Below are 72089 nucleotides of genomic sequence, written 5' to 3' on the forward strand. Positions count from 1 at the left end.
ACACCGGCTGATTACACCTATCTAGGTAGAGTAGTTCAGTTACTTATTCCTCTGATTTAGTTCTTTATTCCTTCATACAAAGGATATGTTCTTATGATATTTTATTAAAAATCAAATTAATTTTTCACCTTGTTTTTTAAGTGTTACAATAGCTGCAAAGAAAAGTACTTAAAAAGATATCAGCATGAAGTCTGTTTAAGACAATATTGGTTTTAGATTAAAATTTCATAAGTGTGTCCAGCACTGATCTATACAACATTGCATAATATGGTTTCAAACTGTCTATTATGGGTTTCTTTAAAGTATATAGAGATAGCTAGTGATTAAAGGCTTTTTGTTCTAGTCCCCTGTTGGTTTAGAAAACTGTGAAAAAAGGATTCTCAAGAAACATTACACAATTAGTCTGAGAATGCAATGCGATTCCTGAAGCAAAATTCATACTGAGTTTTTGTAGAACGCAGCTCATGCAAAAGTATTCCTTTACCAGTTGTATGAGTATGAGTTGTATTAAAGCCTCTCAACAAAGTCAACTTGGTTGACTCAATGAGGTCAACCAATATCTAGTCAGGGAGTTCAGATGAAACTTTCACACCTACTGGCCCATTTCACGTGTTGCCCACTGCAGAAATTCTTTCCTGTCCTCTGGAAAGCTGTGATGTGCTGGAGAGAACAAGTCAAAGCCAGTTGCCTCATAATGGACCAGTAAGACACAATTCTGCTTTGTAAATAATGCAAAAGACTAATTTCTGATTAATTTCTTGGATCTCCTTCACTGAAGAAAATTATACCAATTCTATGTTTTTGTTCCATGAATGAATACTACTCAGAGTTTTCCGGAAAAAAACAAGCACAATGACTTTCTATGAGCTCTGTGCAAGAAAACCTGAGTGCAGAGGGGGAGCACAGATCATTAAACAATGATCACCTTTACAACTTCTGTGCCTTGTCAAAACTCATCAGAGATGAAGGAAAATTCAAGCTGCCACCACGATTTTTAAGTCTTCCTGTTTAAGTACACCATCTGCACAAGAATATGTTGTTCCCAAAGCCACAGGATCTCCCATGACTATAGGCCTCTTTTCCAAGGACACGGGGGAACTTCTGACAGGACATGTTTGTCCCCTACATCCTGAGAGCTGACATCACCAGCTCTCAAATCCCTTCTAGGAGACCCCCAAGTTTGCCTGGATCTCAAAAAGTAAAAGCCTTGTCTACAATGTTGCCTCATGCAAACTCCTTAACTCTAGGGAAATTAAAAAGCATGGCAATTTTTCAGGTATATTGAATCAATTTGTTAAAAATAAACATGGTTAAAAATGGAAAGAGTGTGTCACTTCCAGCAAGGCACGAGGAAGTTCCTGATTGCAGCTTGACAGCTGCAGAGGAAAGAGGGCAGGCAAGGGAATGCAATTCTACAGCACCTTTAGCGTCAGTCCCTTGGTCACACTGTCTCCTAGGACTCGCTGTGTACTGTTTCTTGCCTCAGTACCCCCAGAGTTGGGCTTTTTGGGGGTTTTGAATGTAAAAGAAGGTTTTCATTGCTCCTTTGAAAATCTGTGCATTTCTTAATCTGCATTTCTCTAATGATCAATGTGCTTCACTGTGGTGTACCTTGAATCAGCTGCTTTGCAACTGTGTGAATGTGAAACTCTTAAAGCCTCTCTCATATTGCTCTCTTTCATACAAAGAGGCCAATTTCCCTACTCATATCTACTTTTCATCTTGACAATCAAAAAAGCTGTAGTTTTCAACTCACACTGTATTTTTTTCTCAGTATAGCTGTGGGTTTGGTTTGGTTTGGTTTTTTTACCTCAGTGCGAAGAAAATTCATCAGTTTAATGGTATTTTCTGTAAATCACACACAACATGTTAGAACCTATTGTTAGTTTGAGGTTTATTCACACCTAACTAGACTGAATGCCACGACTGCCTGCTTGTTTTTTTAAAGTGAAAAGATATGTGAAAAGCTGTAATGTTCTTTAAACATAGGTTATACAAAAATTGAGACTGAGCTATTTTAACAAAATAGGCATTTGTCCTACATCTTTAAGATAAAAGGATCCAAAACAAATTGAGGAGAATTTAGAGATAAGGCAGTCTTTATATGCTCTCACAATATCTAAAGAACTCCTGACAATGTAGGCAGATTGCCTGCAACTCAAATGCTGATCAAAAAGAAACTACAGAACATATGCTTACAGAAATGAAGTATCAGTATTGACAGTGTTAGGAGAAAGTGTATTAGCTACATACAAAAATAAGTTGAGTTTTGGAACTTCACCACATCATTCTAATGCTACGGTTATCAGGATAAACTCTCATTACGATTACGTGTGGTCCATAGCCAAAGGAAAAAGAAAAGTGAAATAATTCAGTTCAGCAAAGGCTTTCAGTCTTTCTAAGTCTTACTTTGATAAAAGACTAAAGTTGGAAAATGAACTCTGAGTTGTACTAATCAGTGTAAAGGTTCCAGCTACTGTATAAAATATCATGTAGTACAAAATAATCTAGTCCACCCCTCCACTCCATTCTTAAACCTGAGAGAAAGTAAAACATCACCCTGTACATTTATCTACAAAAGTTGGTTGTGTCTTTCATTCCATGTTTTTGTTTTCCTGTGAAATCAGGAGCAGCTGAGCACACAGGGCCAGGGAAGTTGCCTTACTGATTTTGTGGATCATCTTTTCCTTACAGATGAAAAGATACTAACACTTCTTTGCATGAAGTGTCTTTTTAAACTGTCAAAGATGCTTGATTAATCCTTGTTCAGTGAAAAATTCTTCATACTCTGCTCCTCATGTTTGTGGAAGCCAGCTTTCTGCTTCAGCACCTCTTTTATTAACCCTGATCTCACCATGCAAACAATACAAGTTTTTGCACTTCTGGAACTCTCATATTATATTCTACATTTGCATACTGTGAGAAAGCTTTCATGCGTGATTGAGTCTGTTTACATTTTCCCCATCTGATTCGAACAGCTCAGACTTTATGGGTGCCTCTGACTCAGCTGAAAAAGACAGCTTGTCTCTGCACAATTAATGCATTCAGAGTAGCCAGAAGTACCAAGAGAAAGAAAGGGAAAACACAGGGAGCTCCAAAGGACAGATTCCTACTTAAACAGTAGAGATAAATTTCTTTCAGAGGTACCTTAAAAATGAAAATGGAATCAACCTGTGTCTGTATTTGCTTCTTTATTATAAACCTCATAAATGTCCCTGAATATTTGTTATTTTTTAAATTCACATGTTTTGCACCTTTATTTTTATTTCTAGAATTTAGAGTTGCAATTCACATTTCTTGCAATATTTTGGTTTGGTTTGGTTTGGTTTTCTAGGAAAACTTAAAACCAGGAGAAGAATCTGTCTTGTTATGGCAGCAAAAAAAAAAAAATGAAAAAAGTAATGGAAACTGGCAGATTGAAACATTCTAACCAATCTGTATTGTCCAAAGTATTTAGTTTTATTGAGGATGAAGAAAAGTAAAATATCTTTTCCATTGTTGACTAGCACCTTCTATAGAGAAGGTTCACATAATGCAAACCAAATATTTGGAAGTCTATTATGTTCACAATTCTAAAAAAATTTATACAAAACATATTTTAACCATAAACAGGGATATACTGAATGTTTCCCAGGTTAACCACACGAGGCCAAGCCAAAACATTTTCTGCCCACACTGATGAAATGGAGAAGGAATTTTGTTTCCCCTTCTTAAATCAAACACACTAATTTAACAGCTCTACCTAAAAAACCTTGTGAGAAAACACTCCTTTGTTTAAGATTTAAAATCCACAGAGCTTTTAAGAACAAATAAAGATTGTGCCAGATGCTGTACAAATCACATATGCACAGTGCAGTACTGATCCCTGCTTAGCCATACCTCAGTACAAATAAATAATATGTGGAGATGAAGCCTCCAAAGAGTCCTCTAGCAAAACCAGGAAATACCTGATTTTATATTACTGATAGTTCTAAGCACATCACTTAAATCAAACAAACTCAAACCCAAAAGGAGAAAGTTTTCTAGCCTTTCTTTCACATCATGAAGAAGAAGAAAGGGCAATATTCCAGTTTTCCATCGCACTGCAAGTCACCTTTAAAAGTGCTTGCTTTTCCACAGTATTAACTCCTGTTCATTTAATTAAGAGTGACAGATGGTCAACATCTGGAGAAAATAAGGCCTGATTTAGTGGCCACGTTGCACTGGTGGAAACTCCAGACTGGGCGTTTGGAGTTACAGAAAGTTTGAAGTAGATATTTAAGCCAGCTGAGCTGCTGAAAGAAATCACATGAGGTGATGCCTAAAGGAACAACATGAGAAGAAGCCTTAATTTCACTTAGATTAACTCATTAACTGACCATTTGTCATTGCTCATTTGGTACATCTCACTATTATATTTCCATGCATAGTTCAGTGGCAGATAAAAATTAAATCAAAAAAGAGGAACAAAAACTCAGACACTCCAATAGAGTGAATTAAATAACACAGCATAATGCTGAACAAAAGTGGGTTTACCACTCTTTGTGAGCTCAAAAAACATCAAGTCCAGTATCAGCCATCACACTGCCACTGTAGGCTTCCTTCTCTGGCATTCATGAGGACAACCTGCTGCCAGCTATCCTCACACAGGCTTGCAAAGCTGTCTTCTCTGGGGATGATCTCTAGAGCCCAGTGTGGGCTCATCTATAAATGATGCAGTGACTAATTTAGTGTGAAATTCAGGAAAATTGCAAATGCTGAAGAGGTCATAGATACTTCAATATTGCAAGTGCTACACCAGTGTTTAGGAACCCAGCTCAGGACCTAGCAAGTAGAGTGCTGATTAAAAATTATTTGCAGGTCAGTTTAAAGGCTAAAATATGGAGTTGGCTGCTTAGTTTTCTGCACTTGAAAATTGTCCCTGTATTGTCAATGATGTCCTATATTTGCCTGAGACTTCTTCTTCTAGGGTAATTTGGGCTCAAGGACATTCAACGTAAAGCCACTTCAAGTTTCTCTTCTAAGGGGACACTTTGTCAGGACCTGTGTGTTGGATGCAGGCAGCCAGGTGTTGGAAGTGAGAGGGGAGAGAGGGTATGGGTGGTCTGCAGGGCTACACCATGCTAGATACAGTTCCCCACTGCCAACGCTTAGCCACCTACAACAAAAAGACATATACTGATACCTTCTGCAAGTCAAGTCTGTTTTGCCTGTGACAGTAATAGATAAATTATCTCCTTTTCTTTATCTTAATCCAAGAGCCTTTCCATCATTTTCTCTCTCCATCATCTTGTTGATGAGAAATAGTAAGAAAGTGGCTGAGTGGGTGGCTGGCAGATGACCAAGGTCAACCCATTGCAGCATGTAAATAATGTACTGTATCATCTAATTGAAATACAGCCAATGTGGTTATTCTGGCTTAGTCTGCTTTCTCCACAGAAACAAACCCTCCCCCTCCCACCCCCTTCCCCCTGCAAAAAAAAGAAATAAAACCCAAACAACATACCAACAAAACCACCACAAGTCATTCTTGCAAACTAGTTCACGGCAAAAATGTGTTGTAGACCCATGCTTAGCTTCCATACAGTAAAATATATTGAATAAATATTATGGAAGACATTTAGCTACAGGGCATTATCTACAAGTTACTGGAAATAGATTTTGTGGGACTTTCAACATTTTGAAAAAGAGAGAACTTTATTCAGACATAATTTTTCACTATTTTATAAAATAAAAATAAAACCTTTTCTAAAATATAACCAGTAGTCCATTTTTCTCTCCTAGACTCTGCTGCCTTATTGTGAAGTATTTCTTGTGTGCCTTTTTCCATCTTAGTCTAGAAAAAAGATTAGGGAAACAGCACTGGAAAAAACCCTAATCTTCTGGTATTTCCAGCCTAAGCAGTAGTCCAGGTCTCTGGACCTGTGACTATCTGAACAAGCCCTGATAGTCTGAATACAAAATTTTGGCTTTGAAGAGGGAGCCCGGGACCATTGAAGGTGCCAGGAAAAGCGTTTCATGTCCCCTCAAACTCACCAGCAAGCACAAAGTTTGTGGGGAGGAGGTGTAAATATACTGCTTTCAACACTATGTCCACAGAGAAATGAACATTCTCTATAAATTGAGGTGAAAATGATCAGCCCAGAGAAAAAATGAAATATCTCAGCCCTTTTGGAATCGAGCTTGCTGGAATTAAAAAAAAAAAAAAAAAAAAAAAAAAAAAGGGAATAACTGGCACATTCTTCTTTTTTCTGATAATTGCAAGGTTTGTTTTCTCCAAAAGGGGGACTAAAATACAATCTCTCTAGGCCAGTTATAGTGCATAATATTCATTTAGATATTAAATGTTAACTGTTATTCTTAATAAGAACAGCCTAAAATTCAGTTTCTTTAAATTTCTCCAATTCAGTGAAAGTAAAGTACTTTTTGCTATCAAAATTTAAAATGTTCCCACCTTGCTGAAAGAGCAGAGACAATTTCTAAGGTGTTGAACTACAAAATTTGTTTTGCTAGACCAATCTAAAACATATCTGCTGTCTAAGAAAGAGTAAAACAGAATAGAAAAATTACTCTTCAGAAAAAACCTAAAATATAATAGGTGTGTCAAAAAGCGTTGAGGCAAAAAAACGATTTATATAGGAAAGTTATTTAATCCAATTAGATGAATTTGAAATAGTTAATTGCACCAGGAAGAAAAATTAAAGGTTGGATAATTTTATATAGGTAAAATTTTCAACCTGAACAGTGAGGAAGTTGTGAGACTTTGTCATAGTTTGAGATTGCCCCCCCTGGAAGCTGGGGGGCCCAGAGGTGATTGGGTGCCAGGGCAGTTTTCCCTGGAGGGACAATCACCACTCGTCTTGTTCGCTCCTGCTGAAAAATCATGTATACACAACCGGCAGAAGTGGTTGGCAATCAGTCTGTGTCTGCTGCTGTGTGTGGGTGCAGAAGGCCAGGGGTGGCAGGGCCTCCTTCTTCCCCCTCCAGGGGGGAAGGGGGGCCCTGTAGCCCCATAGACTTCTAGAAGGAAAAAAATCCATAACGTCAAAACATTTTTTTTCCTAGGGAGGCTAATGTTTGAGTCCCCAGGAAGACCTCTTTTTTCTAGATTATTTGAACTCCTGCTTCAATTTTTTTGCCAAGGTTGTGTTTTCCTGTAGTCTTTTAGGTTTATTCTTCTTTCTCTCACTTTTTATTCCTAAGAATTGTGCCCTGTTATTTCACAACTGTTCTCACACAAGCTGCCTTTCCACAATGAATCGCTGATAAGTTCTTTGAAGGTAGGGTACGAAAAGCTTGACAGGCTGTTTGTCACCATACCAGTTTTCTAAAAGATGCTTGGGTATTTAAAGTCCTCCATCAACACCAAGTCTTTCATCACACCTGATCTCCTAGGCTGGGTGTTCAATGGCAGACTTCAGCATGAGATCACTCCTTCCAGCCTTCTGTTATTGCCCAGAGATTTCAACGGGTCTGTCATCCCTTCCATTCTGGACTTCAGAGCATGCATGCATGACCATGACACTTCCAGACTTGTAAAAATGCACTAAACCAGTACCAGAAAGGACCAGCATTTGTCAGGGCTATCATTCTAACATAAATGGATGTAGCTTCAGTATTGATGCCAGCCAGGTTTAGGGCTGTCTCAACATACGCCAAATTAGGATGCATCTGTTCAGGCTCCTTTGCTACTTTACTGCTACCCAGCTTCCAGCTCCCAGGTATCACACTGCCTGCCATGTTTATGTGACTCCTTTACATACCAAAGGCCATTATACTGGTGTAATTTATATATCATCTGTTTTATAACCTCACACAGTGCCCTGTTATGTGGGAGTCATGCTGCCTTGTACTTGGATCATTTTCTGGTTCATGTGCATCTGTGTAATGTATTCATTACTAGTGCTGTTGTACTGTTCTTAACAATCAGAACGGTGCTTGTTCCAGGTCATCTTATTGTACAATTCAGGTTCTTTACACTGACAAAGCTCAAATTAGATAAATATTTAAGCAGGAATAGTGTAGTAACACTTCTTTCTTCATTATTATCACATAGAAACAAGAGCTATTACCTTTTTTCCTTCCTGCTTAGCTCGCTGAATGCATACATTTCAGTGTAGAAAAACTGAAAAATTTCTTTATTCTCCTTCATGATTGCACTCTAATGTGTATTATCTGTAAGCGGGTTTATGTCCCTGCCGATTCTTGTGCCTGCACAGTAAAGCATTGTTCTACCTTCAAAGAGATGGTGATTTACAGATCATCCCACACTCTCTTTTAAGGCCTTGTTCACAGAGGACAGAACCCAGATGGGGGTCACTGAAGACTGGCAGAATTGTGTGCATGCAAAGAGCTGGCAGGAGAGACCCCATCACACTGGCAGATTTTATTTAAAGAACTGATCAATTCAAAATATTTTACTGCAACTATTCTGTGCCCAAGGACCCTTTGCCCTTTAAAACAGAGCGTATGATACAAATTGAACATCTCCATTCCCCCAATGAGGGCATTTTTTTAAAAAAAAAATAAGATCATTTGTAAGAGAATCTTGTTCAGTCATTTATAAATAGTCACCTCTGTAAACCAAGAAACAACCTTGTTTAAAAAAGTACCAACATTGTTGTTCTGTTGTCACCCACTGGTAATTGAAAATGTGTTTCTGTCAGTTCCTCCTAAGACAGAATGTAATTCTTTCTAAGATCTTGATCTTAAATTGGCAAAAAAAAAAAAAAAAGAAGGCAGTGATAAAGCAGCCAGAAGTTGTTACTTGTACTTTACACTGGTGATATTGCTACTGCCCTTTCTTATAATCTAAGACATTATTCTTACTGGCTCCTGGAGGGCAGCAGTACAGTCCTATTTTTTCATTCAGCTTTTTTTCCTCCTGAATTGGTATTGTACACTGCTTTGTACTGAAATGTACAAAACAAACAAACAAGCACCCAAAGCATCCAAAATCATACAGGGCCAAATCTTGATGTCTCACCTTAGCTTTCAGATTTGTCTTTACCTGTGCTAATTCAAAAAGGATTTTACCTAAGTGGATGAGACAAAGAATTAGGAAAAGTTCTGTGATTAAGGCAGGTCTTTATAGTTAGAGCAATAACAAACCTTCTCTTCCTCTGCTTGTGTTTCACAGAGTTAATCTGATTGTTTCTTCATCTGGTCTTGTGGAATAAAATAATAAGAGTATTTCTTACACTGTCTCGTTGATCTACTGTCCTGAGAAAACAAACATGCCTGTAAAAGGAGAACCAGGGAGTTGAGGCAGCACTGAGAAATACCGCTTAGTAGCTTCCGTACTTGAGGTGCCTCATGCCTGACAAGACAGAGGAAAGGCAGCATCAGTATGATAGACATGGCTATTTGCATTCAGTGGTGCTCATCTGCCCCTTGTGAATCACTATTAACCAGCTCAGGTAACAGTAAAGAATATGGTTTACTCCCAGAACAACCCAGTAGGTCCCAAACAGCTATACAGCACCTTCTAAAAATAACAGTTCCTACCTCTGGTGTAAATACATACCTCTTCTCCAGGCACATTCCTCTTGAGTTACAGACGATGTGTAACAACCAATCATATAGATCAATCCAAAATAATGGAAGGGAAGCCAAGGGAAAGACCATAGTTAAACTGCGTCAACTAGAGAAGTTGAGATTCACCACCACAAATCCAACCTAAAAGGGCCAATTTTGCTGGACAATTTGTGGTATATTAGTCAAGTTATGAATTTTTGGCTTATACTGTTGTGGTTTCAGTTATTGGGGTTTTTTTCTGCATAACCATCACCTATGCCTTTGTTTTCCCCTACTCCCCTTCAGTCCTCACACACACTTTCTAATGATTTTCAGGACCCTTAAAACTTTGCTAAAATTTTGTTTCTTGATTGCTAGTGCAGATTGGAGAGTCTCTTGAAAGTTTAGCATTCAAAAAATGTGGGACATCCTCTGACTTGAGGGCTTGGTTTGCTATCTCTCTGCAGAGTATCATGTACACAATAAAAGTTTCTCCATAACTCTAACAGAATATTTCACTTATGTGAAAAGGCTACCTGTAGGTCATGGGGGTAATGCAATTCATTCACTATCGCCCATTCCACCCAGGTCCTCTCTCTGCTGGGAGTGTAAAGAGGCTAACTGCAATCCAAAGGAAGATTTTAGATGTGGACGGAAGTCCTTTATGCTCTAGACTAGGACCAATGGTTCATATCCATTAGGCCAGTAAAAGAAAGCAATCAGATGGCAATGATTTTCAATCACTACTGGTTCAGGGTTAGATTCAAACAAGTGACCTGGAGGTGAAATGTTCCACATCCCATTACTGATCCTCTAAATTATTCTTCCCCCACAGATGAGACTTGACACACATAAAAAAGTAGCCTGTGAGGAATTGCAATAGAAAAACTGAGACAGTAGTTCATAATAGATGTGGATTTCGTTAGCCCTTTATGCCTAGGTAATATTGTTATGGTACACCGATAGGGCAGAATTATTGATTGTATCTAGTGGGTTGTAACTCAGTAACCACACACAGCATACCCAGTTTATGAACTAATTCAACCGCTTTACAGTGTATGGCAATTTTTCTTTATATGAGGAAGCGCCTTATTAGAATTTCTATGTTTTAGAACTATTTAAAAAGAAGGCATGGATGACAAAATCTGCTTCCTCAAAGCAGAATTTATTCCTAAATTTTTTTCTCTCCTTATACACTTTCTCCAATAACTTACCGATAGATAGAAACATTTTTCAAAAAATTTGCCTCTGGGGTGCAACCAAATCTGAAAGGGAGAAAAAGTGATGTATCTTGTGGAGTATTTCATAGGAGAAAAAGAATGGAAGAAAATGAAATTCCAAAATAAAAAGTGCTATAACAGATACTTTGGGGAACTGAGTTTAGTTAAAAAAGGTAAGAAAGAGCTTAGGCAGTTTCCTTCACTCACTGGACAGTTATATGCCTCATTGAAGAGGAATATAAACATTAAATGCAAGATTTGGGGCAAAACAAACACTTTGAAGGACTTGCATCCTTCTCCCTCTTTCCTGTCTTTGCCTTTCTGATGCTATGAGACATTTAGTAGCTCCCACCAGGGCTCAGCCCCTCCAGCCCAGCAGCCTCAACTAATGCACATGCATATGGACACCAAAGGAGCCACCAGTGGAAGACCATGACAGACTGATCCAAATTCAAACAGGAGTCAACAGCTTTGTGTTTGTCCAGGCTTGAAATAGTTTAAATCTCTGAGTGAAGGAACTTTTTGCATATTTGTGGGGGTTTAAGCTTGCCTACCAGCTAAACAGAACTTTTATTTAGTAAAGCTTCTTGTTTCCAGGGAATGGGTGATCATAAGACAAAGAAATGAAGACCTGTCAGAGGGTTTTTCTCCTCAGTTCTCACCTCTGGCAAATAGTTCATGCAGCAAAGAGAAGGCACACAACAGAGCTGGAGAAGCAAAAGTGCCCTGCTCTAAAAATATGTGACAGTGACTGATGCAGAAGGAGGTAGACAGGAAAGTGAGTGCTAGTAACACTTTTGAGGATCAATCAAGTGCTTGCCTTTCTGCTATCACTTGAACTGTGGTGTCACTTACAGAACTTCAGTCAACTGTTAGTTGGAGAGCTTAAAAAATCCAGCAGTTCCTCTTTTCAGGGATGCATGAAAAACAGCAAATAGGGGAACAATAAATTGCTTATTCCACATAAGAAAGGCTGGTTGAGTTTGGCATCAAATAAAACTTCCTTAGCACAAAGCAAGATTGCCAGTGCACTGAGAAACCAGATGGGCTGTCAGAATTTAGATCCAAACTGACTTTGAGGTGTATCGGGACCTTGCTTATACAATTAAGTCAGAGGGAAAAGGATTCCTCACAGTATTCTCCAGCTCATATATAACTTGACATTTGTCTTCTAGTACTTATTTAGAATGGGCTAAATCATTTGTCTCTCCACTGACTACAGAAGGAACCTGGACAGCTAACTTGGAACAGACAATCAATTTTTTGATAGCTTCCATTATGGGAGGTGGAACCAACCTGTAGTATATTTCATATAACCAGTATCCTAATAATTTTATTTAACAGAAATAATATTAAAGAGCAGAGGAGGAGAATTTTGCCAGTAAGGTTTGAAAATAGACACACTTAGCAAGATAGAGACAAAAATTGCTGTTCCCTCCTGAAGGTGACCCAGGGGAGAAGGATTGCATTCAACACCAGCTAGATTGTATTCAGGGGAGAGGGGACAGGGCAGGGGGAGAAAGGCTTTAAAAGTCTTATTCCATATGTGGCTGAATATTAGAAAGTATGCCAGTAAAAAACAAACAAAAAAAAAAACACAAAAAAACCCCCACAAAAAAAACCCAAACACAAAACTATCCTATGTGGTTGTACTCTTCAGCTGACTCAGCAAGGCACTGGGAGCCTTTTTAAGCCTAGCTTGCAAAGAATCAGCAGATCACACCTTCACAGAATATTCTGAGTTGGAAGGGACTCACAAGGATCATCGAGTCCAACTTTTAAGCCCACATCAGGATCAAACACACAACCATGGTGTTATTAGCACCAAGCTCTAACCAGCTGAGCTAATCTTAGGGTCAGATTCCCAGTATGGAGTTTACATCTCTCATGTCTAAGCTAAACTTAAACCTGGCATAAACATAACAGTATTTGCCACTCAAGTGCTGCCATTAGTAGTGCTTCTCCAGGTAGTATATCAGCATCACTGTTTATCAAGAATGAAATGAGGATGATTAAAGGATAGGAAAGGAAAAAAGTGGATGAAAAGTTCTATCCAATCTACTCAGTCATTGAAGAGATAAAAATACCTAAATGTCTGGAAGGCAGCTATATTGCACCATTGGTTTAATTGGTCTACATATCAGAAAATTATCATTTACTTAGCAGGGAAGTGTTTATATGTCAGAAGCAGGATATGTCTTGGGCGGATAATGTGGAGTAAAAAATGCATAAGGAAGAGCCACAGGAAAGCCGAGAATCAGAAAACAGATTAAGCTTTTACAACTGAGAAACTGTCTGCCAGCTGCAATACACAATTGCTTTGAAGCAACACTACACTGATGATGGTCCTGGTTTTCTGGAGCCTCAGGCTTCACTCATGGCTGCAGACAGCAGGGGAAATGCACCAACAGAAAGCTAGCTGTGACATACTGGGCAGGAGATACTATTTAGATTCTGTACTTCTGACTCTATTCCTGCTGAAGAGTCGCAGGTTTGCACTGGAAGATTTTACTAAAAACTTTTCAATAAAAATGGTTTTCCCTCCATGCTGTAGAGTCTGACAGTGATCTTGGCACTTTTGTGCCTGGCTGCACAGGTTTTGTGGAGTGGGGAGGAGACAAGTTTGACAGCTTTCAGGCTTCATTAAGTTCAAAGATTAAACTATGTGCAAATCCATGGACACTGTGCCTGAACATAGACCTGTATGTGTGTAGTGGCTCTGCTATTTGTAGTCAGTCAGCTTCAGAACAGTCTATTTGAATTCCCTTGAGTAATCTGCTCAAGAAACCTCAAAACAAGGCAGGAAACCTAAATACTTGAAGTCAAATCTAATTACCTCTGTCCAGGGTGGCTTTCTGGCCAGCACTGTCCATTTTTGTTCCGTCTTGGACATTATCACACCATTTCTTTAAGTGCCTAAGAGTAAATTGATGAAGTACTCTTCTATAAACATGGTGAGGTGCTGGAGGCTGCAGAGAGGTGAATGCAGAAGCAGGGAGATTAAAGGATATGTTTAAGATATTATACATCATGTGCTTGCCATTGACAATGTAATTTTAATGTTTGTGAATTTTGTGATCTTGTTCACCATAACCAGCTGTGCTGGTTTAAAGGTAAACCAGCAGGGGAAATGAACTCAACTCAAAAGAGAGATTATAAGTCAGAATAACAATTTAATAAAATAATACAATAAGTACAATTATACAGACAAACAATTGGTTTTAACCCACAAAACCCAAATATATAACCCACCACCCTGGGGCATGAACAGAGTGGCGTTCTTTGGGCCCCCTGAGTCCAAGGAAAAGGAGAGGGGAAAACCTGTTGGTGAGAGTGCTGTTGCGTCTGGTCAAGAGTGGTGATTGCAGTCTGGTTGAAAAGTGGTGGTTGCAGTCCAGACGAGAGTGGTGGTCTGCAGTCTGGTTGAGAGCAATGATCTGCAGTCTTCCTCTGGATCCCACGAGTGGTTAAAAAGGTCCCAAAATTCCAAGATTATATATCTTCCAGTTCAGGCAGGAATGCTCAGTACCTCCCTCAGGGCGGGGGATTCTTTAATGGGTGTGAAGACAAGAGCAACTCCTATCTCGCAGGCCTCTTAACACCTAGTTTATAGCCTGAGGAGTCAGGCTCTATGTGCAGATGGTGTAAATGGTTCATTGATAACAGTTTCTGGGAAATGGCATGGAAGGCTATAGAATACACAGTTTTGGGTTACACCCATCCAGTGATGAACTGGTCTCAGCTGTCCTAACTAGGACACCAGCATACAGATATATGAAGAACTAATGCTTGTTTATTTCTGGTTGATGTACTATAGCTGAATTAATACAAGCAAGCACCAAAAATCATCCTATTAGAACATCAAGTGTGACCTGAAATGAGCAAGTGAAAGTGGAGACCAGTTCTGTTCAATCCTATAAAGGGGTATACTCTGTTAGCCCCATTTTTTTGCCAGTAGAAACTGGAGAGTCTGCTGAAATAGAAGCGATGTGAGCAACCAAGAGGAATTTTTCAAGCTCAGCAATTGAAATGTGTTACACAATCATATATTTGCCTAATTCTGGCTCACAGAGCAAGCACAGTATCTGTCAAGACCGCAAAGTACTGAGAACTTAACAGCTCAGATGTCCCTAAGTCCAGCCTCCTCCCTCCTTTGCTATAATCCTCGCTGTGAAAAGAAAAATATTGGAAGGTTTTGAGAGGCTCCCCAGATTGACGTCTGCTGTTCGATACCCACCTAATGAGCTGCTTAACAACTGTTACCAAAATTAATGAGTCAAGTCACAGTTGTAATTACCATATTGCAGATCACAGTATTGTATTAGATTACCATGGACTTCTATTTAGGAATATTTACACCATGACGACTTTTTAAAATGTGCTCCACTGTTTCAGCAGATTGCATTGCCTCATAGCCCATATTTTTTAGGTTAGGCAGGAGTTACAGGAGTCTTATCATGAATTCTTTGGTTCCAGCTTGCAGGGATCAATGAAAAGCCAACCTTAATGTTAAGAATATCCAGGTATTGAAAAATGCATAAATGTTAAAAAGACCTTAATCGTATGTGTAAGCACACATAGGAAAGGACAAAATATCTGAGGATGAAAACAGTAATCTGAGGCCAGAAGCAAATGCTTCACTATCAGGATATATTAATACAACTGGGCATAAATTACTCTGATTTAACTCCTACTTCAGGAGAGAAGTGGAATGCCCAGAACAGAATGCTCCAGCATTTTAAGACAACCAAGTATAGTTTCGTTGTTTTATTCTGTTCAGAAAGAGGTAGGAAATGGAGTCCTACACAACAACATCCTATACATTATCTTGAAAAGGCTGTAATTTTACCTTCCTCCTATTTCACTCTCTCTGGTAATGAGTCAATCTTCTTTGCTTCATGAAATCAGATAACATGGAAAAGTCAGGGTTCTTCTGCATTTGGATTCAGCTCCTATTCAGCTCCTATATTAGCATTTATCACTAATAAGGCTTCAGTAGGCAGTGATATGTATACATGTGAGTACATATATATATATATGTGTATATATATATATAAATATGTATATACACAAGGCACCCAAACAAGTGCAGCAAACCAGCTGCACAAGGGCTGCCACTGCCGGCTAAACCCAGATACCACACGAGGAAAACACTGCCTAGAGCCTCTCCTCCATCTGCCCAGTCCCATTCACCTTTCTGCAGTCCCCAGCACCCCACCATGTTTATGGAAGAGGGCTTGACCATGCTACCCCCTGCTCCCATGCAGTTCATTGGCAAGCTAACCAAAACCAGGAGGTGCATACACTGTGTGATGAATAACTTAGAGGGACTTGCAATGACTGAGAATTTGGAGTACTTATCTTTGAATCTTGGAAAGGCAGTTTCAGAATGGCTTGTCTCATTTCCCCCATTTCCTTCTCCAAAGAGAGCCTGTTAGCACAGACAATTGAGGCAAGTCAACAATATCCACCTGGACAGGATATATTGAGCCAATTCAAGGGTAGGTGGGTAGCAGCTGCGGTCCTGCCTGTGAAATGTTATAGTTGCTGCCACTGTGCAGTGAGTCATAAAGCCCCTTTTATTTACACTTTCATATAAGTGCTGGCAAACACTCTCCTGAAAGCTGAGAATTGGGCTGTGGGCATGTTAAAGAAAGAAACACAGGCAAATACATGCACAGACCAACAACCTATCTTCTGTTTGTCAAGGAGAATTTTAAGCCACACAGATCTGAAACAGATTGACCTTTTATTACTTCTGAACTGAGGACAGATTTCCCCTTTAAAGGCTCAATTATATTGCTGGGCTTATTTGCTTTTTATGATTTTAGAAGATGCCATGGTAACTTGGGCAATGAATCTGAGCTTAGGCTGTTTTATGTGCTGAATTTCAAGCTCTGAATTATAGTTTGCAATTTTAATCAATTTTGTGTCTGAAAAATTAGTCTATTACATTTACATTTGAGGTACAAGTTATAAGGACTGATATTTGACAACATGGTTCATATTTGTGCCTGGTTTTACACATTGGAGAACATGGAGTTATTCTGGGAAGCATGCAATGCCTGGCCTTTTTGGACAGTTTGATAGATGAATAATATCTGAAGTTTAGCTATAAAGAGCTGCTCTTCTGTAAAATTCATTCTATCAAGCATTTTTGAGTGGGCTATCATCTCTGATTTTTCTGGGAGAAATTTAATTATTTGGATAACTAGACAGAGACTTTTGTTTCCTCTCTACCTGCAGAATTGCTTGTTTTAGTTGCCTAGTGCTTAATCTATTGACCTCCTCAGGAAAGAGGAACCTTGGTGCTAAAGATCATTCACAGTGTGGTTATGGAAGGTTCTGAGGCAGATGCTTTATGTGAGGCAGTACCACGGTGCAGTGATAACGTGCATGACGGAATCAGTATTTACCGCTTTCTGTGTATTCTAGAAATGCTGGAAAGCATGAGTAAACATTATGTGTCCAAGTCTGCATTTGAAACCATGACTGTCCAGCTTTTCCTAACTGAGGAGCTTCCAGAGCACTGATTAACACATGAACTCTTTGACTGCTGGATAGGAGAAATCAGATTTATTTCAAAGTATTATTTAGTAGATCTCTACGAAGAGAGGGAGGGCAAGAGGAAGGAGGGAAGAGAGAAAGGGAGGAAGGAAGGAAGGGAGAGTGCGAGGAAGAAAAGGAGGAAGGAGGAAGAAAGGAAGCAAGCAAATGTGCACATAATCCACTAGTCAGTGTGTGTTATATCCTCATTTTCACCAGTTTCTCCACTAGCCCATTCAGAAGAGAAGAGGTTTTCTTTTAATTATTTTTGTATTAGTATATGAATCTACCGATTGAGTCAGAAATCTCTGGTGGTTTGCTATACGACAGCAAGTGCACAATGAGATTTAAGAAGCTGGAGTGGCAGATACTCTAAAATACATCATCCGTACACATTATACAAGGCTGCCTCTCCTCTGTTTTAGAACTGTTTAAAAAAATCACCCTTTTTTTTCTTATTTAGGGAGAAAAGGTTAACAATTATCTGACCAGTCGTTCTGTGTCACTGAGTACAAGCAAATCTGGCATGTGAATCCTTATCCTTAATTTTATTTTTAGGCACCTAATTTGTTTTTCCATTTGATGATATCTTCAGCCGAAATTGTAGGCTGCCGATCTTTTGTTTTTTTCTCCTGCAGTGAATGTAATTGGACACTCTTAACCGTAGCACAACAGTTTTAAATGACACAGAAAGTAAACGAAGGTTGCTAGATTAAAGAGAAGTCTCTCAATAGATTTGTGATTAACTTGCAACTATAATAAGAAATTACATGAAAACAGAAATGAGTAGGAAAGGTTAACCAGCTAAGACAGGAAATTATTTCAACAGCGGGGGGGGGGGAGTGGTGAAAAAGAAAAGAAAGATAGTCTCTTTACAGATACACTTCTGACATCAGCTGTTTCTCAAGAACAATACACTAGAGCTAAGAACAGGCATCCTGTGGGGCTACAAGATACAGTTCAGATCAGGGATCAGGATCTGAGTCCTGGTTCTCATCACTAGCTTTCTGCCCAGCTCTGAGGAAGCCAAATATCTCAAATTCTCTTCCTTTCTGTTTAGTCTGTAAACTCATTAAGAGTTTGTGTAATTCTTAGTGTCAGGTTCTACAGCCTGGAAGCTGTACATGTAACTGGACAGCAGATAAAGTTTTCTATTCTGACACATCTCAGCCTTGTACTCGCTTTGACAATGATTGCTCACTGTGGCAAAATGTACAAAGATGAAGTCTGCATCCAGTCATTATGAATATGAGGTTGTGTGTGACTTTTAACTAAGAGCAGAACATATGCCCACAGACAGTTAAAGGAATTCAATGCTTCAGTAGCGACCTCCCATGTGAAAAAGGAGGAGAGATGAGAAGTGAAACAAATAATGAAAGAAATCTCCTTTTTGGCTAGATCATCTGTTATTCTAATAAAAGGTCAGATCAATGATCTTTCCAATGACAAAGGCAGTATGAAGGGTCTCTCTCAATTTTCGCAAAATTTGTAGAAATAATCTCTCTTTTTAACGTTAATTTATTTGCTAAATTTGCTTGAAAGTAGTCCACGGACTTAAAAATCATAAGGAAACAACCTCTTTTGAGATAATACACTCAAAGTGCTTGTATAAGGCTTGTTGGGAAAGCAGGTTTAAAAAACCTCACATTCATTATTTCCATTAACTTAGCTTGCACAGTTTGTAGCATGCATTCCAGATCAGCCAGTCACCACAATACATGGCCAGTTCCCACTCTATGCAAGCAACAGTTCCAAAATGAGGAAAAATTTATTTTGAGGCTTTGAAGATCCCTCTTTTACAGCAAAGTCACCCATATAGGTCAAGTTTTACCTACCGTAGTTCTATTAAAGGGAAAGGAATTGTTTCGGAGATGAATTTGCCCTGTAAGCCCTCTCTTGTGCTTGTCGCAGTTTGGGTCAGCTATCTACTTTGCCCTGAGTGGTTTTGATTTCTTAAATCATCTCAGGATGCTCTCTTTTAATAGCTTAATTATTTTTTTCTCTCAGCACAGTACAGGTCCTTTCCTGGACTGAACATAACCACAATCAGTAACACGAATCCAAAATAAATGGCCATTGCCTTTCAATAAGTATTAAGTTTACACATTCTATTTCAGCCAGTTACATGAAGTCAGACAGCTACTTTTTAGTCCTTACAGCCCCCATGAACCCAAGAAGGTTGCAAAGGGATAACAAAGCAGTGTTTGGCCTGTACTCTTTTACTGGTTTACATTAACGAGTAAATTAATGTTGGGTTGCAGCCTGCAGGAATGTTGCTATTGTACCCAGTTCTCTGTGGTTAAAAATATATAAATATTTTCTGAAAGAACAAGCTATTTTGTATGATATAAAAAAATGGAAAAATGAAGTGAAAGTAACCAGGACATGGCTACTTTCTGTACAAAATAGGTCTACAATGCCTTTAAGTTTACTCTTCACTTTTTATATATTTCGATTATTATGTTCTGTAAGCATATCTTTGTTTAAGAAAATTGGATTTCAATTATTTGTGTTACAGCAAGTTAGACATTAGGTTTCCCTCATGCATTCCAGAGAAGAAGGACTATAATGTAGGGGTCATATCAAGGAGGGGGACAAATGTTTCACAAATCACTCCAGATTATAGCAGAGGTTTTCTTACACAAATACTGTTTCATCTACTAATCTTCACCTTCTAATCAGAACTTTATCAGGCATATTCATAAGGTCCTTCTTACAAAAAATCAGAAATCTTGTGCCAATAAAAGGTTTTGCAGTATTCACGTGTATAATTGAAGCAGATGCCTTCTGAGGCTGGCCTCAGATGAGAGGTCCTGTGTGGAATAGGCAGGAAGACTGAACTATTCTCATCATAAAACACATCCAGTGGCCAAGCTGGAGCCAATACAACCCTCACTCTACCAATAAAAGAACAGTTTAAGATTTGAGAACTTCAGTCTGTGGACTCACCTAAGGGGGACCCAGAAGTCCAGATGTGTCTCACCAGAGCTGAGTAGAGGGGAAGAATCACCCCCCACAAACTGATGGCAGTGCTCTTCCTAATGCACCCCAGGATAGCATTGGCCTTTTTCATCAGAAGGGCACACTGCTGACTCCTGGACAGCTTGCTGTACACCAGGACCACCAAGTCTTTCTCTGCAGAGCCATTTTCCAGACAGTCGATCTCCTGAACTGTTGCATGCTGCTGCTGCTCCTCCCCAGCAGAACTTTGCACGTGCTTTTGTGGAACTTCGTGAGGTTCCTCTGTGTTCTTTTCTCTAGCCTATTGAGAACACTGAGAATGGCAGCACAGCTGTCCACTGTATCAATTACTCCTCCCAAACTAACTGAGGTTGCACTCTGTGCTACAGGCCACATCATTAATGATAGTGTTGAACATTCCATCCCTGGGACACACCACAAGGGACTTGTCTCCTGCTGGACTTAACAGCAGACTATTGGGGCTGGTTAAGCATTACTTTCCCTTCATCATTCCATGTTGACCACACCTGACCACTTTCTTGTCCTTCAAATGGTTCCCAGGACTAGTTGCTCCACCACCTTCCCAGGAACCAAGATGAGGCTGAACAGCCTGTAGTTCCCCAGATCCTCATTCTTGCCCTTCGAGCATTAGGAATGTTATTCACTCTCCTCCAGGTTTCAGGAAGCTTTTCTGGTTGCCACAGCCTTTAAAAGATACTAGGGCGTGGCCTCTCAGTGTTACCAGCCAGCTCCCTCAGGACTCGGGAGAGCAATCCATAAGGGCCTGTATACTTGGGTATGTTCAGTTTGTTTACATGCTCTCTAGCCTGCTCTTTATCCACCAAGAGGGTAAGTCTTCCTTGATCCAGACTTTCCTGCTAGTCTTGGGCCTGGAATCCTGAAGGGTAGTCTTACCAGTAAAGACTGAGGTGGAAGCAGAATTAACGCAGTTGTCACTGGACTTCAAAGCAGGTGCTGTAAACAGCTTTCTACAAACAGAATGCCTGTCTCTGGATCACTTTTCATGACCATCTGTAGGATCAGGCATATCTTGCTGTATGTGTTAAACATTGATCACCTCGAGCTGTCACTGCAGCACGAAACATACAAGAAATGAGGTAAGAAAACCAAAAGAATCTTTTGGAGCGTCCCATCGAAACTATATAAACATATCCCAGTGTTTGCATTTGGCTTCTGGCCATTCAATTCATCTGCTAAAGCATCTTTCAATCTCCAAAACTGTCTAGCAAACACCTTCCATAAGCATGGTGGGTCCGCAAGAGAGATAACACAGGTATGAAGGAGCTGAAATAAACCCACACTAACCTGAGATAAGCTCCATTAGTTAAAACTTGTTGCTAGTAATGCCAAGGTCACGGATTCAATCCCCTATATGGGCCATTCACTTAAGTGTTGGACTCGATGATCCTCGTGGGTCCCCTCCAACTCAGAATATTCTGTTATTCTGTAAATGAAATGCTACCACTTTGAAATTTTGACCCTGAGATTAGCTCAGCTGGTTAGAGAATGGTGCTAATAACACCAAGGTTGTGATTTAATCCCCGTAAAGGCCATTCACTCAAGAGTTGGATTCAATGATCCTTGTGGGTCCCTTCCGAACCAGAATGTTCTGTTATTAAAGCAACAGACAGGGATACAGTATATTTGTATCATGTTGAGACTGAACAATGTCTCCAGTAGGAACGAGTGTTCTTCCATGGAACTCTGAATCTGCAGGACATATCCCAGACAAATGGAAGATTAGAAAAAATCAGGTAAACATCAAGATTTTAAGATAGTACAAGATGGACATTGCGTGAAAACAGAAGCAGATGGAAACCCATGATTTTACTTTACAACTGTATTACTCTCTACTCAAGTCACATTAGCACATTCATGCAGAGGAAAATGTAATGCTTTGAAACAGCTGAAAGCTTCCAGAGTTGTTTTGTGGTCCCTCAGTCATCTTCCTGCTGTTCACAGGCATCCTGTGCCTGTAGACTTCTCAAATGTTGCTCCTCGGAGACACTTGCCTGGGTCTTGGCTAGAGCATCTCTGCATTGCTAACGAGTAGATTTCCTTCCATACAAGGCGCTGTACTCTCATCTGATCCTATTTCCTACCATCCGTCCATTCAATCATATCCTGCTTTGAACTTTTGCCCTTTTTAAGTCTCTATGCAGGCTTACAATCCTTAGACATAAAAATACATAGATATACTTACGTTTATCTACCACAGCCAGAGCAGCCTCAGGGGTAGTGATTTAATGGCTCCTGTTCTGAGGATAAAGTTGTTTATAAATATGAATGTAACCAGGCATAGCAATGGGACACAACTACACAGTATCCCCAGGTGTCTCTCTAGGAGATCCAATTCATTTAGTAAAGCATCCTTCTAAATGCATACACACACACATGCACACACACACAGCACCTCTTTAAATGGGCACAAAACATGGATCTTTTTCACTGATAAGAAAAAAATTTGTTAGAATCGTACAAGAGTCATAGATTCTGATTAATTTGATGTGTGCTGCTTTGTTCCTTCCATATGAATATAAATAAACACAAAGAGAGGACCATTTTCTCCCAAAAGCTTATTTCTTGTGAAATGAGAAGCCTGCATCTTTGGAAAAGGCTACCTGAACAGATCTGCTTCCTCCATTCAGTTCTCAGAGGTTTGATGCAGAAAGAAACCGGGTAGAACAGGACACCCTGGAATTTTAGCCAGGAAAACCACCCAGTCCAATATACAAAACCAACAACAATAACAAAAGACCACTGTTTCTCACATAATTTTTTTTCTTTTTTTTTTCTCTGAGACTGCATTTAGTATTTTCTGCTAATATTACAGTGTTCCTCTAGGATGTTTGTCAGAAATGGGAATGCTTCTTTTCTCTTAATCCATGAGGGAGTCTGGTGGGGTTGCAGGCAGCAGGAGCAGCTATAATTGTAGCAGAATACACACTTAGGCCTGCAACTTTTGCTTAAGTGGGATATTTTGGTGATGTGATAGAGGGCTTTGCATCCTAGTGTACAGTTGTGAATGCCATTGAATACTCACATTAGACAAACATCATTATAAAAAACTGTATTTGTAAAGATAACCAATGAATAAGAAACCAGCTAGTGACATAACCTTTCAAATTATCTAAATAACCACTCAAGTTCAGAGAAGAATAACCTTTGAAAATCATTAGATTTTGTAAGCAGATGTAAAAATAATTAACTTCAAATTATGCATCCAGAGAATAATGTACACTGCAGATTTCAAAGTCAAAACAACTGTAGTTACAAAGGCAAGCAAATGATGTTTAGAGAAGGCAGACATCTTCTACATCTGATTTTCAGGTAAGCCATTCAGAGCCAGACCAGCACATTCTACTTCTTGTAGAACACTGAAAAACATCAGGTCTAGTACTTTACCTTTCTCTGTCCAATGCTCCTTCTCTGAGCTCCTTCTCTGAGTCTCTGAATCGCTGGCTTTATTGCTATTTGTATGATACTAGTTCCCAAGATGATGCAAAGCAGTTTACAGATACTGGAAGTCAAGTCCCAGTCATCTCAGTTTTTTTAGCTGCTTTTACAAAGGGTGATGTTAAAATTATACTAGAGACAAAGAGGAATATTGATGAGGAGTCACATTATTTTCTTTTGCAAAGGTCAATAGGCACATATGGAAACAAGTGAAAGAAGACAAACCTGAAAAGATTTCTCAAATCAAAAAAGTATCCTAACACTTGTATATGAGGCAAAAGGGGTCGGAAGAAACACATCCTTTGAGCAAAATGCTGGTGAGTGGGCAAACCACTGCTGAAGAAACCATTTCTTTCTGGTAGGGGAGTCTATAAGGGAGATAGTCAAAGATGGATGAGGAGGAAAAAGGCCCAGATAGTGAAGCTGAATGAGTGAAAAAACACCTGTAGCATAGGGATAACTGAGAACCAGCAGCTGGGAAAAGTACATCCACTGAAAATGGCTTTTACCAATACAGAAACGAGCTGACAAGTATTTTTCTCAGTTTTGCCTGTGAGTTGATACTGTGGAAGTGTTCTCATTCCTGGTTCACCTGTGATGACCTCTGCCCAGTGATAAAAGCTTGCTTACTCCACTGTTTCATCTGGCTTGCAGAGTGAGAAGGATGGAGACTACATATGAGGTTTCAGATTCTTCTGCACTACAAGAAAGCAATTTAAGACTTTAAAAAAAATGAAAAGAAAGGCAGCGGAGTTCTTCACTTCCCTCCTATCAGTTGCCCTGGTATCTAAATTATCTTCCAGGCTCTGTGCCCAAAATCTTTATGTGGTACTGCAGAAATCCAGAGCAATCTTTCTTTACCTGAGAGTGGAAATTAATGTTAGTGTAAAGAGAACAATCCTTCCAGAATATATTGTGCTCCAAGGACTTGGTCAGCTGTTGGCAATTTGTTCCATTATGACTAGTTTCCGTATCACTGCAATATGCTGATGGATTCGTCTGTAAGATTAAAATCTGCTGTTCCATCAGTGTAAAGCTAGTACAAGGCAGATACAAAGATTTAGTTTTTATATCTGCTTTGGTATCTAAAATGTTTCTGCATTTAAAACATTTCTTGCATTATGCTAGTATCTATTTGGGACTGTATTTACATGGAGGGCTTAACCTGCTCTCAAGTTTCCGAAAAGGTCTTAAAAAGACATGTGGCTAAATACAAGGATTTTAGCTGACTTAAAGCTTGAATGCAACGACTGAAACCTATAACTCCTTGACAGGTGGGCTAGGACTCGGGGGTAAAATCCTGGCTTTCCAAAGCGTCTCATGTGGCTGGACTCAAACCTGAAACAGGGTGGAGATTCTCTGGTCATACCCTTACCACATAAAGGTGAGCTCTGAAAACCAAACTTTAATGAACAAACTGCTCCACCTGTGCTTCTGCGCACCTTACTCAATCCTGTAAATGATAAAGACTTTGGAAGTTTTCTAGGGTCAGTTTTGTTGTCTCCAGACATTCTCTCCAAAAGTGGTTGAAGGCAATTCTCATAAACTTTTGATCCTGTCTGCACCCAAAGCCAGCACAGGCAATGAGAGGAAGATCTGTCAAATGGCATATTATGACACCTTAATCCACACTCTATAATAATACAGTCAACATTTTTCCCCCAGTAATGGACCTTTAATTTATTTAATTTATCTTCATTGTTTTTAAAAGGCCATTAGGAAGGCTTGCCTACGTTTTCTGTAGAGATTAGCAGAAGGGGAAGGGTGGATGCTTATCACCCACCACCTGGAGAGGTTAAATGTGCAAAAAGACATGAAGTTTATATCTAAACTTGTAAGGCTTGTTTCCTTACCAAAGAGGAGCTTGAGCACAATTACTCAAAGTCATGCCAAAGTTGACTAGCCACCTGCTAGAATATGAGCTAGAAATGAAAGGAACACCTGCAAAATAAGACCAGGAAGATGCAGGGAGGAAGTCATCCTTGAAAGGAACTAACAGAAACAGGCAGCAAGAGACTATACTGAGAACTAAAGTTTTACAATAAATTAGCCTCAAAGTCATGTTTGAGAGTTCAGCAAGCAAAATTCTTCCAGCAAGCAAAATGCTTCTTATGAATAAACCAAGAAAGGGAACAATCAAGATGGCTGATTGTGTTTCTCCTCAGAGAACTTGGTGTCGGCTCTGGATAAGCAGATGATACACACTGGATGCTCTGCAAATTCTGTAGAAGTTCTTCTCCACCTAGAAATAAATTAGGTTACTTATATACCACCTAAAATAAATAAATAAATAAATGCTAGGGATGCAGAAGTAGGTCTGTAGCAAGTCCCCTTAATCTCACACAGGAAGGTGGAATTAATCTCCATAATACTGATATTGCTGATTTTGTTAATTTTTATGTTGCCTTAGCACTTAGAAATCTGGCTAGATACTCATTTTAGCACATATCAATTAATTTATCTTGTATCAAAAAATTATCATCTTTAATACCTTTCTTGAAGGCTGCAACATCTGGAGACAATTTGAATGTGAAAGTTTCTTTGTTCTACAGAAAAAACAGACAAAATGGTAGTACTTAATAGCAGGCAATGGATAAAATCCATTGCCCAATGCATGTTATAGTCCATACCTTTTCCTCCATCTGAAAGTAAGTACATGAAATAGAGTGATGGTTATCCACTAGGATTGGAAGAAACTCCACCATCTAATCATTATAATACAATTCACGGTTTTAAAAAATAATGTATGGTTGTTATGTTCTTTAAAAGCAGATAAGTAAAACCACTTCTATGAGTAACAATTTTTACTTTATCTTTCAGTCTTCTTTACTTTCTTTATATTTACTCCCTTTTCTAGTTTCACACTTAATTGTGATAAATGGCTCCTAAATTAGTGCAGATGAGTGTCTGATAAGGTTGGCTTCTATACCTGACTGGCATTAATGCTGGCTAGGCTTTGGAAAAAAAGGATGCATCAATGGTACATATATGTTTTATTTACATTTCTAAAAGAAGTGAGAAACAAAAAAATGTAGCCTGAGATTGTCTGCAGAGCCTTTAGAATGGATTCAGCTTCGGCGATGGATGAGTCTCCTGAGCCAATTTCGAGACTGCACAGTCTCCTTCCCTTTATCTTCATGAACTGTGTCCTAGTGGGCTGAAAAACACAGTGATTTGAGCCACTTCTCACATTTCTAGATGAACTCTTTCTTCAATCAAATATGATGAAGTGAAACGAAATTATGAAAGGCAGAAAACATAGAGTCCAAAGTGTGACCTAGGAATCTTAATTTTCCTCAATCATTGCTGTAACGGAATGCAAGTCTGCAGCAGCGGGGGTGAAATTATAGTACAAATTACCATGCTATGCCAGATAAATTATTCTCTGCAGCATGGTTATTAAGTGATAGATAAATAACTAACACTGTAGGACTGATTGACAACATATAAGTGACCTGGAGCTAAGCAGGGCACCGTGGAAATAACATTGCAGCGCCACTAATATTTTAATATTGAAATGAGATTTTATAAAGCAGAAAAATCTTAAAATAATATATGACTAAGCCAGCTACAAGTTAAGCAGGTATTAAGAGCTCTTCATCTGAGAACTCTTAGCTTCATGACATGTCTCACTTTAATGTTTCTTCCACACAAAATTGGGTATTGATACATGTAGTCTGTCTGAGGAGGACACAAATGTAAGCTTTAGAGTCCTGCTATGGAAAGAGTGACAGGATTTTTCCCTTCAAACAGATGTTAGTAGGTGGTTATCTTCTTTAAGGACAGCTTCAAAGACAATGTGGGACATGGGCTCAGAGGTTATTCAGTTTAGAAAAAGAGCTAATAAAGAGAGAAATGACTCAGACTATTGTAAGAGTGAACCTAAGAAATCACTGACCACATGGATTCTCGGGAGAACCATCTCCATTATTTCTACAGCTGGGGCCTGCTTCAGTTTGAACATTTCTCTGCAAAAGGCAGTTAAAATAGGACAACTTGTGTCTTACTATTTGAGACTTTTTTCAAATTTACCAAATATTTTTCTATCAGACCTTGTGACATGTTTATGCTAAGGTTGATGTTTGCCTTGAAAGAAAACAGTTCTGCCCAGGTCATCCCTAGGAAAGAAGAAAATTTTTATGCAACCAAACATAAGGGTATTCTCACAGTAGGATTTTTGACAAAGTAAGCAAGCTGGGTTAACAGCAAGAAGAACACCAGCTTTTTAGAAACTAAATATCCATCTGACACTGGGCAAAAAAGCTGACTGGGAAAGAGGCAACATATGTCAAGTTCCAGAGGGAAAGTCATGATTAACTGCAATCATGAAAGTGTATTATTGGACCAGAAAAAAAAATGTCATGAAAGAGAAGTGGTGAAAAGCATGCATGTTCTTAATCCAGATTTGTATACATTTTCTGATGACTAGAAGAATTTGTTCTGAAACCTTTCTATTTGGTCTTTCATTCATAATGTGCTGTAGAAGGAGCAAACTGTTTATCTGGGTCCCTATGAAGATGGAGTACAGCAAAGTGAATTACTGTGGAGACAGAAGCAAACCAGCTTTCAGGCCTGTTGCAGCTGAACAGAGGTCTCTGGTCTAATAAAGATGTTCAACACATAGGATCTGATACCCAGGTACATGCTTCAAATAGCATTCTGGCCCCAGACCTGTGAAGGAATCTTGCCTTGCGTATAGCTATAACACTATGTAAGTTATATGTGTATACTATAAGATGAGGAAACAAGACAGTATTTTGGTAATGCTCTTTATTTCAGGGAAATGCCTGCTTGCCTGGAGATCTTAAAGTGTTCCATGAAACAGCACTGACATGATGCTTAAAGTGACACAGAGACATTTTATGTCTCTGTGTATCTGTGTCACTACCCTCATCAGACAGGGTATATCATAGGCAGAGGCAAGCTACAAGAGGCTGAATAATAATTGCACAATTCATGTGGATATGTAAAATCAAATTAAGTCTGTCTAATTAAGTATCCAGGTAATTTAATACAGAACTCCAGTAGAAATAAGAGATTCTTACTTTAGATTAATAGTGAGTATCACACTAGAGAAGGCTCCTGTGTGTTGCCCCATACAGTCATGGACTCTGATCTTTCCCAAATGCAGAACAAATTGAAAAACAAAAAGAGAGAAAGACAGAGAAAAATGCAGGCAATTACAAAGATCCATCCATGAAATAGTACGAATGTTCTGGCTATAGATAAATAGTCAGGGCAATCAGTAGGGGTCAAGCTGAAGACCACATTCAGATACATCTAGTAGGAGCTGCCAGTGGGTAGAAGAAGCCACAAAAAGGAGGCAGCATAGCTAACTTACTGTCTCCTTAAGGCAGAACAAAATGCTAGCAGGTGACAGTAAACACAAAGAGATTGAAGAAGATGGCTCTCTGGAGAAAGGCCCTTGTCAGAACTTTTAGAACACAAGAAAAAGAAAGGCAGATTTTTGTTTTCTTGTTTTCAAGTCAATTTTGAAACTGAGTGTAGCTCTGTAGGGAAGAGAATTGTTCCCTGGGGGAATTAGGGAAGTTGTAGAGTTCAAACAGAATAAAGAACAGGGGAGAAATCAATATTTTTTCTCAAAACTATTGCTTTCAGTAGTTGGTGCTCTCTAGAATCAAGGAAGAAATTAAAAGAAAAAAGAAAAAAAAAGTCCCTCACCTCTAAATTCTTAATTATTAAAAAGAAAAATCATAAAGGCTCAATCGTGTGTCATTGAGACTTCTGGAGTTTTGGACTAAACTTGCTGTCTAATATTTCATGACAAATCTGATAAATTCCTTGAGGGGTTGTCCCTTCTTTCCTTTCACCTTGCCTCATCATCCATCGGTTCATTTATTTGCGCTTTGAACACTTCCTGTACCCACAGAAAAAATAGTGCAAGGTCATGAAATCAGCTAGTATCCTACTATGTGCATATTTTATCTAGCATAAAGGGCTGATTTCAGCTAGATAGCATTTCCTGACCTTTAAAATGGAAGATGTTTTTATCCTAACCAGTGAGACCCTAATATAAATAATCTAGATATTAAAACCAAACCATTTAATACTTTCCCTTTAGACCTATTTCAGTAACTACACTTTCTTGCAGCAACTACCTAGGTGGTATTCTCTACTCTCTACACGGCACTGCAAAGTACAGACCTTATAGCTCTGCTCTTAATTGGTAGTGGCATGTTAAGAAATACTGATGGTTCTGTAAAGTCTTGCATGTGTGAGAAGATCACTGTCGTCTTTAATGTTCAGGTCCTCTGAAATATCAGGTGTTTGCCTTTCACTCTCTCCCTCCTCCCTTCTTCATATCCCTCTCCCCAAATAAAATCTTCACAGGGAAAAAAATAATCAGCTGGGAGCAGGTGGTTTTAAGCAAAGCAAATTATGTTTTCTGCTTCACTGGACTACCTCCTGCCCTGCAGTATGGGAGAAATCCCAGAACATGCATGCCATTCTCAAGAAGCTTCCATCAACCAGGGCATTTTCTGAAGGACAGCAAGATCTTAAGAGCACCAAGATGAAAGTTTAGTGGGCTAACTTGAATTCAATAAGATATATTGCACCCTAGATTGTTGGGTTTTTGGTTTAGCGCTGTTCTGAGCAGACAGGTCCAAAATCTCATTGAAGCAGCTTCTGCCCTGATAATGGTTCAAAGTTGCTTTCCTTTGCCACCAAAAGAGGAAATTAAATGGGAGTAAGAAAATGTCATTATTCCTCAAATCTTTGGTGTAGACAATCCTCCAGACCAATTTCTACAGACACACATTGAAAGGAACTGTAAGCAGACCATAGAGACAGAATTGCTTTAGTGGAAATATTCATTCTGAAATCCCTACTAAACTGTATACATCTTCAGTGATCTGTATATCCTTAGTGATATGTACGCTTTGTCTGAGTTGCCATACAGACTAAGTACGACCAGTGAACCCATTTGTTCAGTACAGCTCTACAGTATTGTACAGAACCATACCCATACTGAGCAGAATCTGTATGCTGCTGTTGAGTGTCTTGAGAAAGATGACAGATCTGGGAAAGGACCAATCTCCCTTTTTTTCTCCCTGCAGCATCGGCTCTCAGTTACAGCAACTGCCAGGAAGAGGGCTGCATGCTGGACCTTCCTGTGCCATTCACACAGGTGTGTTCCCTGTATAAATGTCCTTGGGAGGGCCTGGAAGTGCAGCGAGGGCTGTCCTGTTGCTTGTGTTATAAAGGATTGTAGCAGTGAGAAGCAGAGGGAAGGAAAAGACAAAATTTGAGATTGCCATTCTACTCCAGGGCAGGGCAGTTACCCTTTATGACTGCAGGATGTATAAGTGGACTCATTTGCTGTTTAAGAGAATGATTTGTGATGTTGGGGAGAGCAGAAATACTACTTTCTTGGAAAGTGGCCATGTTTCAGAATAGCAGCAGAGAGCTGAAACCTTATGCTCAACAGTAGCTTTTGGACTGGGCCACAGCAAGAGCTCTAGTGGGAAAACTGAGTTAGTCACAGCTCCTGGAAGTACACCTGGCAATTTAGCAGCTGGGACACATTTTGGAAGTATATGGTTCATTTTCACTCAAAAGAGGAAAAATCAGTCACATGTCCAAAGGTCCACAGGAAGACTGTCCTTATAAAAAAAGCCAAACCCACATCAGCCTTCTGTTCTCCAAAGTGCTTGGCACATGGAGTCTTCCACCTGTACTCCTCAAAATAATTTGCAAATGTTGTTTCTCACAGCCCATCCACCAATGCTATAATAATCTTATCCATCCAAGTACACATTTCCCATAGAACTAACTACTTCAGCTCTCCTACTTGCTTTTTGAAAAAGCTCACTGTGCTGTGCTTGCTGGTGCTTGCAACAGAATTTCATCATCCTTTCTTGAGCATCACAGAAGGGTGGAGGCTAAGCACATTTCCTTTTCTGGCAGGTGCTGGAAATTGCCTCTGGGGATGAACCTAAGTGTGGCAGAAATAAGTAGGTTCTCTCTCAAGGCTCAGGTTTTTTTCTCTCATCTCTGACATGAAAACTCTATCCAGCATCAGTTCAATTCCTCCCTAAATACCACTCTGAATGTTTCAGAACCAGGATGGCCCCAACCCAAATATTTTTCTGTGTATATGACAAACCTGGATAACATTTAAGCTAATTACTTGAACATGAATATGAGGTTTGCTCTAGATCAATATCTTTAAAAAATGATGAATTTAGGGGTTGCTTCCAGTGGAGGGCTTTTCTTATATTGCCAAACACTTCAGGAAACATCTTCCTTCAAAAAAAAAGCATTGAAGAAAGTCCAAATATTTCTATAAACTTTTCCTGTTTACTGCCTATTGCTCTGCACTTCAAAACTGATCCTGACACTAGCAATTTATGAGGGTGGATTCTGCGGCCAAAGGCACAGAAACTTGGAGGATTCAAGACAAGCCCATGTCCAAGTCCAACCTAGAAATGACCCCTGAGAAAACAGGCACCCTCTGTGATCAAATTGACTGTAGTACAACTCCAGGGCTTGGCATCTGTGTTCAGGTTTCTGTCCCCAAAATCCATTTACTTTAAAGGTGAGATGTTGGGGAGGAGGGAGAGGAGCTGTAAGAAACAAATGACTAACTGCAAGAGGCAGCAATTGGACTCAGCATGTTCTGCTAATACACACCTGATAAAAAGCAGTTTTTTCTCCTCACTGCAAGCAATCAGTTTTATTAACATTGAATGATAATGTGGAATGACTGTAGGGGAAAAAATGTTTAAAATAATAAAAAGAAACCCTGCAGGTGAGCAAGAATGATTTTAATAAAAGCAACAGAAGAAATATATCTCTGGGACATTTTCTGCCCCCCTCCTCTTTGGAGGGTAAGATGTGACAAGTCTAGTGTTGTCAGTCTTGCCAGCAGGAGGGCAGTGACAGGTTGAGCAGCGTGTCTGACAGGGTTGAAGTCAAATCTCCAAGAGAAGCAGTGCAGTGCAGAATGGCCAATGTTACAGATTATGTGGGGGAGAAAGAATGCACCAGGGTTATTCAGATATCATTACAAACGGCAAAAATAAACCCTGAAACAACAACCCACAAACAAATCAGTATGACAGTTCTGCAAAAAAGCAGCAAGAAATAAACTCCATCTGATTCAAATCATACTGAATTACAAAGGAAAATATGACTAGCAACAGACAAGCATTACATCTCACACTCCTTGAAGGGGGCAAATAGAGTTGTGAAGGGCTCATATACTTGTAAAAATACAAGTTTTGGTGCCTTTAGATTATGTCCAGGCTGAAAGTGATGGATGCAGTCCAACATGATACCTTTTTGGCATTGCGTTCTGCAGCGACCACGTAGCTCCTACTTAGTGTTTGAATATCCCAGACCTATCAGGTAACAGCAGTGTCACTCCCACAGCAATTACTCACTGAAGTAACAGCTACATGGATGTGTAGCACATTAGATTTTCACGGTGTGTGATATTTTTGCTATGTTGGTGAAAAATAATCATTTGTGCTTAAAACTTTTTTCAAAATGTTGTGTTAATGTGGGTATTTTTCTCCCACTTGTCTTGGGAAGCCATCTACTCGTGCCAATCTTCAGGTTGGCAGTAAACTACCTGCTGAGGTATGAAGTCCTGGAATTCTTGTTGCAGTTTTTATCAGTGTTCTGCAGCATCTCCTCTTATCTAACACACTTCTTGTTGGAAAAAAAGAACCTGAAGTCCTTCCCAACTCTGCATCTTGCAGATTAACCTACCCTCTTATGTTTTAATGGTCTTTTGAACTATTGCACATTGTCTGCAGCAACGAGGTGTTTTATCACAATCCCTATGACCCAAGAACAAATCTGGGAAGCTTCTGTCCTCAAAAGAGAGTAAGTGGGAAAAGGTTTCTCTGATACTGTATCCTGTGAACATCCTATTTCTGCAAAATAAACACAAAGTGTCAGCATGGATCCCCATTCCAGAGATCACCTAATCGTATCTAATCAGTTTAGTAGCTGGCCGTTGGGATAATGGAATCCTAAGGGCAGAGCTGGATGGAAAATGCTCAGTACCAGCTTAATCACTAAAGAGAGGGAGGAAAAAAAAGGAAAAAAGGAAAATTAAAACTAACGAGAGTGACAGAGAGAGACCAAAAAGAAGTGACAGCAGATTTGGGCAGAAGAGGGAGGTAAGTCCTATTTGCAAGTGTTGATCACATTTGGTGATTAGTCTCAGCCAAGAAAAATAAAGGAGGATTTTTTTGGTAAGATTTCAAAACAAATGTAGATTTCTGTTCTGAAACAGGATTTTTTTGTGGAAAAAGAGAGCTAAATAAAAAGACAAGGAGAAAGGTCTAGCCTCAAATAACAAATGTGAACACTTAGTGTCAGGCTGAATGCAATGTTTCAGTTCAACATCTCCCCACTTCCCTCTCCCCTCTTTACTTTAAATGTCATACACACAATGTTCCATTTTATTTTAAAACACATTTCTCCTGTTCAGTTGTATAAATAAATAAATAGATGAACTGTTACTCAAAACGCTCTGCTTAAGGGAGCTAGAGCTGAGTATGACCAAGTTGTTTTAAATGTATACCAAAGACCGTGGGCTCAGTGTGCTACCGAGTAATCCAGGGGTGAATTTACCTGGGGAAGAGGGGAGAAGAAGACTGAAAGAGAAAGGAGGGGGAAGAAGTTGGATTTCCCAGCCCCATAGTAGAGCATGTTCACAAAGACCACTTTGTGAACTCCCGTGTGATACACCTGTAACATGCCAGCAATAGTGGCTGTTTGATGAGAGCAGCTTTCACACTGCTGGTTTATGGCTTTTCCCCTCAGCAGTAACGGAATTTATCAGAACAGGCTGTTCTACATATATGGCTGACACTGCAATTTATTGTATCCCACACATTATACCCAAGCATATGTCCCTATATGAAATGCTGTTTTACTCATTCAGCATTCATGTGTGGATGATTTCTTGTACCTCAAGTATTTAATCTAATGGGCACTTTTAGTATACACAACTACAGGCACTAAGATTAAGGATTTAAAATACTAGACCAATATATTATATAAATGAAAATCTCTTTGGCACCCACAGATATAATATAGTATTTGGGCTTTCTGACCTTGAGTACAATTTCCATAAACTCATAAAAAATTGATAGCACTTCTCATTATCCATTCCCTTCTCCTCAGCCCGCCCACCCTCCTCTCCCACATGGCAGCCGCCACCTCCGATTCCCCAGTCCTGCACATCAGTCTTATGGTCACCTCCAGAGGTCTCTGGGGCAGCTCATTCTGGGCCTGCAAGGAGGCTGCTGTGCTCCTCAGAAGCATATCAGGGAGCCTACCTCCTCACTTTCAGTCAAGAAATCAGCACACACACTTATTCCCAAACATGTGATGGAAAGAAGGCTTTCCACAGCTACATATGTCTTTAAGTAGCTTGCAACATAGCACTAGGTTTTGCTGAAATCTGCTTCTCTGAGGCATCACTTGAGCAACAACTCAGGTTCTAGCCATCCTGTTGTTCAGGCATCAGCACAATAGTTCATTCCCAGTATTTTGGGGAGTGTATTATTCCTTTTTTATAAAAGGCTTATCTATTCTATGATTGAATTAATAAGAGAGAAAGCTTTAATGGGGAATAATGTATATCTAATTATTAATGTACTATAGAACTTAGCTTTTATATTGCAATTTATATTGCAATTACCTTCTTTGTGATATAAAGCAGAACAATACAGAGGAAGAACTTCTTTATTAATGCCTAATAGCATGGTAATTTAAAATATTCGAGTTTCTTTAATAAGGTGCTGTATGAATGTTACCTAATTTGACAAGATTAATTATACAATTAATTTGAGACTGCTCTCAATTAAATTAGTAAAAATTTTTAAGAATACAGGAACCTAACATGAAGTGAGATACCTATTAAACAGGGTATTAATTAGACAGAGATGAAATAATGCATGCTTTGTTAATATAAAGGGCATTGAGGAGTTGGTAAAGATGTATTATTTCATTACTATAATAAAATAAAGGTAGTCCAGGCACAAAACAATTTCAAAGAATCCTTCAGAAGCCTGTGTAATAGAAGTCAGCGTTAGTTCTGTTACAAAGACTGAGGAGCCTGATTCTCACCTCAGGTCAGATTTATTCCAAGTTGCTTGATCCTGTAGAACTACTCCGATGTTATTGCAGGGTAGATCCACGTACAGTCCCAGTGGAGCAATGGGAGACAGAAGTAGAGGTCAGTCTTGGATTGGAAAGTATGCTTCAGCTATATTTGTATAAATAAATGAAAAAGAATGATGCACCACAGCATCTTAAGTTCATAAAATGAGACAGGTTAGAGTTCAGAATGCTAGTGAAAGGATACAAGGAAAATGGCAGAATCACAACCATGGACTTCAGAAGAGAGGACTTTGTTCATGGACCTAATTGGAAGCATTCCAAGGGAACAGTCCTAGAGAGAAGAGGGGCCCAGGAAAGCTGATTGATTTTCAAGGGTTACCTCTTCCAATATCTAGAATAGTCTATCCTGCCTTGTGGAGCAATGGTGGTAGGAGGTCTGCAGGGGTAAACCAGCTGCTCCAAATAAAACCCCAACATAACAGGAAGTGTACAAAGAATGGAAAACAGGGTTCAGGCAACCCATAAGGAATAAAGATACTGTGCTGGTGTACAGTCATGAGATTATGGAAGCCAAAGACCACAGGGATATCAGTCTGACAAATTATATGAAAGGAAACAAGAAAAACTGCTCTGGGTACAACAACAGCAAATGGAAGACTAAGGAAAATGCGGACCTGCTGCTGAATGGGAGTGTGAATCTTTACAAAAAGCCATGGAGAAGATCAAGGTCACTATGACTTCCAGGAAGAAGATCTGGAGAGAGGAAAACTTATCCTTTTTTAAGGAGGTAGGAAACATTTAAACAAAGTGGACATACACAAGACCCCAGGACTTGATGGGAGATATCCACAAGTGCTCAGGGAGGTGACATTTTGAGGTCAGTCTTGATTATCTTAGAAAGATCGTGGTGATCAGAGGAGGTTTCCATCTTAAATGAAAGGCAATAGTGGGTGCTAAATTTTTCAAAAGATGGATCACTTTTTTTCTATTCTGAGATGGCACACAGAGTGTGTTTCAGATATGTGGTTTCATGAATTCTTGTTCACAGCCTTCATTGTATTAATCAGAACAAAGTTCTTGTGAGACAGAGAAGCTCTGTTAAACACTTCCTCCTTTCATGGAAAATGACTTCAAATGACCTGCCTAAAGTCAGAGAAGAAATATACCAGTTGAACTCAGTTCTGCGGACAGCCAGGCTATCACCCATCACTAGAGAGTTATTCTTCTACTATCCTCTACCAGTTAACATTTCCACTATGTCCAGCTTTTAAGGACAGTAAAGTTTCTGGCAAATATTTTTACAGCACTCTCCAGTATGAATATAATCAAATTTGTACCTATCAAGAGCGGGATTCCTCTCATCTAGCTTCAGACTTCCACAATGTGGACAACAACATCCAAGCTAGTCACTTTGATCCCTTTGCAGATAAAGGAGAAAAGCAGACTGTGATGGATGTGAATTGCCAGATATGCTAGATATCTGGTTTAGGAGGTCGTGTTTCATGTTTTGGAAGTGTCTATATCTGTGCAAAAAGGGAGCCTAGCATGACAAACTCAGAAGAATTTCATCCCAAGGATCTCAGATAAAATATGTTAGTTCATTTCATCTGGGAAACAGAATAAATGATATTGCTGATATGATCAATGAGAGCAGAACCTATTGCAAATGTAAAATATTTAGAAACTATCCACAAAGTGAGAGCTGTAGTAAGGTAGCCTTCAAATAAACTGCAAGAGCAAATAAAATCAAAACAGACATTCCAAGAACAGGAAGAATCTTAATTATTAGATATTATATCTTCTTCATGTGAACTCCAACATTCTCTCTGTTTCAAACTCAATCAAACAACACGAGTTTAGGTATTTGAATTCAACAAAACCAGTATTGGTTTGTACTATTACTATTAGTAGTATATTTATATGTATCAGTACATGTTACTCTCATAGGCTCTTCTATACTATGACAAGCTAGTCATCACTGCTTTGAAGATGTTTTAAGCAATTGCTGTATATGTGCTGAACTGTTGCACTATGTAAATTAGACCTATACTGCAATAAACAATTAGACAAATTTAAACCCCCAAGGTTTAAGGAGATTTGAAACTTTCAAGTTTCCAAGTTTACCTCAGATTTCTCATTTGTGGCAATGTGAGTTAAAAACGTCTTCTCTGAAGCATTTTTCTAATTAGCATAAACAGGAGAACTTTTATCATCTTAGAATGAAACACAACCAGCCTCTCTGCTCACTCTTCCAGACTGACACCTTATGGCACATAAGATCCATTCAAACTTCTGCATTCCAGTGTTAAAATCAATGCAAATTTATTTTTGAAAATGAGAGTTTTCTGTTTCTTAGCAAAGCAGTGTTGCTGCTACATGATTTGCTGCAGTGGTTTGATAGATAGCCCATCATCATAACTTCAGCCTTTCTAATATGACACCTGGCAAACACTCTAAAAATATGGGGAAGGCAGCCATTTCTTTGGATAGCAACAGCAATTCCCATTTCTATCCATGTCTATTGAGTGCCCAGATATAAATGTCACCTGAGTACGGTGCTCCTAAGAAGTGTCTTCAAAACCATAAAAGGTATTCTGCAAAGCTCCATCTCTTTGATCTGACTGTAAGAAACTTTGAGGAGATGATTGAAGAGAGTATGGCTAGAGGCAAGCATTCAAACCAATTGTTCTGCTGTGTTAGAACAAGCGCAGAAGGGATGACACATTCAAAAAGTCCATTTTGAAACTGAATATCTCAAAATTTCTACAACAGAGGGTAAGAATCCAAGTGTTTCTAGCTTCCAAAATATGTAATACCTATCCATGCCAATTAAAAAAAAAAAAAAGGCAAAAGAATAGGCAAAGAAAGGATGCCAAAGGCTTTGCATGAAATCATACAAGGTTGTTGCATTTTGACTTGAAATAACAAATCTGTGTCTCTGACAAATCTGCTATGCACCAATGACAGTCACAGGTCCTTCTTACTCTGCTCTTGTGTGAAACACTTAAGTAGATCTCTCTGCTCACTAGAGTGAAGGTGTGGGGTGAAACAGAAAGCTGGTGTGCTCAAACCCACACCATCAGAACCAGAGAACAATGAGAAGTTTGTTTCAATGTTGTCAGTCAGAGTTGGGGGCAGTTCTAAACTAAATGAGAACTTGCCAGCCATACCTGAGCCATAGGAATTGGGAGTGTGCTTGAAAACAGATCATTTAAATGCAGAGCTGTCAACCTTCCTGGCACATCGGTATCTTTCAGTTTTCATGCAGTACCTTTCCCTCTCCATGAAAGTCTTGCTTATTCACCTTCCTCCAGTTCAAAAAATAACAAGTGTCCACAGGTCTACCCCAAAATCTGTGATCTACTCATTCCTACATTTCTACAAGTTATCTCTAACCTTAAATTTGGCTCAAACAGCTGTCACTTCAGCAAAATGTGTGAAAGGAACCAGACTGTGTCTCCAACTACAGACTACAGAGTATAGCAAATACCACTGCAGAACTCATCTTCCTACTCTGACAAGTGTAGTTAATGAAGTGCAGGCCAAAATCTTGCAGTAAGTTGCTTTATACATATCCTGTACTACTTAGTTTCAAAACAGATATTTTTCTTGCAGGGAAAACTTCCACTTGGGAACATGTTGCCAGTCAGCCTAGCAACATGCCCCTCAATCTGGAGCATGTGTGGTCTCCAAAGGCAGCACTTTGGGACTGTCTGTCAAAACAGCAGCAACCCATTCAAGAGACAAAGTGTTAAAGTAGTCTCCTGGCTTTTACAGAGTTATGTTCAAGCTAGGACTTTTCTTTTAATGAAGCTTGCTGATCAAGGTTATCAAGTCAGGCAGTCAATAGCACCGAACCCTTTTATCAGCTCTTCTTGGTAATTATAAATTATTCACCATTAGACAGTATGCTAATTCTTAGACTCCTACAAAGAGCTTAATCAATTGAGTGCATTTTATTATTTTCTAGTCTAAACATCATGGACTCATCATATAAAGTATCCAATAACACTAAATTATTCTAGATAGTTAAACTGATGCTAAACCAATCAGAAATTATATTTGAATTTATTAGTCTTCCTGCATTATTTAGCCAGCACAATGGAACAACAGAAACAAAATACACCCAAGAGGTGAAGTGCAAACTGAGTAAGGAATGAGGCTCTGAAGTTAGTTTATAGAAAAATGAAACAAAATGTGTGATTAATTTTCAGGAGGGAGAGGGCAAGAAAGGTAAAACAGGCAGATCTGTACTACGCATTCTCCTTTGGGTCATATTATTGCTAATTTAGACCTGCACAGGCATGATAACCCTGAGAGGCATTTCTGTATCTGAGGTTGGCTTTCCCACAACAAAACCTTTCTAGTTATTGTCTTGCAGTTTTAGGAAAAGATCCAGCAAAGGTACCTAATACTTATCCAAAGGCAGGTGTTTGAATTCAGACCTCTGATTCTGAAAATGCTGTCCAACTTTCACCTAACACCTGCCTCATCTCTCTTTTCCTCCCCTGTCCCTCTAGACCCTGTAAATGACTTAAAACCCCTTATTTTCTCAGAGAATCTGTTACAAAACCAGTAGTTAGTCCAGGTGACTGCCTCCTACCTAAGCATTTTCTTACAGATGCAGTAGTCTGCCATTTAAGTTACCTCTGCTTTGTCTGGCTGGCACAAAGCCCTTGTGTAGCTCCTCACTGGAGCCCCACATGCAAGCAGATGATAGGTGTTATTGTGAACCACAACTGAAAGCATTTTCCACAGCCCTGTCTTTCCCTTGAAACACTAGTAGCATGATAAAAAACCATCAGGTTGAATTCCTTCAGGAGTCCTTATTATCCTCCTGCCAAAAGTCTGCTCAATCTTCAAAAAGAAAAAAGAAAAAAAAAAAAAACCAAAGCAAAAACCCAACAAACCTCCATAGGTCCAAAAAAAGAATATTTGTTTAAACAGTGTGTAATAGCAGTGTGTGGTATTTCACCTTTCCCTTTTTGCCTGCATTAGTGTAGCCTCTGAAGCAGGAAGCATTTTGATATAAGTAGATACAGCCTTAAAAAAAGAATCTCCCACACAGGAAAAGACTCACTCTGGGCAACCAGAGCCGGCTGGCCCTCTGGGAAAGCAGACCCTTTCATTTAAGCTGAGGCTACTTTTAGCTGCTGTATGCGTAATTTAAGACTGCATTTGCTTTTAAGTGAGTTGCAACATGTTCTTTTAACTGGGTAATGGATCAGGTACAGACTCTTCCACTTCTGAGATGTGGCTCTAAATAAAACTGAAAGAACTGCCCTATGGGGTCAGACCAGAGTTTCGTTTAACTTAATATCCTGTCTCCAACACCTACCAGTAGCTGCCTGGTGAAAGAATATAAAAGCCACAGCAGAAAGGACTGAGTGATTCTCTCCTCTGTGGATTGTTCCAGCTCCTGGCAATCAGCAGCTTAAAAGCATGGTTGAAATTAACTAACAAAGTCGACTCTGACACATAGATTTCAGATACAGAGACCTTTTCCAAAGTTGTTCCCACCTTTCCTATTTGTTAAGTAGCAAACAAACTCTTCCATCCTCATCACTGGCTTGAGAGGAGGTGGAGTGAAAGTAGAATGGTGCTGATAACCCTGTCATCTGACATTTAATAGGGACTGTCCTATACATATGTATATAAAGAAGGAGATGAAAAGTGAAAAAAGCAGGTCAGCTAAATCTAAATGTTTGGGTAATAAGGGAAAATACCCATAATTCACTAAAAATGCCTATAAAGTATACATCAACTCCTTCTATTATCACGTGTTATTTGAATCCCTTATATTCTTTAGTTTTGTAGCATAGGTTTTTTTTACACTCAATGCGTTTGACCATCTTATTTGCTGCTATGTTGAATGCATGAATGCATGTTTATACCATAAAAACTTCATATTAATTCTATTTAAGTATGGACTGAAGAGATTGAAAAATATTTTTGCAATACAGGCAAAGCAATTAATACAGATGGTACCAGATTTGCTCAGAAATTGCTGTCTAAAGCCATTTTGGTTTGCTTTCTCTGCTAGCAAAATGTAAACAGCACTGTAAGAATCAATCCTGCACACCCCTGTCACACCACTGGCTGAACAATCTTTTTGTCCATAGCTTCTTATAGAGGAGTTTCTACACTGTCTGCGCTAACACGCATAATGCAGCCAGCCAAGGGCTCCCCACACAGACACTAATGCACCGTAACATTGTTGTTATTTTTACTTACTTACAGAATGGGAAGCTTGATACAATACTAAACAAAACGGACATGGTCCTGCCCCAAGGAGTTGCTATGCTTTCAGATCTACCAACTCCAGTGCCATAAAACAACTTAAGCCTCTAGAGCTCCCTTGAAATTTCAGTTTCTACTTGAGAAGGGGACAAGTTCATTCAGAAATGTCTATGCTAATACGAGACAGTATTACCCTACAGCTGTCTGTCTCTGTCTGTTTGCTGGTGCAGGCTGATGGAACATTTCTAACTGAGTTCAGTGCAAAAGTCAGGTGTAAAACCCACCCTGGAAAATTGGCCAGGCACAGCTAGTGAAGGTAAGAGATAGACCTGACATATGTTATTTAGTTCAACTGTTTCCCAAAAAAATGTGTGAAAAAACATTGACATTAACCTGGGAGAAGATATGCACTATCTTTTCCAAAATCAACTTGAGTCTTAGATCACTGTAATTTTCAGCATACGGATTCCACACAGGCCACAATAAAAAGAGAAACACTCTAAAAGTTTAGCTGACTTTCAAGAGAGAACTGGGGACTGGTTTTGGTTGCTAAGGAGTAATAAAAATCAGAAGAAGCACCTAAAGCTGGAGGAGATGTCTCCCAGATGTCAACTGAAAGAGAATGTCCCTCCACATGGTAGGTGTGCACAAAGGAGCAGACCTAGCGGTGGGGACAAGGCCCAAACTCTGAATGCGTTACCTTCTCCCTCTCTGTCAGTTTTTGAAATGCAGCACAGGGGCTTAGAAATTATCTCCAGCATTATCCTGGGAAAACATGTGCTGTGGATGTCATGAGAGGGAAGTGGGAATCAAGAGCTGAGGGTGAGGAAGGTGAAGTTCTCCTTTTATCTCCCATAAATCTGCGCTTGTCAAGGGGGATTTGATCTCCAAGCAGGGCACAGGTGAAGGAACGAGCACGTTGCAAAACATAGATCACAAAATGAATGCATTGCATAGTACATAAACTTTATCACTTAGCACATGAGCATTTCCACTTTTCAAGCAAGTAGTTAAACATAGACAAAATGATAGCTCTTTGGAGATTCTTTACCTTTAGAAAATTAAATGCAATATCAGGTTTTAGTGTTAGGAAAGCAGAAGTTAAGGGACAGAGACCAGATTAATATTAAAGTCCGTATTTTTGTGAATAGAAGGCTGCCATACAGCAGCTCATACCTCCTCTCCTAACAATAAATTTTCTTTCATAAGTCTGCATTCTGTTCCCATGAATAAGAGTCAGAATGGGGAGCACCTCTTTGGATCATGATAGTGAAGACAAGGGAGTGTGTACCTCATAACTGGACAGTTAGATTTCATTAAAATGTGACAGATAAACCTGGAGGATGAGGTCATGAAGGCCCCTAGCTTTGATGTCTGTCTTTACAGGCTGCTGATGAATTTTCTGAAGCTGCAGGACATTATTTCTGCAGAACTATGCTAGGGCTTTAACAAAGTTTTGGTTAACTCATTAGGATGATCAAAGCATCAAGAGGACCATCTTGATGCTTGATAGTTTTTCCTCTCGCATCAAATTCTTGATAGGTATCAAATATCAGGTGGAATATTAAGGACAACAAGGTCATACATACTAGTGGCAAGTCCAGAGATACTTTCATTTTCAAACAATAAAGATAAAATCCCGTGGATTTGAAGGAAGATACAATTTTTGCCTTTATTTTTTTTTTTAAGTCTTCTTAATAGCAGTTATACCTTGGACACCAGCTCCTCCCTTACTCACTAGAACACCGTGAACACCACTCTCCTGTGCCTATGGCAATGTAACCTGCTGTGCATTAAGGAGGGAGACCCATCACTGAAATTAAGAAAACATATGTTATCCTTTAGCACTGAGGAAAAAAATTTATTCTGTAACACAACATCACCTTGTCCTTTGTACAATTACAGACATTTATTCAGTCTGGTTTTAGCCCTATATAGTGGCATTACCAACAAAAATGCACACATCTGTTATGCTCAGCATCTCCTGACACCACTGGGAGCTGGATAGTCATTAATGGCCCTATCTAAGAGAGGGAGAAAAAACAATTAATGCAGAGCATCAAATTGCATAACTCTTGTCTGTTCATACCATGTTTATGCTAGTAGGGTGTGACACTGCTTTTTACATACAATTGCAACTTTTTTTTTTCTGGTTATTCATGATTTGGAGAATGCTGCTTTAGGCAGTCAATAGCAATTATACTTGGTGAAAAGAACATACAATACAAATTAGAGCAATATAGATTTTCCCCCCTGTTACTTTAATGTTTAGTTACCCTGTTAGATTTAAACTGAGTACATAATGTTTAAGAAATTACTTTCACTAAAACCCATTAACTGACACTTAGCAATAGCATTTTAATCCAAAGGAGTGCAGCAAAACATTACTGCAATTAATAGGTATGTTGGAGCAGTGAAAAATCCTCTCTAAACCAAAGTGTATCCATGGTGGCAGGTTGTTTATATCCAATACTTAAAAGCATCTTGAAAACTGAGGGCAAGAACCTTAGCCAGCTCCAGTGAAAGCAATGGAGTCACTCGCATTTACATTCACTGAGGCACTGGCCCTGTGATTTAAGCCCATATTTCACAGCCTTGGCAAAACTCACTGCTTGCTGGTGACTGGGCACAGGATGAGGAGGAAGTTTAGGGCACAGGATTTATAGAGCCTAGTGCCAGCTGACTGAGGGGCAGGAGAAGCTAGCCCATGGCTGGTGCTCATGGTTACCCATGCTCGTCCTCCTCCTCTTCCCTTCTGCACCTTTTCCTGGCAAAGGTAGCATCTTCTTCCTGTAGCTTTTTTCTTCCCTGTCTCTTAGTTTGGGCAGCAGCAGGAGTGACAGTACCACATGTCATCTGCAGAGGCTGGACACTTCAAACCAGAACTTTCTGATGCAGGTGAAGCAGAGCAAGCTCCTCTGAGAGCAACCTCGTATTTGTTTGGCTTGCCTCTTCATGGTAACCTTTCTCTGCCTGGACCCTGGGTTTTTAACTCTTTTAAAGATTCAATGAGTCAAAATTTCTTTCCTTGTATGACTGTCACAAATCAACATTTCTCTAGTATTGCACAGAGCACAAGTATTCCTTTTGCCAATAGCTGCACATGGTGCTTTGTTTGCAGGGAGAGTGGAAAAGGTTTCCAGCAATCATAGCTAAAGCTCATGTGTTTGACCAGTAGTTTAGTATTTTGTGATGTGTGAAGGACTAGATTTGCTTCTCACCTTCACCTCTGTTTTGAATATGTGTCATGGTTTAATCCCAGACAGCCACCAAGCCCCACACAGACACTCACTCCTCAACCAGCAGGATCAGGGAGAGAATCAGAAGGTAAAAGCTGAGAAAACTCATGGCTTGAGATAAAGACTGTTTAATAAGGCAAAAGCCTTATTTTGCTTTCCTTATTTAAGAAGGAAAGAAAACAAGAAAAGCAAAACAAGTAATTAGTTCACTATTTCCCATGGGCAGGCAGGTTTTCAGCCATCTCCGGGAGAGCAGGGCCCCATCATGCATAACAGTTTCTTGGGAAGACAAATACCATCACTTCAAACATCCCCGCTTTCCTCCCTTTTCCCCCCACTTTTGAGGTCATATGGTATGAGGTCATATGGTTGAGCATGAGGTCATATGGTATGGAATATCCCTTTGATCAGTTTGGGTCAGCTGTCCTGGTTCTGTCTCCTCCCAACCTCCCATGCACCTCAGCCTCCTCACCAATGTGGCAATAAAAGCAAAAAAGGCCTTGGGCCTGCTGAACAATAGCAAAAACATCTCTGTATTATCAAACCTGTGTTCAGCACAAATCCAAAACATAACCCCATACTAGCCACTGTGAAGAACATTAACTCTATCCCAGCCAAAACCAGCACAATATGTTATCAGGTGTCACCCCTACTGCTTATCTCACCCAACAGAAACAACTTCTGTCACTTACTTGTCCCACAACACTTACCTCCTCACATATACCTGGCCACCACGAAGTAGGCTGAAGGCTTTTAGATTAGCTATGCTTGGACAGTTTCTATGAACAGCTTTTAAAAGATGCTGAAGATACTTACCAAGAACAATGGTTCTTATAACCACAGGAGGCAGTCCACCTGTGCTAAAAGTTTATCCTTCCTCTAAAAAAGTCGCATCCCCTGAGCAATTTCACCTTTCTACCATTAGCCATTTAATTTAAAGCATGAAACTTTATATAGCAACTAATCTCTGTGTGGTCTGGCAGAGCTGGTTGATTGTCACAGATAATTGGTTGATTTGGACAGTATTCAAGCTAGTGGCCTTCTGTATCCAAGATAATCTCTCTTCAGAATATACTGTGCACTCTTCTAAAAGTAGCATAGAAAATCATCATCATTAGCAATTTTGCTGAAGAGTAATATTTAAAACCGACTAACAGGCCATTACTTGAATTGCCTACCTCTGTCATTTCAACAGAGCTAAACCAGGAATTCCCTCTCAGTCTTCCAGAACATAAGAGGTTTGTAATCAACTATTTGTGTAAATCTGGGGGCATGTAGGTAGTTGTCTGCTTTCCAAACAAAGAAAATATTTAATTAGTGTCAGTAAGCTTCTTGTACAAACAATAGGTTCTTCCTGGCTACATCTGCATGTGACAGAACATTTTTCAATTCAGACAGACCTGTGCTGACAGTGAATGGCACATGCTTATCCAACTTGCAGTATGCAAGGCATGTACAGTACCTGTGGGCAAACAGTGTATTTGTCTTTATTTACACTCGTGTTTCTCCAGAACAGATAACGTAAAACTTAGTCTCTGCCCAACACAGCATTCAAATCATCTTTTTGTTCTGATATTGAATGGCAGATAACAGAGCAGGGCTCAACTCAGAACTAGGGTTCCTAGTCACATTTGCACACAGCAGTAACAACAGCTACAGCAACCCCATTATTTTTGCACTTATTCATTTGTAAACATCTGGAAATACCTGCTGATCCTTACATGTTTTGCCAGCACTTCCTGTAAAGTTGCAGCTTTATCCGGGCCAACAATTACAAGGACTCACTTTGTAGAGTATAAAAACAACTGCGACAACTATTGGTATGAAGAATGCAGTCTTCTAGCACATCTTCAGCCCCTATAAATCACAGAGTTGTTAGGGTTGGAATGGACTTCTGTAGATCGTCTAGTCTGACACTACAAATCCACAAACATTCAATGAACTACTTAATATTACATCAGAAGAAGGTCCAGTCTAGAGTCATTTAGGTCAATTTTGCAAAGTTTTGCAAGAAAATTTTACTGAGGTCTCTATTTTTTATTTATATCATTTTGCTAATTTTATTGAGGTCTGTTAAAAGGGACAGTGAAGCAGCACCAGTTTTGCCAGGCTTTCATGTTGTCTCCGTGGCTGCAAAGTGCGGGGGTGCATGACATGCAATGGCTAAGGGACCTGCAGAGTGGTTCAAATCATGTATTCCTTCAAAAATGCAGATGATCTCACATATTTTGGAGTTTGGTAATGACCAGGCAAAATCTGCCTCCAGACTGCAAGCCATCACTGAGAGCAGCAAACAAAGATACAAGGAGGGAAAACCTGCCAGGCTAAAGATAAGCAATTATTGCTTGCATCCCCTCTAAGGCTCCAACTGTTTAATATTTTCAGAGTTTTTAGTAGCAAAGGATCATTAATCCTCAGCTCTGAGTCAGTGCAGACATTGACATGCAGTAAGTAAAATCTACTTGATTTGGTAGGTGTGGTTGTCTGTGGGTTCTCTTGGAATCATTCTCATCAATTATGGAAATAAGCATTTTGCATGCCCCACCTTTGTTAGGCCTGTCATGGACCTAGCAGTCAACAGACCATCATTTAATATTTTCCATGTATGTAGGTCATTGATTTTGAAGAACATCACTGACTCTGTCTTGTGCCCTGTACTCATACTATATACCAAAGTGACATTAAAAACACAGATTCAAAATGCTCAGCAAAACAGGTTTCTTAAGAAGGTGGTTTAATCACTGCAAATTTTACAGACCCAAAGGCACTACCTGACATTCAGCCAAATTGCAGTTAACTATTAGGCCATTCTCCAGTTTTACCGAGCTCATTTCAAACTAAGTTAAACAAGGAATGACTGACAATAATACTAATTCCCACAGCATCAGTACTACTGCTCTTGTGCTGCATGAGGAAGGGTCTGGCACAGCTCCTGCTGGCATCATGCATCTACCTGCAGCTTCTATGACACAAATGACTGACACAAAACTTCTCAAAAACATAGGCAATCCCAACAGGACCAAAGCCAGATTGCTCCTGAAATGAGAGGTACAGGGAGTAGTAAAAGAGCTGAGACTTGGGAAAAGACCTTGAAAAGCTGGATTGACTTTTCCTGCTACCGGGGATGGAGAGCAGGTGAGGAGGTGCCCAGAGCTCCTGGGACTCCATCCCTGGACACAGTCAGTCACCACCAGTCCCATGCCCTCAGGAACAGCAAAGGCATGCCTGACCCTCAGGAAAAACAGGTCATTTCACTGCCTGCAACAGCTGCCTGTGGTGGGTAATGCCACACTGCAGCACTCCAAGATAATCAAGGGAGTGGGATGGCTGGGATGGAGAGCATCTGCACCCCATTCATGCCTCGACTGGGTGGGCTTGGAGGGGTATCAGGGTGCACAGCCCCATTAATAACATTGAGCACTTCATCTCCCACCACTGCCCTTGTGTTTCCTCCCCTACCTACTGCTTCTTGAGTCAGGACAGCAAAGAATAGAGCAGAGAAGAATGCAGTTTCCCCACAGGCTGTTCCCCGCTAGGAAGCAAGTTTTTACCATCAGGCAGAGCACAAGGAGGTGAGCAACCTATTTCTCATGCTCTCTCCACCCTATTCAGGATGGACACCCGCTCAGGTTTGCACTGTGTGGATGCTGAAAGTTAAAAAAGTGGCCATCCTCTGGCCCTCAGTCTAGCCTTCTATAATTGCCTGACAGATATCATAGCAGGGATGAGTTTTGAGGAGGGGTAGGACGCAGCACTATTTCCATTTTCTGCCTGGGATTCTGGTGATGTAACACAGCCAATATCAATATAATCTGAAATTAAATAATTCCAAAATCTCATTCTGATTTCCTTTTCAGTGTTTTGGGTTGACTTGAGAGAGCAGGTACTGCTGATCATCTTGGTCACCTGGCAGACAATGAAAGGCTGACCTATTTGATTCTGCAAACAGGAAAAGAAGTGAAAAGCCTGGGAAAATGCAATGCTTGGCCAAATCAAATGGAAGAGAGACAGTTTTGTCATACAGTGTATATTTTTAAACTTTTTTTTCCACTGGCTTTTGCTGATAAGTTTTTCTCTGTCAATCAACAATAAAAAAAAAACATAGAACAGGTGAAAAAGTAAGCAAAAACTATTGACAGGTTGAAATTTTACCTCTTTTAAGAAAAAAATTCCATAAAAAGACACAGTTTTGTGGAAAGATACTGCAATAAATTGTCCATAACTTTTCACTGGTGGCTTGGAGATTCCACATTGACACAGGCAAAGCAGATCTGGAGCAACATTTAAATTGAACTAATTGAACCAACTCAGTAGAGAGTATAGAATGTGAAAAGCTTTCTTAAATCCAAAGAGTATTCCTTGTGTCCAAACAAATGTTTCCCTCCAAATAAGCATATTCTTTTCCTGTAGTAGACAAATTCATGTGCCTTCAGCTCACCATCCCAACCACTCTGAAGACTCCAGGAAGTACCTGAGAACTGGAAAAGAAGTGAGAAAAATTTTCTGAAGAAGACAATACTAAGGGCTTTATAGTTGTATCGTTCTCGTGGACCAAGCATCAGCTCTGCTGAGTGCATTTTTGATGCATGTGGAGTCTGTGAGAAATGCAGCTGCTATAGTGATGAATTTCTAGGAAACAGTTCACAGGGAGAGATGATGCAGGGACATGTGGTTTCCCACAAGATTGGCACTGGCCTCCCTTGGAAAAATATTGGGAAGCTGAAACACTCCCATGCCACTCATTCAGTGTCTAGACACCAGAGTTCTGCTATGAGGAAAATAGCAGAACAGTGGGGCTTGAGTCCAGTTCTCCTATGCCTCACATGACTACATGAACTGGAACTATAAAGCTATTTTCTTTAAGTTTTTGAACATTTAACAATTAAAGTTTTAGAGTTTCAACTGCTAAATCAAAAACAGCTCCGACCTCTAACAATACCATACTTCTGACTGTCACCTGAAATGCAAAAGATTCAGATTCAAGTGTCTGTTGTGACGGCTGGGAGCAAACAGGTACTCCACCTGCAAGTGTGTGAAAACAGGAGAAACACACACCTGTGTATCCTGGTGAAAGTGTCAGATAAAAGAGAAATAACCTAGACCTAAGGAAATGTATGGAGTAAATGAGGAAACTGGTTCTCAAGCAAGTTTCCTGCTAGAGTAGCAGGGATAAGGCTTAGGAGGTATGAAAGGCTATGAATGTCAGCACTAACAGAGGACTCAATTGCTGGTAAGGGCTGGTCTTCTATGATCTATCTGCAGCAAGTCAAACAAAAATCTATATGAATTCAGCTTGTTTGATTATGAAGGTCAGCCCTCAGAGGGTACAATGTGCTAACTAATTATAAGTAATAACACATGTAATAAAGAGAAGTCCTGACTTTGGTGAGTTGTCTATGCATCAAGAACATCAGGACACACCAAGTATACCCTGTCTGTGCCCACCTGTCCTAAAAAGCTCCTAGTTGTTGTCTAAAGTAGCTCTTATTCACCAGCTTCCTTAGAACGTGAACTCATCACCTTACCCTTGGCTTGATGTTTCTTCCCCAGTAATTACCTTTTTCTTCACATCCCGTTTATTGCTACAGCTATGTTTGTTAGTGTTTAGTCAAAGAGCTTATGTGTTGACCATAAACATAGTGCACCAACAGGCAAGGCTCTTAAAATGCCACATTCATGTTCAAATAGGCAGATGCTGAAATGATTTCTGTAATGTCTTAAATAGATGATATAAATAATGCTAAATAGGCGTCTGAAAGCTCACTAAAAATGACAGTTCTCAATAATTTCCAAAACCAAGACCATGTTCTGAACCAGAACCTATGAGGAAACAAAGGGGATGTTAACAGGAGAGTGCTAAAACCCATGCAGATGTATAATAGTTAAGGTATCCTGCAGGGCATAATGGTAATGGCAGCTGGATAGGAAACTGGCCTTAAGCCACGAGCTTGCAGTGCAAGCAGCCTGCTTTTTGGTGTGAACCTTCTAACTCTTTGTCATGTTGCCTCCAAGAAATTTCTCACAGGCTTAAAAGGCACATATAATTGCAGAGTCTGGATTTCTTTTTTTCTTTCCAGCAATTTAATTCCTACCTACTTTCTTCTCCCTTTGCCTCTTGGGGTCTCTCTTTCTGAGTTTTTCTCTCATCAGAGTGCACACAAAAATGTTTATACCAGTCCACTCCTTCAGAACAAATGTCCCTCTGTAGCCAGGACGAGCCCTCCTTTTCCAGGTGCCAGTAGTTACTTTTCCGGGATGCAGAGAGGAACTGACAGCAGAGGAGCAGGTATGAGGAAGGAACGTAGCTGTGAAGCTGCAAGTTCACCAGCCACCACATGCCACAGATGTCAGAACACATCTCCCTCTACTTTCTCTGCTCTGCCAAAAATAAAGGCCAGGGGCAGAATGTCGGTCTCCAATCCGTTTGATTGCCCTCTGCTGTGACTCAAGGACAAATGTTTGCCTTTAAAGCTGCAGGAAAAAATCAACAAAGGCAGAAAGTTCATATACCTGTAAAATAACTTTAGCATAAGCAGGCAGATAAAGCTGGTCAGCACTTGAAAGTTTCAAACTATTTGAAATTGACACATTCTGTAGCATGTTTTCATTCCAAATTCCAAACGGAAAACATTACAAGACATAATGTGATTTACAGGTAAATCACAACCATTCAATTTTATCAAAATAAAAACATTGTGTCCTGATTTGGATTTTTTCAATTTCGCATTACGGAAACATAACAGGAAGTTGTAATGATAAAAGTGACTTGCCTTGTTATAAATGATACGTTGAATTATATCAGATAAATTTCACAAACCGATAAAGTGGTTTGGCCCAGTTACGATGTCTATCTGGTGGGTAGATCTCAGATGCTCTTTCATGAAAAAAAACATAATTGACAGTTTTCACATGAAAAATTTAGATTTTGGTAAAATAGGCTTTTCCAACTTAAAAAACCCCCAAAACCCTTTCTTGGAAAACTATGATGTTTTGAATACCCTCAAGGGTGTTTTCATCCTGGGTTTAACCTCTAAAGGCATGACTCAAAGCCCCAGTGAATCGATGGGCAGAAGGGATGCTGATCACCTGGTGACTGCATGGTTACCAATGGTGCACAACCCTGCTGGAAACCAGGTCATTCCAGTGATTAAACTCATTTACAATATTTTGAACAGAAGAATTGTTCTGAAAGGATCACAGCAATATCAACTAAAAAGTCAATGAGATGCTGGGGAAATTAACATTGTACACTTGATACACTTAGAAATGCCATCAGCGAGAAACTCAGCTAATCGTACAGAATGAGGGCACGGAGACAGTGTGAGTAAGGAGCAAAGAAGGTATTCAACAAGGTGGGTAACTCCAGCTGCCACTGGATTTTGTGTGGCACTGAGGCAGCCTGGCCATCAGCCCCAGATTTGCAATATGATTTCTGTGAGTGGAACAAACTGCACAACTGAAGCACTCACTAGAAATAAACGATTGGAAAGGTCGTTGATAGTTCTCAGGTTTACTTGGCAATGCTGTTCTTTTCTCCAATCTCCTGATATATGTCGTAGCAGATGTGTACCTAAACAACAAACCCTAACAAAAACAAGCTTAGGAATACAAAACCTGACCCCACTTCCCCACTTCTATTATTCTTTTTTTTTTTCTTTTTCCTTTCTTCCTTTTTTTTTTTTAATAACAGCAAGTCCGTCTTGGGAAAAGCTATTTCATAACTATTTACTGTCTTTCAAGGGAGTTTATAACTGATCTCAGGAGATGTGTGGGATCTACTTTATCAACAGATCAGAAAAAAAGCCCTGTAACCAAACAATAGAATAGTAATCCATTCCCTATCAGAAGAAGCACTTTTGAGATAAAGAAAAATCCTTTCCTTCGTTTTAAAGATGGCTCGGTGATGGAGGTAAAACTAAAGATACAGAGCTTACAAAGAATACCTCAGATCTAACTGATGGTGTAACAATAAGGATACTGCCTTTATGCAGTGATTGCATACACATGGGATGATATTTCTGTAATACTTATGTGTAGGGAGTTTGGGCCAAGGTGGATCCCTCTCAGTTTATGTGTAGGACAGCTGTCAATATTTTGTCTTTGAAGCAGCTCCTCTCACCTTGTATTTTTCCCAGCCTTCTCTCTTTCCTCTGCAGCACAATTACTCGTGTGTCAGGGCAGTCAACAGGCTGAGCCACTGTGATTTTTTTCTCAGCTCCTCTGTTCTCTGGTTTTCTGACATTCCTAGCATGAGTAGGTGCGCTAAGATAATTACACTAATCCATCTAGCAAAACACCTAACTTATACATTTGAAGCTAATTAGATAAACTTCAAAATGGGTCATTTTTCAGCCCCTCAGCCTCTGCCTGCTTATGAGCATTACCCCTGAGGGGACTCTTTCTCAATCAGGTGGACATTTCTGGGAATGAGGTCTAATGAATCTCTTTACATCCTGAACTGAAAACCTCTTTTCATTGAGACTTAAGCAACTGAGGACAAATTCAGGTATGGTAGAAGTAGAACTCTCCCAAAGCAACACTACTGCTTCTTTCTGCCTACATTAGGTTGCCCTGACAGAAGGGCAAAAGCTTTTTGAGAGCAAAAGTGTTGTGGGATCCTTACTTCTCTGGTAAAGAAAGGCAAAGTAAGACTATACCAATCAGTTCCCCTTACTCATATTAGCGCAAATGAATAACTAAGAGCCTTGCCAGAAATTGGTCTGTTCTTTGGATCTTGGAGCTGAATTAAACTTCACAAATAGCAGGGCCTTTTTTTCCCCAAGATTTCTCAAAATGTTTCAGCCTGATTCTGTCACACTAATGCTTTGTGTGTTTTTGATGTGAAATGATATTTTGTGGTTTTAGAAGTTATGACAAATTATCTGAAAATATATATTATTTCTCTTTTTCCATTAATGGCCATTGACCACAGTATTTTTGTCAATTTCCAGCTGGAGTCACATTCTCAGAAGCCCTTGCCAAATGCCCAGTAAAAAACAATTCTGACCTATACAGACATGCTACTTAACTTAGAGAGACCAACAAAAGGCAGCAGGGGAAACAGCAGCACTGAGTTGCAGCAGGTTGGACAAAAATGAAACAGCAACTCAGTGACAAATCTAGGATTCAGTCAAAACTTTTAAATGACTACGAGTCATGCTTCTCCATTAATATCAGCAACATTACAACAAAGATGAATACCACTGTAGACTTTCAGGCTTTTGACAAAGACAGGACTGCCTAAGTATAATGCATTTTTTGGGGCAACAGTGGGGAAAAACTACAGAATTTGGGGGGAATAGAGAAAAGTACAAAACAGGCACAAATGTGAAGCATTATAGCAAATTTAATTGGTGAAGTACACAGTCACAAACCTGTGCCACTCTATATTCCCTAGCTTTTGTGGCCTCTGCTAACTGAAAAGACAATGAAACCACCCTCTGAAAATGTTTTTATGCCAATGTGGTGCTAAGCACATTTCCAAAGCACAAAATGTGAGTCAAATCAGAAACAGTCATCTTTTATTAGTTAAGATGGGATATGTGATGTATCTGAGCTCAACAACCCATGGCTAGAGCAGGCTTGCTTTTTGCTTCCAGACCTTCCTATATGTCTAAAGCAGAAGAGAGTACATGCTGCCCCTGAACAGCACCATACCAGGCTCAGACACATAGCCCTGCAACACAGAGCTGTAGGGCTACTGGATGGGCTGCAGAGGAGCCAGCCTTGGTGCTGCTGCTGGGACTGCAAGGGAATGGATTTGCTATAAAGTTGGGGGTGTGAGGCAAAAAAGTCATTAAACCAGTAAAACTGACACAGGCCTTTTGTTTCCTCTCACTCCTGAAGAAAAGGTTAGCACACTCTGGCTGTGTACGACCCACTGAGGCTCAATTGTTCCCTGAGAAAAGAACACGGACGAGCTTCCCATATTGCTTCCCCCCTCTCTTTTCCTGTTCTGATGCTGTAATTTTAGAGGTGGAAGCAAATGAAAAAGGCTTTTCCATTGTAACACAAGGTTTTTTCTTCTATCGCCTACCATAAGTGTAATGACTTTTTACTTTCTGTTCCTTTTGCTTCCAGAATGAGCTCTGATGGAGCTCCCTAATGATAACAAACCATCACTGCAGTAATATTGATACCTGTTGTAATCACTGGCATTCTGGCTTTTCAATTTTCACTATTTGCCTTGGATCAAGTAGCTCTGTGCTAATGCAACAGAAGGTCACCAGATGAAGGGGCTGATAACAGAAAGGGACTGTTCTACTTAACATGCATGGAGGATTATGCTTTTCAGTCGTCCTCGAGCTAATCTTTCAAGTTGTCCTTTTTTGACTTTCTCAGTTTAATCAGTTTAATCTCATCTTCCCTCTTTTCTGATTACAAGGATTTTCTGTAGAAACCTTGCCTCCACAATAAGGACCACGTGGAAATTTATGCTTATATTGATTTCAACATTTCTTTTCTACTACCAAGGCTCCGATGCAAGGTGGGGAGAGAGAGCTAGAGGGGAAGCAGAGGGGATCCCTCTAGTGCCTCCTGCCTAGCAAATCCCCACACTTTTGTTATCTGGGAATCTGAATATTCCTTTAATACACTTTAAGTCAGAAATGGTAGCCAAATTGGAAATACCCAACTGTGATTAAAATTTATTGAAGACAGTAAAAGCAATAAAGCATAATCACAAGGCAAGCTAAATCTGGGGCACCGGTAATCAAAGTGTTCAGGGCACATTTTCCAAGGGACTCTTTCCTGGCTGCCGTCACAACTGCTTACACAGAAGAATATAGCATTTCTTGCCCCACAGGTGGGGAAACCAGATGCAAGGCCCAGGGAGTTAGGCAGAGTGGCCGGTCTGCACAGGTAGGTCTGTGCAGGAATTTGCATGTGCATTTGACCGCATGGTCAGACTTTTCCTGTGGTTTTGTCTTTCTTTCCAGGACAGGAGGAATTTCCATAATTATTGATTTTTCCTGGCAGGAAAGATGAAGACTGCTTAGCAGTGAATTGACATTTGACTTATATATGTCTTTAATGTATAATAAAAATAGAGAAAAGAAAGCAAGAGGCAATATGCTTTTCCACTGTACACACTATGTAATCCTTCACTAAGGTTGCTCAGGCAGCTATAGGGAATAGCCAGTCAGTCAGCAAGCATCCCAACTCCAAGAATAAGTTGATCCTCTTTAAAAAACAAGTAAGTGGTCAAAAAGATGAGCGCTACCTTTCCTTTGCACCAAATAAGTAAAGGAGGAATTGTCCCAGCCTCCCACCCATTTGGTTGCTTCTGCTTTAGACACCACCTTATCATCACATCTCCATGGTCCCTCATTGCACAGACAACTGCAATGTTTATCTGCAGTCTCAGTCTCCCCATACACACACACTTCTTGACTTGCGAGTAATACAACAGCAGCGAGATGGGATCTGATTGAATGGGCTGGTGTATCTGTTTAGTCCTGTAAGACTGCTCTAATTTTCCTACAAGTAATGAAAGATTTTGCTTTCTCTTCAAGGTTCCTGGAGATAATGATATATCATAGCCAGCAGAGGTGAACATCTGTTTTAAGAACCGTGAACTTAGAGGAACTATTTGTCTATCTGATCTTCCTTTCTTGTTTTTCAGTGTGCCCTATCCATTTCTCTGTTAATTAAATATATGTGAAATCACTAAACCACTTGGTTGAAGAAACAATTAAACAAAAACTGAAATAAAAAAGTGGGACGGAGGGGACTCTCTTTTTTCCTCTCAGCTGACTCTGCTTGGTAGAAATTGCCCTACTTTTTGAGCATGCACTTTCTTTTCCTTTCACAGAAAGACTTGAATTCATGAGGGCATCTCCACCTAATGACAATATGGTGGAGTTAACCCATGAGAACAATGCATCCCATTAATCTGCTCATGCCTAATTGGTAAGTACAATATAGAACTGGCATTTTAAAGGCAGACTGTAAATGTACGTGGATTGGTTGCTATTTAATTGATGCAACTGGCACACAAATACTCATACCCTAAAATCAGAGTGAGTGAAAGCAACAAGAAGTTATGAATCACATTTTCCTTTTGAATATTACCCATGGCAGTTGTAGGCAAAAAATAACAAGCATTAAGCTACTGCCATCGACCTCTGGACATGCTCTCTGAGGAGAAAAACTATCCCTTGCCTGCTGCACTGCCCAGTGCCCTGCAGCAGCCTGGGGCTGGGAAGCCTGGGAGCTGTGGGACGTGGTAGAACAGGAGTCACCACTGCAATTACCCATGCTTACCTTGCTGTCTTCTTTGCCCACAAGTGTGTGGGCAATTCCTTGATTCCCTAGGAGCTCAGCAGGGATGGGGGAAACCTCTGACCTGGCCAGGGGTGCTGTTGCACCCCCGCCTCTGCTCTGCCTCATGGGAGGAGGAGGAGCAGGCCCAGCAGGTTGGCTCTGGAATCCAAGTGTTTCCCGGGAATGGCAGCAAGAAGGGAGGGTGGAAAGCATGAAGGATGATAAGAGGTGGTGGGTTACTCCATTGCAGAAAAGGAGTGAAGCAGAGTCACAATGAGGCTCTGGTCCCTAAAGGCAAGAGCTTAGACCAGCGGTGCTTTCCAGGACAGCAGAGGGCAAGCAACACGCTTTTGTTTCACCAGCTGTATTCATCTTTAAACAATACTAGAGGAAGTGGGATGGCTTTGCAGGAGGTTGAAAACCACCCTTTCATAATGCAGAGCACATCTTCCTTTACAGGCATGAGAAAAGGGAGGACTGCTAGAATCCAAGTCCTTTGGCAACCCAGCACTCATATGACTAGAATATTGCCTATTACTTCCCACAAAACCATAAACTTCTTTGCTAAAAAGTGAAGTCCCATGGTGTTAATAAGACTGTCACTAAAGTGAAAAAAGCTGAGCGTTTTTCTCTTGTGTCCAACCTCATTCTCACCACTGCCACCAGCACTTCACATCATCTGCACACAAAAATGTTAACTTTAGCCTTCCAGAAACCTCTTTACTAAGTTGTTCCCTGTAAATATGACAGATTAGTTCTTGACCCTTCTGACTATATTATTTTTCCCATGTCAACACTATCCACTGTGTGCAGGCTGCAGTCATAATCTGTGAAATGAATAGTACTTGTTAAAGTTCTTATAAATAATCTTATCACATGTATATAGCAGAAATTTACCCAGTTGAAAAATATGGCTCATGAGACTAAATTTTTGCAAAATAGTACCCCTCTGAAAAAGGGTTTTAGCAGTGTAGGGAAAAAAAAATAGAAATAAGCAAAAGGGAAATGACAGCCCTACAGTTCCCTATGTTGGATGTGACAAGGGTGTAGCAATCTTCACTTTTCTACATCTGCAGCACAGCTGGTCTGTCCCTTATCTGAAAAAGACCAGAAGATCTCCTGATGTGTCTTGAATAGTATAAATTCAAAAGCACTGAAAGGGAGGATGGAAATGGTGGGAACACAGGGATGAACTTTGTGTGCGGCAGGGACATGGTAGATACATAGGTGATAGTTTGGAAGGGAGATGGGAGGAGATAATGAGGTGGGGCAGACATGGCAGAAATTACTCATTTCTGCTGTTTCCAGACCATTAGTATCATATCCTCAATTGCCTGGCAGATGTCCTCTGTATCTGAACAATAAGAGTTGGAACAACACATTTTTCTGGTCAGGCCTTTGCCTTTTCAAGTGATAACTCCTCCTCTAACGATCAGGAGAAGGTATCCATAATGCTACAGCAGCTGGAATCCAGAAGACTGACAGGAGAAGGCAGCGCCCACAGCACCAGAAGAAGTGAGAACAGAGGGCTGTGTGCAGAAGGCATCCCAGCAGTTTTGGAAGGGAAAGAAATGGGGAACTTTTAAATTGCTGAGCATGAACTAGTTCTTTCCAGAAAACTGGATTACAAATAATCCTGTCTGTAAAATTACTAGGAAAAATAAAAAATAAAACAGCTGATCTCAGTTCATCTCTCTCTTTTGAGGAGAAAAAGAGCCTGGAACAGTTCTAAGACATGCATTTCTATTCACAAAAGGTTCTAATGTAACAACTGCACCAGTGTCCAATCCGGATTTTCAAGTGAAATCAGCTTTGTGGGTCATTTGTGCACTCACAGTATTGGCAAATGAAGGTGATATCACATAACACAAAGCCATACATTTTCCCCTAGTTGCCCTAATTGTATTTTGCTATTAAATGATTATCATGCAAATGCTGAAAGGGTAAGAACTTGCGTGGTAATGGAAATCCTCTCTGTTCCTGTAATCTATTTATTAAAATTTTTCTAATTATTTTTATATTAAAAAAATAGAATAAGAAATATGAGTACAAAGAAACTACAGAGAAAAGGCATTTGTGATTGGATTAGTGAATCCAGAACATAATCATCAATAGACGTCTTTATTATTAAAACACAGTAGCAATTTTGGCTGAATGATTAGCCAAAGTTTCAAAGCCTTGCAGAGTTGTTTCTATTTGCATAAGAAATAAGCAGTGTAAGTCAATTGTACTCTTGGCATAATCTTAAAATAAACTTGTTTACTTACCCCGCCCCCAAAAACCAGAGGAAAAATTTCACCCAAGGCCCATTTTCCTGAATGCAATAAAAGCTAAATCAGCAAAGTCTGTTATTCCCCTTCAGGAATTCTCAGATCTGCCACCCTAGAGACCTTAACACCCAAGCCCTGCTTGCTGGCAGCTCCCTCTCTGCAGCACATGACCAACTGCTCTTGTGAGACTCTTGCCCTCTCAATAGCAGCTTCAGCCAAGAACCACTCTGCTTGCAGCAATGAGTCATTCAAGCCATTGCCTAAGCTCTGTATACCACAGTTCTTCACAGCATTGGCCATCCACCAGGAGGGACCCAATAATTCCCAAGGAATTCAGGGCATCACAGGCTTACCTGTGTCTGAAGTTTGGGGAAGTGGGGAGGACCAGGGACCACTCAGCAAGCCATCTTTGGCAGTTTTCCACTTGAGAAGGATACAAAAACTGCCAACAGCTGAGCTGATTCACTGTAGGCTTTGCCTAGGTATTATCAAGTCCTCCCCTCCTGGACAGAAAGGTGCCAAGGTTTGCTTGTCCCAGGGCACATCAGCCACAGCACTGGGCCAAGCATTTCACCTGGTAGCGAGGTGGAAGTCTCTCTGTGTTCCTAGTGGATCTGCTACACTCTGCATTAAAATGTCCAGTTAGCAGCTGCTTCCTCTCTATTCCTTCAAGGATCCTTTTCCTCATGTTTCACATTGCTCCAGTGACATCTCCCAGTGCATATTTGCTAATCTTTTATTTCTAATAATACAGATAAGACATAAGATTTATATAGGCTCTGTCCCTTACCTTGCCTCTTTGCCATTTATTTATTTTTTCTTTCTTTTTCCTGAATATCACCACGCAATATTTCTTTTGTCACAGCACAGTAATTGGGTGTAACCTTCTACTCTGATTTGTCATTTCATCCACGTTACCTGTATTGTAAACACCTGTCAATTCCTTTTATTGAACATCTTTAAAATCTGTGCTTCGTTAATGACTGAGGCAACTAAAACTCTGGTGCATGCCTTGGTTCTTTCTCAGCTTGAATATTTAAATGGGTTTCTTGTAGGTCTTAATGCATTTATTCTATCTAAATTGCAAGCTGTGCGGTCATTTGCCTGGCCTGATTTCTTTTTTTTCCTTTTGTTTTGGTTTGGTTTTGCTGTCATTGGTGTTGCATGCTTCACAGATTCCTCATGAAACTCTATCACCTGGGTCACTCCTATTTTATTATTCTTATTTCACTCCATTTGAGATTTTGATACCGGCCTTGTTTTATTCCAGCTATTTTTTATAGAGTCTGGGGAGGAAGCTATGAAATACGAATACAGGGTATGGGTCTAATACCTCAAGACCTTTGTCTCCTAACTGATCTAAGGCTGTCACTTCTCATACTGTCCTGACAGTTACACAAAGATTTCATCTAAGAACAGAAGTTGGAGGACTAAGCCATTGCACATGATTTGTCCCCTGCAACAAGATGCAACCTGACATAGTCTATGGAAGCGTGGCATAACATTTCAAACACGCCCAGAGATAACAGTCATTTTGCAGAAATGCTACCAAGCATCTGATAAAAGCCACAGATTGAGTACTGGGAAATCCTGTTGCTGGTACAAATCTGGTATATCTTTATTTCTTTTTCCACTCTTCTTACAATTGCATTCTCTGTGATAGACGTATTAAACCATATTTCCCCATTACAACAGCAGTACTTTTTCATCACCTTTAATTATATCAGACGCAGCTCACCTCCATTTACCTGATGCATTACTGTCATTTTGAAGGGCAGATGTTCTTACATCCTATGCTTCAAAAAGCTCAGCTCTTTTCTACTGCTTTACAGAGACATGCTCCAATGAGAGGTACCACTTGCATGTGACACACTGTCTGTCTCTGTACTCCACACCACCACGTGCACAGATGCTTCCCTTAAACTACTGCAGTTCATCACCATTCTGCTCCAACACATCCACTGTACATTGGTTTTACAGCTCTACTTGGGATTACTATTGCAATCTTCTGGAGTATTTATCTGATTTTCTATAAGGGAAATGTTCATCATGTACTGCTACCTGGAGACCAGAAATTCCAGTTCATAAGCTTTCAAACTTGTTTTCATTCTGTAATGGAGTGAAAAGCCCATCTTTTGAGAGCCTTCACAGGCTTGCATTTTGCAAAATTGTTGACTTGCAGAATAAAGAAACCCACCAACTTTGGCTTAGAAAATTGGAATTTTACAGCCTTGAGAGACAAGGAATCTTGATCCTCAAAAGTGCTCTTCTTCACTCCTTCTTTCAAATGAAAACCCCTCAACAAAGCATTTATAGGAGAATGAAAAAGCACATTTAATGAAAATGCAAATAAGATCCAGCCAGCTCTCCTCACGCTCTTTATGCTGAATCTCCAGACCCCAGCCCTTCACAGTACTCTTCAAAATACATTTACCATACAGTGTGCTTTTTAGACTCCTTGTTTGCTTTCCACTTTCATCAGCTGGTCAAGCAGGCAATAGGAGAAGGTATGGAAACGTCATAAATCTATAAGAGACCTGATAAAACTTTTAGAGCAGCTCCTCCCCAGCCCGGATGAAGGCGTGATGCAGGACACATTGGTCGTTCTGGTAACATCACACCATCCCTCTGGCAACTGTAGCAGCAAGGTGTCAGCATGACATGCCTTGGTGGCCTCACCATCCTCAGATGCAGAGAGGAAGATGGCAATATTATCTCCAGTAATTCACACCTCTCCTGGCATAAGGGCTCTCTGGGGGTATGCACGCAGCTCAAAGGCTGGCCTTTCACTTCTTCCTAGAAAAGCAAAGGAAATATTTTTTTTTCCAGACCACTAAACAAAGTTCACACCTTTATTTCTGAAACACCAAGGAAGGAAGGCTTTAAATAGTACATTTCCAGAGCGTCTTTGTGCAAATGTCAGGGATAAATGAACTCATTTGAACCACAGAGCAGTTTGCTGCCACAAAAAGGTGACCTTCTTGAGGTGCCTCAAGAAGGGAATTGCCAGCACCACCAAATCACAATCATGGTGTTGAAGCTCCAGTATTCAGTGAGAGACATAACTCCCAAGAGAGGGGCAACAGTTACCTTCTCTTCACCCTTTCTTGAAAAAAAAAAAAATAAAAAAAATAGAAGTTTGTTTAAAAGAAACAAGACCACAGCAGCCCATTGACCACTCATTGTCAAGTGATTAGTACAACACTTTGAGAAAAGCTGTCAGCTTTGTAACAGAATTGTTATATTTCTATTTTCAGTAATAACCTGAAGAAGACAATCCACAATATTTTCCTTTTTACCTATTGCCAGGAAAAGATACAGAGTTTGTGAGTAGGCACACACTGAGAAGTGAGATTAGTGAAGCTGGTGTTATTCCTTGCTTATAGAAGGAAAACTAAAAGACCTTCTCACATGACCATATGGCAGGAAGCAAGATCCCTTACAATACATGCTCCCAGGCTAGAACTTGAAGCTTATGTTTTCATAAGTCATTGGGACTTCACAACCTGTTCAGGGATCAGAGAAGACAATTAAACCAGCAAACATTCTTTTTCATTGTTCTCAGTGGGAATTCTTGGTGCCAACCACTCTGAAATGACACCCTTAATATGCTGATTTCAGAGCATTTATACCCTGTGAGAGTTTTGTCCTCTGACTGCATCGACTCTAACTACAGTAGATGGAAAACTGAATGAGTTGTAATTGGTATTATCAACTGGACAGCAGAAACAGACAGATAAAAAAATCACAGATGATCCTAATGAGAAAATGTCATGTACTACAGAATTCTGGGACTAGTTGGACTTCTATAGCACCGTTATGTGTGTCTTCCAGACCCACGGGGCAATGCTAGTATAATGTGCTCAAAGGTTTAAGGATCCTATATATTAAAAAAAAAGTAGAAAAATTCAATTCCCTTTCAGAATATTATTGAATATACCAGGGCATCTGCAGCTTGAGCATAACAGTGCCAACAAAACCAACCAGATCTGTTTCCTCCTCCCTGAAATTTAATCTGTTGTTACATTGAATATTATCACCACAGAGGGAAAAATTCAGCATCTGAATTACTCTGGAGTGAGGTTTCTCTAGGATTTCAAGAAGAAATCCCACCCTACATGACAGTGTTTTGCTTTGATTAAAGCAATTAAATTAACTTCCTTATATCAGAAGATATAAGGAAGACATAAAATACCTTCCCATCTTCAAAATTCACCTCACCTTTGTAATATTGCAACTGATATTTATTCGGGTTAAAAAAAATGAAGCCTTGGTCTTGGGAATCTTTAAATATGTACATAACCTGTGAGATAAGAAACACAAAGCCCAGTTTCACATTGCTTGTAGTTGACTTCTGCTTCTGTCCATTGTACACTTTTTTTAGGTGAATACTACAATTTGTTTATGTATGAAATATTTTTAAAAGAACAAGGTGTAAGAGAGTTATTAGAAATAGTAGAACTAATTTTTAGTGATATGACATTATGGCAGAAAAATTGTCCTTTATAATCCGAAAAGTACCCAGATGATGTTTACTGGCAATTCTGGAGGTAAAAGAATAGGAATTTTTGGGTTTTGATTTCTGTTTGCTACTCTCTCTCTTATTTAAATGCTATTTAGAGTAAAAAAAAATTGATATCTTTCATGTTTTCTTAAAAGCCAGAGAAGATACTGTCCTTAGAGCCTTTATGACCTATTGCTACCATTTGGGAAGCAGTTGTTTCCCTCTTACATTTTGAGATTTTTTACAGGGGAACTACTTTCTCTTAATTCTGTTACAATTACTTTCCAATAACTTTTTCTCAGCTAGTAATAACTAAGAACTTGGCTTAGCTTTGCAGCGTAAAAAATTGGAATTTCTTCTCATAATATGCTTTTAAAATCAGTTCCTTCCCACTTTAAGTCTGACTACCTGAAAATGATCCTTTCAAGGCCAAAAGAACAATTGCAAATGTAGGAATTTCAACATTCTTACCACAGATTTTCCAACACAATTTTAACATGGAAAAGTGTCAGAGTTTGGATTTGGCTTCCGCCAAGTCCTCGACACCACAGCAAAAGCCCTTCTTCCCCCCCTTTTGGGTAAAGGAGAGAGAAGGCAAAAAAAAACAAAACAAAGAACCGAAAATAACAGAATTAAAGCAATATAAATATATATATTTACACTTAATTACAGTTACAAAAACACTATATACATATAAGAAAAAACCCAGAAAAAAAAAACAAACCCAGAAAAAACAGATATACCCAACTAATAAAGAACTAACAAACCAAAATTTTAACACTTTCCTTAAGAAAACGAAAGCCACTCTACCAAATCTCTCCTCTCAGATTGGAAAAACAACGCAGGCCTCACTCCCACACAAGCGAGACCGGCTGCAAGGAGTCTGCTGTCTCCAAGTCCACCGGAAGAGAAGAAGAAAGAACGTCCTCTCCCCTTCTTATTTATATGTTTGCTTATGTAAAAAATAGGATAGAATACTGGGGCATAGGTACTTCCTTGGCTTTGAGCTGGTTGCCAAGGAAAGCCTATATCAAACCACTACAAGTTCATTTTTCAGCATTGTTTCCTGGCAGCTTTTCATTCCTTGGAGTACAAGGAATAATCAGAACTACAAATCCATTCAATATAACAAATCAGTGTGTTTAGATTCCAATGGGCATTGGCCAGAGTCCATCCCAACACTGTTTTTCCTTCATTTAAAATTATATTTTAAAAGAGTGAAAAATATTCCAGTAATCAAAAGAAGGAAATAAAAAGAGCCCACACCTCTTATAGAGTAGCTACAAGTGCAAGAAAAATACAGGTTTAGCAGATATTTGGGCAATGCCAAACTTCACTTATGTGACCAAAATTAAGAGCAGGTCTCAGAAGATCTCTTCTGTATCCAATGCAAAGCTTTACCTGTAACTGAAATATATTCTAGAGTGGAAGAGCTAGACATTACCATGGGTTTTTACTTCCTTTTAATGGGAAAGAGGATCATGCATGTGTGTGCATGCGCACGCTGTGCAAGTTTCTCGTTCTTTCCATCTGAGAAAATGTTGGAAAGGTAGGTCTTCCTGGTCTTCTCCTTTTTTCTTGAGGGAAATCACTTGCAGCCATGAGAACCAGGTGGAAGCCACTCTTGCTTAATGCAGTAGAGATCAGGACTAGTTCACTGTCTTTGTGAGAACAGAATCTGCAATAAGAATTTGAAAGCTATCAATATTGGGGAAGGCCTACGGAAACATTTCACGGGTGCATTTTCACGGCCGAGAAATGAAATTGGTTTTAATAAAGCCAAGCAAAAAAGGCTTTAATAGGACTTTAGCAATGCATAAGACTTCAGCAGTCTTCTGCCCAAGGGTGTCTTTCTCACTATATGTAGTAGTACCTTGTCACCAGACTAGGTTTTAATTACACAAGCCATGGGCAAAACTAAGTCTGCTTTCTAATATCATTTTGATGTGGTATTCCCTGTATCTCTAGGAAATTAAGATCCCTGCTATGCTTATCCTCTCTCAAGCATTAAACGGCAAGTGTCATTGACAAAGACAAGAGTTATGCTCTATACTGGTAGTGGGGGAAAAGCTGAATTCTGCCCATTTCAGCAAATGACTTAAATCCCCTACACACCTCTAACAGCTCTCAGAGATATAACTTACCACTTGTGCCATTGCAATTAAAAGGTATTAACCCCAGGACATGTCAGACACCAGTTGCCAAAATGCCTTCCTTTTAATTAGTTCAGATTTCCAGTTCTTTTCTGGAGCATAAAAACTGCAATACTACAGCACCAGATGAATTTGCTGCTGCAGCTGCATCACCTGAGTCCGTTGTGAACTCTCCGCCTCCTAGTTCAGAGTCACACCACTACAGCTCTCTGAAATGACCAGATATAATTGGGTTCAGTGGAGTTCAAAGCTGTGCTCCAGCTTCCTCATATCAAAGTCCATTGACTCAGTGGCAGATGAAGCACATTGAAATTCTGGGAGAGTGGGAGGGAAGTTATGAGCAGACAACATTCAGGTCTGACCTGTTAGATGCCAGGATGCAGGCCACAACCAGATCTTGGCTGATTTTCCAAGAACTCAGGTGTGGTCCCCTGGAGAAGACTTTCTCCTCCTCTAATTGCTGCAAAACATATCTCACTTTTGCTCATGTACTTTGCCAATTTCATGGCTTGATACTTCTGAGACTCAATCGCTTTTTTTTTAAATGTCAGGACTTTCTCCTGCGATTGTTCATTCGTTATATTTATTTTCTTGGACATTATTTAACAAACCATCCCAGAAGAATTTTCAGCTATTAATTTTGTCAAACAGAAGCTCAAGCGGGAGTTAAAGGCAAAGGGTCTAAAAGAAAGCAATCGGTCAAAGCACCTCCAGGGTATTCATCAGTCCCCAAAACTCATTTCAATAATTCTTTCTCACAGGACAAAACCAAAAAGGAAATAAAATGGAAATTCTGTTGTTGTTGGTATGAGAACATAAAGCGCAAATGAAATCTAGATGAGCATAGCAAGGCTAGGGTTCTTTGATCTAGGTAGTCAAGATATCCAGATCTTCATATTCATTCCTGACTGATTCTTATGCATTGTCCATTTCTACCTCACATTCACTTCTGTAAACTGCAGGCCAGCAATAACAGCTGCCCAGCCACAGTGTCACAGGAGAGCCGTTTGGCTCACATTGCTCTCAGCAGCAGCTCCTGGTTTTTGAAAGCCTGGGCTGATGTTCCCTAGCAACCTCATTCTGTGAAGAAAACCTACTTGCTGCCACTAGTAAAACTAAGGAAGCTGTAAGTGGCAGTGTAGCTAACTCACCTTGTGTGGTCTTCAGTAAAGAATATGAAGATGATACTATATAATGTAACATAGTTGTATAATCTTGGTCATCCTCCAGGCTGTAATTGCAATTTAATTCTGATGAACAGAACATGATGAAGGATCTGAGTGCCCAGAAGTCCATCTGGTTTTCGCCAAATACACCAGCTGTACTCAACTGAGAATGTATGTCCATTCATTCTGTGCACATAATTCTTAACAGTATGATTTCATGCAAAATATTGCTTCTTTCCACAAACCCTGCCTCACCAGGGACTGTGCCCTTTCTTAAAAACACTGATTAGACATAATTATACACAGATAAAGAATGTAACGAAGTCATTGTTGTTGCAGCATGTAAGTCACTGTTTTTCTGCAGATGTTCTATGTGTCTGCTCCTGACACAATCAGACCCAGTCATTTGGTCATTTGTTTGGCCTTGAATATTTCAGCATTAACCAAAAAAAAAGAAAGAAAAAGGAGCCCTTTAAATCAAAATTACTTTGCTGTACGTAGCAAATTAAAGAATGTCAATTTGGTATTTTGTAATGTCACATTAATGGTTTTTTTCTTTTCTGTAAAGATACATTGGAGATCCAAAAGCACGAGGCAGTAGTATCCACCCAGTACCTGAAGACTTTGTTCAAGCTATAAAGACAAATGTTCAAAATATTTTATCCAAACTTTTATTATATTACCTCTGATCCTTGAGCTAGTCTGGATGTCTTAGTCCAGGATTCACTGCTCTATGTGAAATTGCTGGGTATAGACCTATATTTTTTTCTTTCAGAAATTTTTTTTCAATATTTGATAAGAATTAAGACACTTGTTTTGACACTTCCAGCTAAATTTGAGACAGATTCATGTGGTTTTATGTGAGTCAAAAGTATCTTTTTTAGTTATATATCTCCTCTAGGATGTTTATAAGTATCACTAAAGAAATCTATTTGTATCTGGCATGCAACAAGGAACAAAGAGCCAATCCCCACTGAAATTGTATGAAGCATCTCCATTAATACCTATTAGTTTTGAATCAGGTCACCTACCAAGTGCTATTAGGATTTCCCCACGCCGTTACAAATGGGCCATTTCTATAGGGTTTTTTCCTGCAGTAATTTTTTTTTTTTAATTTGTTCTCAGTCAGCCTGAAATAATTTGTCAGCAGTATAACTGGAAAAAAATTAGAGGACTGACCAACACAAGTGCCGGGTGACTGGCATTGCCATCTTAGCAAAGGTCCAAATTCATGTTCAAACCTCTCACTCTCACATCCAGTGTCAAGCAGGTTATTCACTGCAGGTCTCCTGGGAGAATGTTTTAACCAGCCAAAAATGTAATGAAGTTATTTGTGTAGCTACTGGGTAAAAAAAGGAGTGAAAACATTGTGTGGGAAACGAAATGTTTCTTCTGAGACACAATTATTTTTCCTTTCCTTTTTATTTTTTTTTTATATTTTGCTGAACAAAAAGACTGTTTCAAGTTGAACTGAAACTTTTTTATATTTGTTGCTCTGCAGCCCAACCAAAAAAAAAAATCTGTTATTTCCACTGTGCTATTTCTAACCTTTCTATTTTATTCAAACTAGGTTTACACAATTTGCTTTCTAAGGAGCAATGGCATCAGGATCTGCAGAACAGCCAGGGTCAAAATTTCACTATTTCTGAATACACCTACAATATGCACAGATTTGCATAATAGGCCCTAATGCCTCCTTCAGAATCATTATGGTCTATTGAGTAAATAATGTGTCTATTGAAAATGGTTGAAATACCCATTTAGTTGATAGACTCTATTGACTCCTAATAAGAAGTTATTAGAGTTGAATAAATATTATGCATTTTAAAACTTGCCTAAATATATTCCATTTCACATATTTTCATATTTACACAATCGACTGTAAAAAACATGTTGTATCTGCTCCTAGACAGCTCCAAGAGAGAGCTTCCCTTTTTGTAGGGTTTTTTCTTAACTTTGCAGGTGCTAAGGTAGGTTTTATTTGAGTAGTTGTTTTGTTTTTTGATGAGACTGACATGGGGGAATAAAATCAGAACAAGAATGAAAACTAAACTACATGAGTTGCTACTTAAATAAAATTAAGTTTTATGTTTTCAAGAAGTTAGCATAGGATTTAGCCATACTCTCTCAGGTTTATATGTGGGATTGCACAACACATTCTTTACAGTCAATTGTTTAAATATGCTAATACATAGAAAAGAATGAGCATAGTTAGGCAATGTGTAAAATGCATATTTTCATTTACTCAGGCTTAAATGTTTTCTTGAGAACTGAAAGAATCTCTCAAGTTAAACCATACTTTGATAATTATCCATATATACATTTTTTTTGCTAATCTATAGCAATTCTGAAGCAACTGTAAGTAGCTGTGACTGTTTAGCATAAAGATTTCAGACTCCAGATGTGCCTTACATTGTTTTGTGTCTCAGAGTTTCAGATCTTGTATTCTGGATTGCACATCCTGCTATTCCATTTGCTGCCATGTGGACATAAAAATTAGCCAGGATGCAAAGCTGGTACGGAAGTGTCTGTTGGATGCGCTTACTTGAAGTGAAAGCAAGCCAGGGAAGTGGCTGCTGCTGTTCTGCTCAAACAGATGGTTCAACTGCTTGTAAAGAGCATGAACAGGTACAGATAGTGACAGAAGTGATTGTTTTATACATTTTCACACCAGCTGACTTCATGTTCTCTAGCAATCACAGACCCTGTTTGCTGTTCTCTTGTTGCTTTCAAATGGTTTACATATTTATGCACATTTCTGGACCTCATCAGCCTCTAGAAGACCACCAGGAAAACTTACCAGCAGTTTGCACAGACATCAAAGCAGAAGACCTGTCTTTGTGGCCCATACGAGCCACATAGAAGTCCAACACAACTGTATGTGAAGACTGCACATAGACCTGAGGAGTGTGTTTTCAGAGGTTGAACTTGGTCACTCTAAGGTCTGACTATGCAGTCACTGACTGTGTCTACTCTACTATACCTCTTCATTAGCTCAGTTTTCCAAAAGGTTGCCTCGACTGTATATCGCTGTGACAGTGTTATGCAAATTGTTTTCTCAGTTTATTTAATTTGATGTTGGCAAGAATGGAGGGTTAATGGCCTTGGCACAAACACATCTTGCTGCTATTTTCCAGACAGCTCCTTGAATATCTGAACAGTCTTCTTCAGTCTCACAACAGCAAAGAAACAAAGAAAGGTCTGATCTAGTTTTTAGCCATATCCCATTGTGGACTAAAAATGCTGAGATCTCCAAACTGTAGCTGATTTGTCCTGTGCAAGGCACACCTAATTTGGTTGTTTTACTCCTCTCTTTCCTCTGCTGCCTACAAATGTCTTTCACATTTTATCCAGCCTGTGCACATTGCAGAAAGTGTGGTCCACAGGCCACCCCCTTCTCCCTTCTTCCTTCTCCTCTTCCACAAGACTCCTCTTTAAGGTAGGTCCTTACCCAGTGAGCACCAACGTATATGCAGGGGACACAGGTCTTCCAGAGCACTGACTTGTGAAAAAACCATGATGCAGAAATGATTTCTATATCCTCACAACCTATATGGTATTAAATAATTATCTTCTCTGTGACTGAGGGGTACTGAACAGTCAGTGAGAATGACTCCTAACAAACTGGAATATTCTTCACAGATACACCTCAGTACTGGAGGTGCAGCATGGCCCCATCTTTCACCTTCACCTTTAATTCACTTGTCTTCCCACAGTCACTTTTCCCTGGCTGTCAGAAACACAGAGACAAAGTGCATTCTGTGTTCCATCAGGTGTAGTGTTTCACAGCTAGGGCACCAAAGCCTGTCATTTCTGATATTTCTATCCTGACACATAAAAAGTAGAAGTTCAAGAACTGAATTAAAAAGAACAGCTTAGGAGAGATAATAGATAATTAGGTTATCCTCTTTATTTTTTTTTATTTGTAGGAAATTGATATACATGTTCTCAGTGGTTTGCATAAGTTATTTCATTTCTGTCTTTCACTGTCCCTGAATAAACTTGAAAGCACCATCTGATCCCTACTTCTGGGTGCTTATGGTATGACTAAAAGTTGATGATATTTTCAGTGTAAGCTTCCCTTCCTCTCCTTCCTTTCCTCTCTACCCAACAAAAAAGTTTGAACACTCCACACTTTCTATACCTCTGGCTCCCAGGCAGCATTTGGAATAGTAGAAGCACTGGAAAGCATGGAAGCCAAATAATACTAGCAGGGCAAACAGAATGTAATTGCTTATGTGTGCTGGTTATATCCTGAAACAAATTGTTTCCTAATGCTGAGGTCAGACAGGGTTTAATTAGGAGAAATACAATTGGTGTGAAATTTTGCAGCAGGCTGCTTGTTTGGTGTCATGCCAAGTCAACATCAAGCCTTTCCAAATGGAAATTTTCATTAGAGGCCATTGGCAGCCTGGTTAGGCTAGGTTTCAACTTTTCCGAGTCTCC

Source organism: Manacus vitellinus, unplaced genomic scaffold (assembly GCF_001715985.3).
Source record: "Manacus vitellinus isolate BGI_N305 unplaced genomic scaffold, ASM171598v3 scaffold_4_pilon, whole genome shotgun sequence".
Classification (NCBI taxonomy): domain Eukaryota; kingdom Metazoa; phylum Chordata; class Aves; order Passeriformes; family Pipridae; genus Manacus; species Manacus vitellinus.